Source organism: Physcomitrium patens, chromosome 5 (assembly GCF_059467195.1).
Source record: "Physcomitrium patens ecotype Gransden chromosome 5, ASM5946719v1, whole genome shotgun sequence".
In the NCBI taxonomy this organism is placed as follows: Eukaryota; Viridiplantae; Streptophyta; class Bryopsida; order Funariales; family Funariaceae; genus Physcomitrium; species Physcomitrium patens.
In genome coordinates this window covers 18,721,592-18,793,680 of record NC_143414.1, presented here as the reverse complement: position 1 = coordinate 18,793,680, position 72,089 = coordinate 18,721,592, and the positions used below count along the sequence as shown (strand labels likewise).

Below are 72,089 nucleotides of genomic sequence, written 5' to 3'. Positions count from 1 at the left end.
CAAAAATTTTTTTGCATAAAAAGCTACTAGGTGGAGTTTATCATTTTTTCCAATTTGTGACAATACAACACTCAAAGAAAATTATAATGCATCTATTTCTATAAAAAAATGGCTTAAAAAAATTGATACAATATAAAATTAATGTAAAAATAAAAATTATCTTGAAAGCTTCAAATGTTGCTTTTGCCTCTTGATTCCATTGACGTTTGTCTTTATAAGTCAAACATATAAATAGAGTTTCAACTTAAGAGAAGTCTTTGATGAAGATCTAATAGTAGTTAGCAAATCCCAAAAAATATTGGGCATCTCTTCTTGTTTTTGAGATCTTCCAATCCATAATAGTTTGAACTTTTTAAGATCTATTATAAGTCTATCATTTGAAAGATGTATCTTAAAAATTTGACTTGAATAATGTAAAATATACTTTTTTCTATCTTGACATATAATCTTGTATTTCTTAGTTTTTGTAACACATGACAAATATGAAATTCATATTCTTCTACATTTTTAGAATAGATTAAAATGTCATCTAAATAATAAACAATAAAATCATCCAAAAACTCTTAAAAGACATCATTTATTAAATATTAAAAAATTATTGATGTATTTATAAATCCAAAAGGCATCACATTATATTTAAAATATCCATACCTAATTTAAATATAGTCTTTTATTCATCTCTTTTTTTAATGCATATGAGATTATATGTCCCTCATAGTTCTATTTTTATATAGATCTTAGCTTGATTCAACTGATTAAAAATTCTACATATCTAAAGTAATAGATACTTTTTTTTTATGATAATCTTATTGGATTCTTGATAATCAACATATATCCACAATGATCTATCTATTTTCTTTATAAATAAAATTAGATTTCTTATTGGAGATTAAAAATGGTGTACAAAATTCTTGGCCACATTTTCTTCAATATACTCTTTAAATTCAGCCAATTGATTCTATAATAAATTGAAGATTGGTCCAAATAGTGGTTAAGCTTTTTCTTGAAGGTCAATTCAGCAATCATAGAGATAATGATTTAGAAGAATATCTGCATTTTTCTTCTCAAATACATCTTAAAAATATTGATATTGGCTAAAAATGCTATTTGAAGACTTTTTACCATTAGAACAAGTATAACATAAATGAGACAAGGTGATCATTTTTTTTACAAGATGCAAGAAAGCTCTTGTATCTACAAATACAAGTTTGGTTATACTAGATTTATGACTTTTTATTTGATTAATTATACTCTTAATTATACTTTTAGAAAAATCAAGTCTATAAGAAATTCAATCTATTTAAGGATTATAATTTTTTAATCATAATAAATCTAAAATAATTAAATTTAAAAAAAAATTAATGATATAAAATACCACAAAGCTACTATGACCATTAGTTATTACTTCTAAAAGAAAATTTTCATAAATAAAATCTCTAAAGCATAATGGATGACCATCTATGATTTTTATATGAATATATTTTGTTTTCTTTACTAAATGTATGTTATGTCTTTTAACAAACTTTTTGACTAAAAAATAAGCTAAGGCTCTTGAATCTAATAAGGTAAAGGCTTTGTGATGTTTGGATCCTAAACTAACATCTAATATAAAACAAGGAGAAGATTTTAAAGAAAAAATAGGACCTTCATTAAGTGTTGTATAAGGTTCTAACCGCATTGTCCATATTGTAGTTAGATAAACTTATTTTTTAATATATTATCTTCTTTGACAATCATACTTCTCATTTTATGATTGTATTGCTTCTTTGGACAATATTGAGAAGTGTACTTTGATTCTTCATAATATAAATATAATTCTTTTTAACAACAATAAGACTTTTTTTGCTCAATAAGAGGTTTGAAACGTACTGCATCAATTTGCATATCCTTTACTTTTAAAGATATATATTGAAAGACATTGGTATTGCCATTGATTTATTATAAAATTTTCATATTATATGAAATCTTTCTTGAAATGCACCAAGCACTTGGCTGTAGAAGATAGAATGGAAATTGCTACAACAAAATCTTAACTCTAATAGAATACAAAATAAAGTCTAATAAAATCTTAAAAATTCTTAATAAGCTTTAATCAAATTCAAAAGAAATCCTAAAGAAATTACAAGAGAAACAATAAGATATCTTAAAGGAGTTGAAAGAATATCCACAATAAATCTTAAAAGAATCCTTAAGAAATCCTAAAAAATATTAGAATAATCACAAATATATCTCAAATAAATCTCAACTAAGTTCTAATTTAACCCTTATTGAAACTCTGATGGATTTCAATCAAACCTTAGACAAACCCTAAATCCTAAAGAAAACTCTAGACAAATCTTAGACCAAATCTTAGACAAATCCTAAATACTAGACCAAATCCTAAAAAAATCTTAAACCTTAAACCAAATCCTAGACAAACTCTAAATCCTAAATCAAATCCTAAAAAATCCTAAATCCTAAGCCAAATCCTAAATAAATCTTCAATCCTAAATCAAACCCTAGACAAATCTTAGACAAATCCTAAACCTTAAATCAAATCCTAACTAAATCTTAACCAACTCAATCTAATCCTAGTACTGTTTACAATCTCAATATCTATCAATGAAACCGTTGATCTTGCTTAAAAATTTATATAATCCTTAAAAATTTATATAATCTTCAAAAACTAGATTATCAATAAGCATACAAAATTTGAAGATAATTGCACTTATCAAGTGAAAGAAAAATCTTAAAATCCACTCAGGTATTGGTTGGCCTCCTATTCCAATCTGAATGTTGAATTTTTAATGTCAATATTTCTTTTTTAAAATATTTAATTTTAAAAAAAATTTATATATATGTAGAAAATTAAGTCTATTATCTTTATGCAAAATTTTTATTCCAATGCAAGTAATAGATTGCTAAAGATCTTAGAAATTCTAACTACCTTTCAAAGTCCAATTTTTAAGACTTCATCCTACTTGAAATTCAATAACTTTTAATTCAACCATTCGATCAAGTTTAAAATTTTAGCATATACTTCTTACAAATATTCTTTTAAGTCCTTTAAATTTGAACCATAGATCTACTATAAAACTCACAAAATTCTCCAAAACATAATATCTTTTTTATTTCAGAAATTCCAAAGTCATCCAAAACAACTGTGATTTTGCAAAGCTTTTGAAAAGTCATTATACACTCAAATCTCTCAAAATAAATCCTTAAAGAAATTATTTTAAGTTTTCTCTCTATTCCTATTCTTTGATTGGCCAAAAAACCCTTGAGTTACCACAAGTGTCCTATTTTGTGTCTTGGAATTTGATTTTGATCCAAATTCATAATCAATCCTCTTGGATATCAAAATTTTCCCTTTTTTGTTAATTTTTACTAGAATCAACTCCTAACTTCCTTCTTCATATGCTTGTATTCTTTATTTTTTTAATCTACCTTGTTTTGTTTTACTAATGGCCTTACAAAGTAAATAGAAGTCCATTTTGTAAGAAAGTAGCATCTAAACCTTTAGTTTTATTTTCTTTTAGACTATTGTCTATTTTCTAAGATAATTTGCTACAATATTTGAAGTAAGATCTTCTATAATATAATAATTTTTTCATTCTTTTCACCTATTAGTTATATTATATTATAATAACATTGATGCTTACTGATGTAATTTTTAGATTAAAATTTAATAAGCTAATTATCATATTTTATGGAAAAATTAATTGCTTAACTTAATGTTTGAAGATTAAATAAACCAAGCATCACTTTTTTTATCTCATATTATAATCTATAAATTTTTTTATAAATGAATGTAGCATTATTGTACTTGATATCAATCACAAGTTGTCAAAATTGTAAAGCATATAATGTTACAAATTGATTTCTTTGTCATAAAATACAGATCTTATTTGTTGCAACATAAAGTGTATCATGTTTTCCATACATAAATTAAAACTCTGCTAAGAAAGCTTTTAATTTTTTTAATATTAGATCACATCATTCAAGAAAAGATAAAAACTATAATAATACAAAATTAAAAAGTAGTGTTTAAATAAACTTGACTTGTAATCCTAGAATTGAGTAATTTTGGAATTGCAGTTCAATTATCAGTTTTACTTGATTAATGAATCCTTAAAACTTTTATTTTGTACCATCAAATTTCTTAAGTAGGGAAATTCTTGATTCTTTAGCACTTGAATGGTATTCTATTATAGGAGAAGGGACATGATTTGGTACAAATATTGAAGTAGTTCCAATCATCTCTATATTTCCACTTCTGTCATTCTTATTTGTCTTTATGGTGATAAATTGAGTTGATGCATTGCAAGTATTAACTCTATTAATTGTTCTTGTATTTATACTATTGTATTCTTCATTTTGACAAGCTCTATTATAATAATACTTACAAAAAAAAAGAGATATTTAATATTACTTAAGATAAGTAAAATAAAGAATTTAAAAATAAAAAATTATAAAAATAATATCAATTTAAAAGAAGGTAATTTGTAACTTCTAATAAGCCTATGTTTTATTAAAAAAAAGAGATAATTCATTCTTAATAAAAAAAAATAAAGCTTTGATATTGTAATTGTCTTGTCAATCTGTTAATGAGAAGAACTCAATGATAGAAAATAAAAAAGTGAGACTTTCATAAAGAAGTATGCCAAAATAAAAATAAGAAAGCATGTATGTTTAAAGCAAAACTGGAATGACTATTGCCAAAAGATAAAGAAATTAGAGATTCTTGAAATTAGACTAGGATAAGAAAGGAGTTGATTAGAATGAAGAAGGCTTTTCTCTTGCCTCTATAAATATTTTCTACCTAAGAGCTATGTAGTGACATTCTATAGGACCTCTAAAACATGTTAATTATGTACAACATGTATCTTAACTTGCAAGGCAAGTTTTTTATATGGATGCCACATAGTTAGCTTGTTCCTTAAGCTACCAATACATATGATATGTGATTAACTTGTTGACCAAGTTTCTAACCTACCAATCAATTATAAATACATATAAAATCAAAGGAACATCTAGAAGATATTATGAAATTAATCTCTTTTTACTTACTTCTATCTACTCATATTATCTACATAATAATTACAATAAATATATGTCCATGACACTTTCTTTCCTTTCTTCTATAGATAAGTTCTATAAAGAGTTGTGATTGCATATTGAAGAAGTCTAAGATACATTAAATTGTATATACAATATATTTTGATCTTTGTATTTTTAAAGATAGTTGATATGTTCTTTCAATCATTGAAAATATTTCATATTGAAGCAAAAAAAAAACCACCTTGTTATTTGATCATTATTAAGACCTTCATAACTTCTTTCAAATAAAAAATCAACAATGATTGTTATTTATTTTTGAATGAAGATGTAATATATATCTTTTTTCTAATATATGTATTATTTTTTATGAATAAATAAGAAATATATTAAATATATAATAAATCTTTGTAGAATTTGATAAATATAATTAATGTGTAATTTAAATTATTTATTTTAAAATAAAAAATAAACTAAATATAGTAATTAAATTTATTATAAGAATAAATTGTCTTGATATTATATACTAAAGATAATTTTATATTGACCTTCAATACATATATATATTTTTTCTAAAATCTAAATAAAAATTGAATCTCTTTATCTAATATAATATCTCTTAGCAATCAATAATAGTGATAAATATTTTAAAAAATAAATCTAGTTATTTTTTTACTTGTAATAATTTTTATATATTTTACAAAATCTGCCACTTTAATGAAGAAATTTACCATAGTAAGTACAAATTCATAAGACCTTGAGATTTGAAGATCTATCGCAAAATCCATAGAAATAATTGGCTATAGTTATTTTGGTATAGATAATAGCTTGAAAAGTCTATAAAACCAATGATGAAGAGTTTTTGATCTTAAAAAAATATCACATGATGGTACAAAGTCTTTAATTGCCTTGTACATTTGAAGCCACCAAAAATCTCTTGAAATTAACTCTAAGATTTTATTGTATAAAAATATCCTATAGTTGGAAATTTGTGACATGCTTGAAAAATACATAATTAAGCTTTATCTTTTGAAATATTAGAGTCATTTGAAATAGAAAAAATTTCTCTTAAATTCAAACTTAGAAGTATCATGAGATTTAGAAGAATAATTCTTAATATCATGCACAAGAGGATTTATAAAAATATTGTGAAGAACAAGAATTTAAAGAATAAAAATAAATTGTTGAGATGTGTCTTGAAAAAAACTCACAAAAATAAAATGAGAAAGTATGTATATTTAAAAAAAAACTATAATAGCTATTGTAAAAGACAAAAAAACTAGAGTCTAGATAATAGAAGATAGATTAAAGATATTCAATACACTTAAGAATTAGACATCTTGAAGTTAAGATTAGAACAAATTAGATGAAGAGAATATGTAGCCACAAAGAAAAAGATAGCTAGCTCTTAGTAGTTAATCAAAATAATACAAGTATCCACAACGGCTAATGTTAAAAAGTTGATTTATTTTTATTGTTATTGTTGTTGTTGTTGTTGTTGTTGTTTTGTTTTGTTTTGTTTTTTTTTTTTAATTTTAATTTTAGAATTTTATTAAATTAATTCTAAATACAAACTATGTTTTGAATTATTAAATTTTTTTCTATTGTTGTTTAGTCCTTGTAGTCTTTTGACTAAAATTAAATAAAGTATAATTTGACTCAAAATAATAATTAGTATAATATTCTTCTTAATATAATTTTTTAATTAATAAATATGTATTCATAGAATTACATATAGCAACTATCTCAAACTATTTGTAAGAATAAAGAAAATCAACTCTTATTTATTGCAAAATTTAAAGATAAAATTTAGATAAAATATGATATAAATGAATATTTTAGTTAACAAAAAATAAAATAAGAAATATATAATATTAAGATATTGACTAAAATAACATTTAATTATTTATTTATTGATTATTTTGGTTTTTTTTCAACACAACTTTATATTAAAAAAAATGTTTACTCCACTTAATTAGAATTTAAAGCTATTTTACAAGAAAAAAATACATATGTGAATATATATATATAAATTTTTATCTCAAAAATATTCTTAAACAAGATATTTTATTAGTACTTTAAGTATAAGTATAAAAATATCATACAAATAAATCAATATATATATATATATATATATATTAATAGAAATCTATGCAATTGAACAAACAAAAAGAAACAAATGTATTGATTTCAAACAAAAACTACTAAAAAAATACTAATTTTTTAAAAAAGATTAAAAATTAAATCCATTTTTTTTCAAATACACATGTTCATATACAAAAATATACAAAAACATATATCTATTGAAAGTGGATGTCAGAATATCACATAGTTGAAAACTGAACAAATATGACCTCTTTTAGTATGTCTCCAAGCACACAAATTTACATGTTATGTTTATGAATGCTCCAACAAGAATAATTTTTGTGTAAAACTTACTTATCAACTTTTGTTTGTCCCTGTATAATAAACAGGCAGAAAAAATCTTACACAATTAGTTGTATCAATTTCTTCTATAATTTGAAATTTTTTCACTATTAAATAATACCATAGCTAGTTGATCAACTTGTTTCTACCAATCCACCAATGTAAAAATAAAAAAATAAAAAAGATATTTAAGAACCAACCTATTATCAGTTCAATGGATTTCATCATTTGAAAAAAGTCACTTGAAAGGAAAGAAGGAGGAACACTTTTCTCCACCAATTATTTTCCACCAATTAAACCTAGAAAACGTTAAACTCTTTCAAAGACAAATAAACAAACACGTTTTCTACCGACTACATGTGATGTTTCGAAGGCTGGAGAAGTACCAGGAGCTCCATAGTGCAACTGTCGGCAGGCACAAATGCACACTTGCCGTCAGTTCCAGGAATTCCTCACACGTAATTGCGTTGCCTCCAGCGAATTGTTGCTTGTTCTGACAGAATTCTCAAAAGTGGTGATGGTGAAGTCGGATATGGAATTCTGCTTCCTCTCATTGTATCCGACGGCGGCGTCCTCGTTGTCATGAAGCCAACGATGGCCACCGTGTTCCTTAAGCTGTGGCACATCACGCGGTGATTTTGCAGTCCGCGACTACTCAGTGGAAGGCGATGACGTGAGAGGATTTATGGCATGGCTTGGTGCATTTGTCGGTACAATGTGCGACGTGTCTGCATTTGACTCCTCCCACAACAAAAGGTGATTACTGATAACTAGAGATGGTTTGGAGAGGCCGATTGTTGCGTGGCAATTCTCAAGAGTCGGAGGGGGTGCAAAATCAATTGAGGAAGATCAAATGGTGGAATTGTCCTGAGTCCCACACGTAGTTCTTGTCACGTGAATTCCCATGGTAGCAGCAGTTCGACATGGGTTTGGATATGTAGAAGTTGACGTTTCTCACCAACGTCTCCGCGTCCAGTGTGCCTCCAAGCTTGTGCCTCATGGTCGATGGGTACGTGTCAAAAACGAAACAACAGTGCTGTTGTGTAAGAAGTTGTCCTTGGGTCGGACAAAGTTCAAACGCACCAAAGATAAAAATTTGTCCGTCCCACAGGTAGTTGCTGACAATGCTGTAAGCAGCAGCTACCCATCGTAACAAAGAACAATAGAAGTCTGAACCAAATAATTGTACGAAATGACCTAACGACTCACAAAGATACATATAAACAAAAACGAATAAATATCTAGAAATGTGCGTATGTGTTTGGGATAGCCCGATATCTCATCGCCACAAAAGCGCACAACTCGGCCAGAGAAAGCCCCAAGAATCGTAATAGAATTAAACAAGAAAAGGAAATCCAAGAAGAAGAAGAAGCTGGTGAACATGATTCACGGATTTTGAAATTGCCGCGATTGGACAACCGGGACCCCGGTTTGCAATTGAAAGTGGAGTACAAAGTGGGACAGCCCCAGATCGTTAGTTCACAACCAACACAACCAAGGCAGCGTGATTGCACGTTCAGCTCCTCTCAGGTTTCCGGTTCTACGTCTTGCATTCGGGAGATCGGACAGCTGAACCCCCGCACCATCTCCAATCTCATCGTCGCATTTCTGTGACTAGCGGTGTGATCTTCTCATGGACCACCACCTTCAGTACACCATGCTGAACGCCAGGTGCAGGGCCCCGGCTACATCCTCCGCCACTACACCGATGAACAGCAGCTGCAGCATGGACACCCACATCCTCGATTGCCTCACAACACATTCTGGAGCGACCAGGGGTCCGCCGAGGTTTCCACGAGGTTTCGATGCTCCGAACGTCACATGCAACTCGGATCGGGAGCCAAGGTGTGGGTGCAAGGAATGGGCCTGCCCCATCTGCAACCGTTAAACCTTTCCAGACCATCTCAGGCGTGATGCGGTTGATGAGGAAGTAGTGAGCCTGGTGGAGTCCATGGACCAGCGAGTTTCGTTGTCGTCAAAGCCACGCGCACGCACCCAGCGGCCATAGAATTCGGTGCGTGAGAGCGTGTAGGTAGTGTACAGATATCGAGTGTATATAGAATTCACGATTCGTTGATTGATTGATTGCTTGATTGACATCAGGGAGTGGTGCCTGTATCTCCGCACCTGACTGCCTTGATAATAACGACGCCAGTGCCTTGAGATGTTGTGCGAGGCCGAGATGAATACACTTCGCTTCTCGGATGTGCACCGAATTTGATTCCCAGATCTCGCAGCCTTTGTGGCCTTTGTTTTTTGTTTTGTTTAGGTTGGTGAAAGTGAAGGTGGAGTTCTCGGCATCAATACCTGTGCTTAGTGCATGTGAAGATTGTGATTGGTAATTGGATGGATGAGGGTGATGCGATCTCATGCAACAACGTAGACTTGTTGTGGGAGATGTCAACGGGGAATTTCATTTTTGAATGATTACAAGTTTTGGGATATTCATGTGTCACAATGTGGTTTTTGAGGTGCATTCAGGGAGATTTGTAAGTTGGGGTGTAATGGAATGGATTGCACTTTATTGGATTGTATTTGAGGGAGTTGATGAAGATTACTTAATACATGTTTGGCATGGTGTGTTTAGTAGTCCAATGATGAAACTTTGTGCATATTCATTATTGTAACATCCCAACGAATGTTTGGAAAAGAGAGATTTTCTAGTCTTTGGTGTTGGATGTTGGTTTCAACACATCCTAATTCTTGAGTTGTAATGAATGTGATGTCATGAATAAGTGTGTTGGTGAAGAAATTCTTTGTTGATTTTTGTATCATGTTGAAGTTTGGATGAGTTAATTGTGTGTTGGTGTCTTTGCCAATCTTATAAAGGTTGATGTTTGATGACAAATATTCTAGAAATGATAATAGAGGTATTGAAATTGACTCTAAGGTGCATTAAAAATGTCCTCTAGTGTATATTTGATTGTGGGTTGGTACACCAAATTTAAAGATAACAAAAAAAACAAAAATATGTATTTGAAGCTTGAATAGAAGCATTAAGTTCATTTACTCATCATTTTGTAAGAAAATTACTTTGCAAGAACTAAAGTAATAAAAGTAATGGGCATGATACATAAATTAACTTTAAGAACCTGGATTTTTATTAAAATTGCAATCTATATACCAAAATTGAATTACAACAGGCTATTAGTATAAAATGTTGCTTTAGTATTTGTATACAAACCAAATGTATACTCACCTAATAAGGGTTAGTATAATTATTGTGGTTGCTAAGTATTGTCATTGTTTTGTACATATTTTTGTGGGTTTGCTTCATAAATATATCTTTTTTTTTTTTTATCAAGTTAACATGGTATGACATCACTTCTAATCCAAGGACAAGTTTCATTTTTATTTTTATTGTTGAGCTTAGTTCTAAAATTGTATTGTTAAAAGAATGGTTTTATGTATTAGGATTATAAGTTATGATTAGAGTTATAAAAAAGTATATAGGTCAAAAGTGTGCTTGTGATGAAGTGAGAAGAACATTGCAAGAGTGTATAAAAAAACAAATGATTACAACAACAACTATTATATTGTTATAAATGGAAGAAATTGATAGAGTAATTTTTGCATTAAGACTTGTAAGTGGTGTTTCAAACTAAGCAAACTGGCTAGATGTCATGACAAATGGCTTGCTTAAAGACGACATTGTTGATGTAGTAGAATCAACAAATCCTATTCTCATAGATTAAATTATTAAGAAGGCTCAATAAATAAAATATTCTTATTAACTTGCCTAAAAAATTTAATATGTTTGGGACAATTGTTCAAAATAAAAGACATGTTTTGTAACTAGATGAACTCAATGGTCTATTACTTGTAGAAAGAATGACTCTAAAAGAAATAGTTGATTAAAAAAAAGATGACAAAAAAGCATGTGTGGTGTACTTTAGAATATCTTAAAAAACAACCAAGGAAGAAGTAGATTTACAAGAAAAAGTTACAACAACTTAAATGGATATTAAGGCTATTCACTTTGCACACTCTTTACTATGAGCAAAATCATCAATCATTTTTGTTTGGAGAAAGAACATACCACATGCAATTGTAATGTACTAAAACCTATATACTTTGCAATGGCACTTGATCACATATCAATAAGATTAAGTAGCATTCTTGAAGCTCATTTTTCAAAAATATTTTAGAAATTCAACACTCAACTATATTGCTGTGTAGTAACACAATTATATGGTGGAAGATAAAAATATGGGTTTTATTATTCAAGAGCCTAGTAGAAAGATATAGTAGCAAAACATGGAGTAGTGATAGGAATGTAATAAAAACTTTTAGTGTTAATGTTGCCTTTTTATAAAAATAAAACTACTTCTACTTACTTTGTAAGGCCACAAATAAAATAAAAATGAAAAAAATAGATTAAAAAAATGAATCATATAGACATCTTTAAGAAGAAACTAAGAATATATTTTAAGCAAAACTTGCCTCAAAGTACCAAGAATTGATACTCAAATAAGATTTGATATGAACCAAGGTTGAAAGTAGACCCTGAGGCACAACACCATCCACCTGTAGTAATTCTAAGGTTCTTTTGTTGCTCATAGAAAACCATTAGGAAGAAGACTTGAATAAAAAATTTTGGGCATTAGTTTGAAGTGATTTGAAGGCACATTGAAATTTTGAAGGCTTTTCCAAGTGAAAGATGTATTCAATGGATTTGGATTTTGAGGACCAAAAAGAAGATTATAAATTCAAGGATTGTATGAATATTGTAGCAAATGTATGGATGAAATTTTGTGAATTTGTCACTATATTTTTTTTAAATGTATTTTATGAATTTAATATCAAAAAATCAATTAGATCAAAAGATATGAGAGTTTTATTGAATTAGAGTCTTAAATAATTGAAATTTAAAAACAATGAGAATTTTTGCAATCCTATAATATCTACTAATTTGATTGACGAAAAATTTGATGATTGAAATTTTGACTTAATTATTTACACATCAATCAGTTTATAGAGCAATTTAATAGTTCAACAAAGAGAAATTGCTACTAAAAGAATAATATTCTAGTAAGAAAAGAAGAACAATCGACATCCAAGAGTTTTAGGAGCTTTTTCTTTGAATTGGTGAATTCGATTTTCTTCAAACTATATGTGCTTGTTATTTTCTTGTGGATTGAAATGTGAGAGAAATTTTAGTTGAAATCAACGGTTCGAATAATAGTTATTGAGATTTTAAAATGACTATTTGAATTAATTAGGATTTATTTAGTATTTTCTTGGATTTATTTAGGATTTGTTTAAGATTTAATTAGGACTTATTAGGATTTAAATAAGATTTTGATTAAGATTTTGGTTAGGATTTAATTAAAATTTGGTTAAGATTTCATTAGAAAGTTTTTAAAGATTTATTTAGGATTTTATTAGGAATTGATTAGGATTAATTAGGATTTGATTAAGATTTATTAGGGATTTTTTTGAAGCAAAATGTAAGTTTGATTAGAATTTATCTAAAATTTACTTAGGATTTTTTTAAGGTTCTTTGTTATTTCTTTAAATATTTTATTTTATTATTTTATTTAAATTTTTTTATTTACTTAAAAAAATAAAAATAGATAAAAAAATTATGGCTTCTTAATGTTTCTTTTGTAATTTATTTTAAACTTCATTTGGATTAGTTAAAGTTTGATTAGGTTTACTAAGATTTAATTAGAACTTATTGAAGCTTCTATTAGACTTATTAAGATCTTATTGTTGTATTTTTTTTTATTCACTTTCCAAAGTTAGGTACTTGATATATTTTCAAGCTAAAATTCATGTTATACAATAATACTCACCTTAAAAAATAAAGCTCTTGACTCAGCTTTGGTTGTGTTTGTAGCCAAAGCAGGTAGAGTAGATTAAATTATAGATTCAGATACAAGCCACCACTATGTTGAGCACCTTAGCAATCATTTTCACATGGTTAGAGTAGATGACGTTGCATTAGTCAAATCTATATGAGATTAGGTTTATATTATAGCAGCAAATTGAAATGTGCATTTTTGTAATACAGATGGAGAAATAATACAATTCATTGAAATTTGTTATATACTTATTTTAAATCATAATTTATTGTTAGTAGGGCAACTCTCCAACACAGATAACATGGTCTGTTTGATGACTTAAGCTATATAGTAGAAACAAAGAAAACACCTTTTAAGGTCATTGCCAAAAGAGTGCAAACACCTAATAGACTATACCAACTTATAGACATATACAAACATAATAGACAAATATTACGTATTAAGAAAGATAGAATTGAAGGCATTATGAAACTTTGGCATCAAAGAATGGGACATTTGAATTTTCAAAACCTCATTCATCTAAGCCATAGACTTTGTGCCAAAGGAATTTTTCATCTTACACCTATAAAAATAATTTTTTTAAGTTGTTAGCTTGATAAGATATACAAGGAAAGGATTTCAAAGAAAAGTCCATTCAAGGCATTAGCTCCTTTCATGTCAATCTATGTTGCCATATATGAACCAATAACAAAGTCATTAGAAGAATCAAAATATTTTTTATAATTACTAATAATTTCTCTAGATATATTTAGATTTATTTTCTTAAAACTATAGATGAAACCATTCATAAATTCAAAGTCTTCTTCTTATATATAAAAAAAGTTAATTTCAACAATAAATTTAGTTATTTAGAACAAAAAAAAGAGAGGAGTTTATGTCTTAAGAATTTAAACAACTATTGAATAAAAAAGATGTTAAAATGGAATTAAAAACTCTATTTAAATCTCACTAGAATAGAATCTTTGAAAGGAAGATTTATACCTTTATGAAAAAAGTACAAAATATGATGTTCATATATCAAGTATTAGATTATTTCTAGACTAAAGCCATACTAATTATTACTTAATTAATAAATATTTATTCTTTAATAGGTAATAATAGAGCTATTTTACATAAAAAATTATATGGAATTAAACTTTATTTAGATGCAATCTAAATTTTTGGATGCACTCTAGATGTACACAATAAATCTTATCAAATAAAATGAGATCCAAAGTAGTTTTATGTAAGTTTTTGGAACATGATAAAAGCTGTAAGACTGACAATACAACATCCACCCCTTCTTAATCTATGCATCCTCTGGTATGTACCAAAAGGAATCAAAGTTGTGGTCGGTGTCATACCACCTCCTCAACATTGTCTTTTTTATGAGTCATGTCATCTTCTTCTTCATTTGTAAAGAAATCTATGTCTTCTCTAATACTTTCATGAAATTCTTGTCACCTTAATCAGTACTGCTTATCAATTTTATCCTTGTTTTTTTAGCATATTTCTTTACAAAAATCTTTTGAACTTATTTCCATATATACACCTATTATCTTATCATGTTTACCAAGCACATCCACTCTTTTTAGATCTTTTTCAGATTTTTACACACTCCTTTACTCCCATTTTTTATAAGCCATTACATTATGTATATACAACAAATCCATTTCTAGATAATTTTATCTCTTTTGTATAAAATGTACTTTCTCTTCTATGTAAGAACATATTCTTTGATATACCATTATATTCTTGTTCTATAGTGGTACTCTATGAAAATCTTTAAATTCCTCATTAATCCTTGATAATGAATTATTCCGTAAATAATCACAATTGCTCTCATGATTCACAGATACAGTTAAGAACCATACTGCTCTTTTATCATCTAAGCTTCTGATATGAGCATATGTTGATCAATCATCTAACACCTTAGTTTCCATTCTCACAGCTATATTATATGGTTGCCCAAGAATTACTGGATATAAAGTAGTATCTTGAACAAAGAAATTTTGTTGAATAGTTACATCTCCAATTTTTACTTTTATATTAGGACAAGTACCATAGAAGTCTCTCTGTGAATTATTTGTTGTCCAAATCATCCAACCATGTTTGATGTCAATAGGCCACTTTCCACATTTGTAAATTTCTTTTGACATAATATTGATTTCAGATCCATGGTGAATGAAAGCAATTACTAGATCTATCAAGACTCTCATCTTTATTAGAATTTTTGTAGTGGCTCTGGTCCAATGATCCTTAGTATAGTTACTAGGACTCTTATCATCAATCTTGTCTTCATCCAAAGAAAATTGAACCTTTTTATTTGTGCAACATTCAGCCAATTCAACTTCTTCTTGTTCCATCAATATGTCAAGGACAAAGACTCGATGAGGGAAAATATACACCAAAAGGCTATCTCGATATAATAAGTCAAAATATAAACAAGTAGGTATATTAAAAGGAAACTGGAATGGCTATTGCTACAAGACAAGAAACTAAAGACTCTTGAACCTGGACTAGAAGCAAGAAAGGAGTTGACAAGAGTGAAGAAGCCTTCACTCTTGTCTCTATATATATTATCTAACTAGGGGCTACGTGGCGACGTTCTATAGGACCTTTAATATGTGTTGACTTTGTAGGACACATGCCTTGACTTACAAGGCAAGTTTTTCTACGTGTGGGCCACATAGTTAGCTTGATCTTCAAGCTAACAACATGTGTGGCACATGGCCAACTTGTTGACCACGTTTCTAATCCAAAAAGTCAATTAAAGACACCTATGAAGTCAAAGTAGCGTCTAGGAAGTTTCTAGGAAACTTCTATATTAAATATTATAGAATTAACTTACTTTTATCTATTTTTACTTACTTCTACCTATTTCTATATGTAATTATTAGCTTACATGATTATGGCCGTGACATTACCCCCCCTTCTAGAGACGAGTTCCACGAGGAGCGGTCATCATATGTTGAGGAAATCTATGATGCGACGAATTGTATTCGCCACATACTCTGATCTCTGTTCTCTTCGAAGATGATTGATAGGGCCTCTCAACCATCGGTAGTGTCCCATACCAGGGCGGGAAGACCACCCAGTTATTTGATCATTGTTGAGGCCTTCGTAACTACCTTCGAATAGAATATTCGGAACACCATCAGGAGTTGTTCCTACCTCTAGCAAAATCACCAAACATCGAGAGTCCCTTCCCAAATCGTGATACCAAACGCGTTGTATCTCACCATCTGTTCAAGGAAGAACATGTCGATCTTGAAGATCTTCATCTCGATTGCGTCGTCTTGAAGGTTGTGACAATCGTAATGTCTCGTCCGGTAGGTCAGCAAACGAAGGTTCTTGAGTTGAATCCGCTGGTTGTTGGCTCTCCATCTAATTAGCATCACAAATGCAAAGAAGTTACAAACAAGGATAGGAAATTGAATGTTATCTTGCCTCAATCTTGTCTCTTTTATAAGAGAGATTTTCATCTTGGTTTTGATGGATGTCGTTGATGAAAAACTTTGACTTTAGCTGATGCATTTGCTAGATTCCTGGATGGCTCCCATGTGCATTCACTAATATCATATCCGCGCCAATGAACAAGATATTCCAGCTTATTTCGGCGCCGCCTTGAGTCTAATATCTCTTCCATCTCAAATTCTTCATTATTATCTACTTCTATAGGAGGCGGTGGCATTTGTCTTCTTCCTTGTATATCCACTGTCTTATATGATTCAAGAAGAGACACGTGGAATACAGGATGGATCTTCATTGACACCAGTAGATGTAACCGATATGCAATTGGGTTGATCTGTTTAGAAACAGAAAAGGGGCCAAGCCTACGATAGTCCAACTTGTCACAAGGTCGAGTAGTCTTGATATTGCAACGAAGTAGCCATACCTTATCACCCACGTTGATTTGTGGTTGCTCCTTACGATATAGATCTGCGTTTATCTTTTGTTGTTCTTGAGCTTCCTTCAATTGCGTCTTCATTATTGCATGTAACTTTGACAACCGATTTGCCATATCTTCTGCTGCAGGATTATCAACTTTTGAAAAATCAAAAGTATCAAGTCGTGGATGATAGCCATAATTGGCAAAGAAAGGTGTTGTTGCGTGGAAGAATGTACCGTATTATTATAAGCAAACTCTGCCAATGGCAGAAGGGTTGTCCAATCATCTTGTTGGTAGTTGATAGTACACCTTAAATATTGCTCCAAGACTTGGTTTACGCGCTCTGTTTGTCCATCAATTTGAGGATGGAAAGCCGAAGATAGCTTTATGTCCACTTTTAAAATCTTGAAAAGGGTCCTCCAAAATCTTGACACAAATTGAGTTCCCCTATCTGATATGATATCTTTAGGTAATCCATGATAGCGATAGATATTATCAATGAAAAGCTTAGCTGTTTCTTCACCTGTGATAGATTTTGTACATGGCACAAAATGTGCCATTTTGGTGAAACGATCTACTATCACAAATATAGAATCATAAGATCTTGAGCTTAGAAGATCTGTGATGAAATCCATAGAAACAGAAGACCATGGTTGTTCTGGTATAGGTAATGGCTGAAGAAGTCCGTAAGGTCGATGACGAGGAATTTTTGATCTTGAACAAATATCACATGATTGTACAAAGTCTTTGACTGACTTCCACATTTGTGGCCACCAAAAATCTCTTGATATGAGTTCCAAAGTCTTATTATATCCAAAGTGCCCTGTTGCTGGAAAATCATGACGTGCTTGAAGAACACGTAAACGTGCTTCTCCTTCTGGAACATATAGGCGTCCTTCAAAATATAATAGATTATTCTTGAACTCGAACTTAGAAGGATCATGAGACTTGAAAGAATTATTCTCGATATCATGAACAAGAGGGTCTGAGGACATACTGGACTGGATTTGCTTGAGTAAAGTTGAATCAACAGTCAATGTTGATTTCATTGCTCGGAGATGAAATTGCTCCGGTTTCAAGAGGACCGTTCTTTGTTGCTCAAAAGCTGCATCTCCTTCTTTTGGTGCAAAATAAGAACGTCTAAATAGTGCATCAGACAAACCTTGTTGTTTTCCTGGCCGATAAGTGATAATGAACTCGAATCTTGACAAAGACATACTCCAACGAGCTTGACGACGATTCAACACGCGAGCTGACATGAAATACTCGAGGTTCTTGTGATCTGTATACACAGTGACTGGAATAGAAGCGCCTTCTAGATAATGACGCCATTCTTGAAAGGAATCCACGATCGCAAGAAGTTCTTTATCGTGGATCTCATAATTGATATCGGTTGCTGAGAATTTTCTTGAATGAAAAGCTATCGGATGAAGTTTGTCATCTGTTCCCATTTTTGATAAAACTGCACCCAAGGCAAAATCTTATGCATCTGTTTCCATAAAAAATGCCTTGGAAAAATCAACACAATATAAGACTGGTGCAGAGACAAACGATGTCTTCAAGGCTTCAAATGCTGCTTCCGCTTCTTGATTCCATTGGAATTTATCTTTACTAGTCAAGCGTGTAAGTGGAGCTGCAACTCGTGAGAAATCTTTGATGAAGATCTGATAGTAATTGGCAAATCCCAAGAAACATTGGACATCTCTTACTGTCCTTGGAATCTTCCAATCCATGATTGTTTGGACTTTCTTAGAATCCATCATGAGACCATCATTTGAAATGATGTATCTTAAAAAATCAACTTGAGTAGTGTGAAATACACACTTTTCCATCTTGGCGTACAATCCTGCATCTCTAAGTTTTTGTAATACTTGACGAACATGTATTTCATGTTCTTCAACATTCTTAGAATAAATCAGGATATCGTCTAGGTAGCAGACGACAAAATTGTCTAAGAATTCACGAAATACATCATTCATGAGATGTTGAAAAGCAGCTGGTGCATTCATGAGTCCAAAGGGCATGACATTATATTCGAAATGTCCATACCTGGTTCGAAACACAGTCTTCCATTCATCTCCTTCTTTGATCCGTACTAGATTATATGCTCCTCTTAGATCTATTTTTGTATAGATCTTAGCTTGATTCAACTGGTCAAGGAGTCTTGATATCAAAGGTAATGGATACCTGTTCCTGATTGTGATCTTATTGAGTCCTCGATAATCAACACACATTCGTAAAGATCCATCTTTTTTCTTTACGAATAGAATTGGAGCTCCTGCTGGAGATTTTGAATGGCATATGAAATTCTTCGCTAAATTCTCGTCAATATATGTCTCGAGTTCAGCCATCTCATCTTGCGAAAAACTGTAAATTGGTCCAAATGGTGGCTAAGTTCCTTCCTTGAGGTCGATTGAACAATCATATGGGCGATGCTCAAGAAGAATATCTGCATTTTTTTTCTCAAAAACGTCTTGATACTCCTGATATTGACTTGGAATGCCAATCGAAGTCTTTACATTTTCAAAAATAGGTGCAGCATAAATAGCAAAAGTTGATCCTTCTTTTGCTGCGTGTATAAATGCTTTTGCACCTATCAGTACGAGTTTTACTATACTAGACTTATAATTTTTTACTTGGTTGGTAGAACTATTAATAACGCTTTGAGAAAAGTCAAGTTTAGGCAAATTCCAATCTATTTGAGGGTTATATTTTTCTAGCCAGGATAAACCTAAAATAACTGGATTGGACGGGGATTTAATTATGTTAAAAGCTATGTAGCTATCATGACCGTCTATTGTTACTTTTATAGGATGAGTTTCATGAGTGACATCTCCAGAAGACAAGGGACGACCATCTATGACTTCTACATGTACTGGTTTAGGTTTCTATACAAAGGATATTTTACGACTTTTAACAAATTGTTCATCTAAAAAACATGCTGAGGCTCCCGAATCTAATAAAGCAGAGGCTTTGTAATTCTTAGGTCCTAAATATAAGTCTATTATAAAACAAGGAGAGGGTTCTGAGGAGAGGATAGGACCTTCATTAGGAATTGTACAAGGTTCCAGCTGCAAGGTCCCTATTGTAGCTGGACGAATCCGTTTTCCGACATGTTGTCTTCTTTGACCGTCGTACCCCTCATTTTATAGTTGCGTCGTTTCTTTGGACATTATTGAGCAGTGTGCTTAGGTTCTCCGCAATATAAACATAATCCTTCTCGACGACGACGAATCTTTTCTTGCTCAGTTAGGAGTTTAAAACGTACCGCGTCAATTTGCATGTCTTCTACTTCTGAATGTACGTTTGGCAAAGATGTTGATGTTGCCATTGAGTAATAATGTTGAGGTTCTCGTGAATGATTCTCGGATCGAAATTCGAAAAGTCGATTATCACATTTTACCGCAAAATCGATTGTTTGACTCAAAGTTTGAGGATCAGGTAAATTGAGTATCAATTTCTTTACTTCGTATTACAATCCATAAAGAAATTGACTGATGAGTGCAGCATCATCCCACTTGATGTCAATTGCAAGTTGTCAAAATTGTGAAGCATATACTGTTACTGAGCGATTTCCTTGTCGCAAAATTCGGATCTTATTTGTTGCAACACGAGTTGCATCGTGTTCACCATACATAGATCGAAACTCCGCCAAAAAAGCTTCCAAATTGTCCAATATTGGATTTCGTTGTTCAAGAAAAGACGAAAACCACGATAATGCAGAACCAGAAAGTAGAGTGCCAATAAACCTGACTTGTGATCCTGGAGTTGGATAGCTTTGCGGTTGAAGTTCAATTGCCAATTGTACTTGATTGATGAATCCTCGAAACTTTGATCTCGTACCATCAAATTTCTCAGGTAATGCAATTCTTGGTTCTCTAGTGCTTATAGGGTGTTGTATAATTGGAGAAGGAACGTGATTTGTTGTAGATGTTGAAGCAGCTCCGATCATCTCTATATCTCCACTTTCTGCTATTCTTGTTCTTTCCTGTATTAGTGAATTGAGTTGATGCATCGCAAGCATTAACTCCCTCATTTGCTCTTGCATTTGTGCCATTGCACTCTTCATTTCAACAAGCTCTGCCATAATGACACTAAGAAGAAAAATTTGTTTGATATTGCTCAAGACAAAAGAAAAGAAAGACTTGATAACAAAGAAGATACTAAGAACAATATCAGTTTAGAAGTGGGTAATCCACAAACTTCTAATACGCTTATGTCTTGTCAAGAGAAAGGGGTAATCCACTCTTACTCAAGAAAAAATAAAGCTCTGATATTGTAAGTGTACTCTTGTCAATCTGTCAAGGACAAAGACTCGATGAGGGAAAATATACACCAAAAGGCTATCTCGATATAATAAGTCAAAATATAAACAAGTAGGTATATTAAAAGGAAACTGGAATGGCTATTGCTACAAGACAAGAAACTAAAGACTCTTGAACCTGGACTAGAAGCAAGAAAGGAGTTGACAAGAGTGAAGAAGCCTTCACTCTTGTCTCTATATATATTATCTAACTAGGGGCTACGTGGCGACGTTCTATAGGACCTTTAATATGTGTTGACTTTGTAGGACACATGCCTTGACTTACAAGGCAAGTTTTTCTACGTGTGGGCCACATAGTTAGCTTGATCTTCAAGCTAACAACATGTGTGGCACATGGCCAACTTGTTGACCACGTTTCTAATCCAAAAAGTCAATTAAAGATACCTATGAAGTCAAAGCAGCGTCTAGGAAGTTTCTAGGAAACTTTTATATTAAATATTATAGAATTAACTTACTTTTATCTATTTTTACTTACTTCTACCTATTTCTATATGTAATTATTAGCTTACATGATTATGGCCGTGACACAATATTATATCCAAGGCATTAGACATTGTAGATCCTCCTATCAATTTATTTATATTTTTTTATTTAATAATGTCAATAATGATATCATGAAAATTTTTCTTTGTAATGCCTAAAATTTTTTGCAAAGTAATCTCCATTTTGGCATTCAATACCGTTTTTTTTAGCATCCCTTTTAAATTTGTAGTTGCTTCAATGTCTAATTGTAATGTGTAAGCAACAAGCTTATTCTTTTCTCTATTTTTATTAGCTTCTATTTTTTCTTTTGCAGTGGTACATTCCTAGGGTGTGATGTTGATGGTCCAATTTTTAATAGTCTACTACCTTGTAGTATAAGTGTCTTCTTATTTTGATTTTCTTTTTCATTCCTATGAGAACTTCTTTTGTTATTTGGCTCCTCAAGGTTTTCATCTATTATATTTCTATCCTTTTTTAATTCTACCAAAGCTTCATGTTGGAATTTTGTCAAATAAACATGTATGGATATGACATCAATAAGATCATCCCACCTTGTAGCATTCTTGATTACTGTAGCTATCTTAAGCAATTCTTCTCTTGTTTTTTTTTCCTTTATCCATATTGGTCATAGCATGATTCCATAAATTTTTTGCCTCTACATACTTATCAAAGATATCTTGCTTCTCTCTTCCTATCTTTATGCCATTGGTGATAGCCTCTCCCAATGCTATAGATTGCTAAGATAAATATTCATCCAAAACCTTCTTCATTCCTCTCCTTCCAAAGTTAGTTTTAAGGAACTCACTTATATCTTGTAAGGCGATCTTTCCATCCTTCCATAAAATTACTCCCTATTACAAAGTATCAACAAAATCTCCACATTCCTTGTGAAGATTCTCCATACTATTACACCAAATACATCTTTGTATATATCCTAGCTTTGATACATATTTGTTCTCAAAATTTCTTTCTTTTTCTTCTAGCTTTTCTAATTTGATTTGTAAGTCTTTCATTCTTTTCACCAACTCCCCAATTGCATCTTTTTGTGATATAACTATAGACATAGGAATTGGAGCAATAGATATTGGTATAATAGTTTCTGGTAGTTGCCTATGAGATATTATGATTGATAGAGGCCTAGTTTCTTATTTTTCTACAATCTTATTCTCCTGATATTTTCTTTTAGCAAGTATTTCCATTACTTCAGACACCTTCCAGTCAGTTGTGAGTCTATTGTCTTTTGTAATATCTTCCAATAATAATTCCAATTCCTTCTATAATTTATTGTTGGCCAATTGAAAGAATAGCTCCACCTTGTTATTTTTAAGAGTAAGTTTTTCTACTCAAGATAATTGAAGAAAATGTCTCTCAAATTTTTAAAATGACTTTGTTGCAACCAATCCCTTATTGAATTTATTAATCTATTCCTTGAATGATTTTTTAGTTACCTTTTTAGCATCTTTTAAAGAATACTCTTCTTTTAGTTGAAGGATAAAATCTTCCTATTTTTCTCCATGAGTTTCAATAATCTCTTGTATACACTCCTAAAACTCTAGTACAACTATAAGCTTAAATATTAAGATCAATTCCTTTTCTGGTACTTTATTGAGCTCCATCTTTTGAAAAAAATATTTCAAATACCTAGAGATGTTTCTTCCATCAAATTGATCTAATAATCCAACAATAGATTATAAGGCTTTGGTAGCCATTACTTCTTTATGATCCACTGCTTATTGTTATTACATATAAAAAGAAAATACTTAATATTTGAGTTGTAGCAGAATCAAGCTATAATAGTGATGCCTCAATGTAGTTTCTAATACCACTTATTTATTCTCAAACCATAATAAAAATCAAAATATTTCTTCAAAACTCTCTACATCAGATATTTCACGTCGGATTTACTAGTTGTCGTATGGCGTGATTTGCAAACTGGGAATACATTAAGTATCTAGATGTAGAGAATTTAGCTTTGGCTTATATATGATGTCTTAGCTCCCAAAAATCCCTTTATTTTGCACAAAAGCTCAAATTATAACAAAATCCTTCAAAATATTTTCTTCCTACAAAAGATATTATTATCCTAAACTTTAAAAATTTATATCTCTTGATCCAACTATCCAATTTTTTTCAATTTTCTATATAGCATAGATTCTATTGTTAAGCTTCACTATAAGAAAACTTGAACTATAAATCTATTATTGATCTTCAAGCATCTTAAATATCCTAGAAGGTATTCTAAACCCTAATCTACAAGCATTCAAAAACTATTTTCTTCATATCTCAAAATCAAAAATCCAAATGCAACAAAATTTATAAAAAAAGTTTATTAATATCACTATATACATTTTTAGAAATTTTGAGCCAAAATCTCGTCAAAATACTCAAGATATAACTCAAAACACAACCACTAGTGAATCTAGTCACTTACTACTTTTAGATTTACAAGCACTAATTTCAACCTCCAATATCTCCTTTATTCCAACTTAGAATCCATCAAACAATATGCCAAAAATGTAGCCAAAAATATTTTCTCTCCAACTCTGGTTGCTGATCTATTATTGCTTTATGTACGCGCACATTATGTCCAAAAGAGTGACAATAGGTACAAAATCAACACCTTAACTTTGAGAGCCCATATCTCTTTCATATAAATTCCAAATCACACAATATTTTCACCAAAACCATAGCCAAAAACCTAAACTTTCTGATCTTAGCCTTTAAAGTTCAAATGACCTTGAAGGAATAATCCTAATCCCTAAAAAGGCCTCAGACAGCCTCCTTGAAGTCCATTGGGCATGATTTTTAGCCAATAGAAATGGAGATTTTCATCATCCATCTCTGTTCATCCACAGGGATGTCATAACTTCTTGTTTTGCTACCAAAATCTCTCTCCATTCCTTTTTCTTATAAGTTCTACATAATATATACCCTAGACATCAATTAAAAGAAACAAAATAAGACTTCAAGGATCACAAATATCTGACTAAGGTGACTCTAAATGTATAAAAATTACTACCAATAAAACCAACTTCAAAAGTCACTATCAAAAGAAAATAAAGTTATATAAATTCTAATACATGCTCTTTAAAACAACCTCTTTTTGGAGTAGTAATCTATCTACATCTTATAACCAAATAAAATCCACTAACATGACTTTTACCATATTGTCTAGTATATTGTGTATTAAATATACAAAAACATAATTTTCACATGATAGCCGATCCACAATACAACAACGCACCTACAAAAATTGATCTTAATCACCAAAGATAAGATAATGCATACCATTGTGTTTTAAAAAATCCACATAAATATAAAGTATTCTAGTTAAAAACACCAAATTCAAAGACAATAACAAGGTACAAGCAACTAATAAATCAAACCTACAAAAATGAGAACAATCATAATATCTTCAATAGTAAAAAAACGTGGTATATAAGCAAAAGATTCAATAGTCTAGATTCAAGACTAAATCATTGAATGATACACATCCAATGATTTAGTGAAGATTTACCAAGATGACATACTAGTACAATTATATTACAACTTTGTGAATCTACATCAAATGAATGTTGGACTACCATAAGTCCATGAAACAAATAGTTAAGATGTAGATAAAATAGAGAATCAAGATATCTGCAAGGAGACTTGAACTTATAGCAGGGTATTAATAAAAAGTACATATTCAATACTTGTATATATGATAAATGTATACTCACCTAATCAAAGTTAAATTAATTACTATGGAAGCTAATGGCATCACAACTTTGTATATATGTTTGTGGCTTTGCTTCATATATTTATATTTTAACCTTTCATCAAACAAGGAGATACTAACATATATATAAGTTTATAAATTGTTTCAATGCATTTTGCTAATAACTAAATCCAATGTATTTAATTAATTCTATCTCACAATTGACCTATTCATGTACAATCTTTTTACTACATCTCTTTGTCTTTAGGTTCCAAAAGTTGGCATATAAGAATCACCCTTCCAAATCCCATTGATACAAAGTTTTTGATAAAATCATGACCATTATGTATTATGTGTTGAGTTACTTTTTGATTGTGGAGTAGCATGCTTGTGCAACACCAAAAATGAAGACATTCCTTCACTAGTTATGACTACCCCAATTGCCAAAACTTGAGTTTTAAAATCACCCTCAAACACGCTATTGCACTGCTGGCAATGATAAAAAAATCAACACAATTTTGTAACGGAGAAAACCACCTAAACGAAAGGTCTGTAACGGAGAAAACATATTGCGACTTGTACAGAACGTTGTGTTTGACAAAAGTGAAACCCGTTCCAACAGACTTCTCACAAAGTGGTGATGGTGAACTGGAACATGGTTTTCTGCTTCCTCTCATTCCGGCCGACGACGCCATCCTCGTTTTCGGCGTCCAAGGCCACGATGGCCGCCATGTTCCGAGATGCAATGCCCATCACGCGTTGGTTTTGCGGTCCGTGGCTACTGCTCAGTGGTGGGAGGCGAAGACGTATCACTTGCCAGGAACAACACCTGCGGACGCGACGAGAGAGGATTGAGGGCATGGCTTGGTGCATTTGTCGGTACGATGTGTGATGTGTGCATTTGACTGCTCCACATGTCAACGGCTGATAAGCACTGATAACTGGAGGCGGATTGTTGCGTGGCAATTCCCGAGTGTCGGCGCGGGTTCCGGGTCAGCGGGGGAAAAGTTAGTTGAAGTGTCCCGAGTCCCCTACATAGTTCTTGTCGTGTGAAATTGCACGGAGGCAGCAGTTGGGCGTGGGTTTGCGAAGTGGGGCGGGGGCAGGATATGGAGGAGTTGACGGTTTCTCGCTCGTGTCTCCGCATCCAGTGCGCCTCTAGAGTTGTGCGTGGTGCCCGAAGCGTCCGTGTCAAAATCCATAAGACGGTGTTCTTGTGTAAAAACTTGTCGAGCAGTGGAATTGTCATCCAATCGTGTCGGACAAGGTAGAAACGCTCCGAGGATGTGAATCTGGTCCGTCCCAGTGACAGACAGTTGCCGACAATGCTGCAAGCAGCAGCAGCTACCCGTCGTGACAAAACACAAACAAAAGTCTGAACCACACAGTTGTGACGAATGACCCAGCGACTCGCAAAGATACGTTCAAACGCACATGTAAAAAGGATTCGAAATGAGCGTGTGCGCTTGGGGGAGTCTGCAAGCTGAAGGCTACGCAAGCGCAAAGCTCGGCCTCGAGCGAGCCGCCAGTTTCGTGTGTGACTTGCAGACGAGAAGGAAATCCAAGAAGAAGAAGAAGCTGGAGAACATGATTCACGGATTTTGAAATTGCCGCGATTGGACAACCGGGACCCCGGTTTGCAATTGAAAGTGGAGTACAAAGTGGGACAGCCCCAGATCGTTAGTTCACAACCAACACAACCAAGGCAGCGTGATTGCACGTTCAGCTCCTCTCAGGTTTCCGGTTCTACGTCTTGCATTCGGGAGATCGGACAGCTGAACCCCCGCACCATCTCCAATCTCATCGTCGCATTTCTGTGACTAGCGGTGTGATCTTCTCATGGACCACCACCTTCAGTACACCATGCTGAACGCCAGGTGCAGGGCCCCGGCTACATCCTCCGCCACTACACCGATGAACAGCAGCTGCAGCATGGACACCCACATCCTCGATTGCCTCACAACACATTCTGGAGCGACCAGGGGTCCGCCGAGGTTTCCACGAGGTTTCGATGCTCCGAACGTCACATGCAACTCGGATCGGGAGCCAAGGTGTGGGTGCAAGGAATGGGCCTGCCCCATCTGCAACCGTTAAACCTTTCCAGACCATCTCAGGCGTGATGCGGTTGATGAGGAAGTAGTGAGCCTGGTGGAGTCCATGGACCAGCGAGTTTCGTTGTCGTCAAAGCCACGCGCACGCACCCAGCGGCCATAGAATTCGGTGCGTGAGAGCGTGTAGGTAGTGTACAGATATCGAGTGTATATAGAATTCACGATTCGTTGATTGATTGATTGCTTGATTGACATCAGGGAGTGGTGCCTGTATCTCCGCACCTGACTGCCTTGATAATAACGACGCCAGTGCCTTGAGATGTTGTGCGAGGCCGAGATGAATACACTTCGCTTCTCGGATGTGCACCGAATTTGATTCCCAGATCTCGCAGCCTTTGTGGCCTTTGTTTTTTGTTTTGTTTAGGTTGGTGAAAGTGAAGGTGGAGTTCTCGGCATCAATACCTGTGCTTAGTGCATGTGAAGATTGTGATTGGTAATTGGATGGATGAGGGTGATGCGATCTCATGCAACAACGTAGACTTGTTGTGGGAGATGTCAACGGGGAATTTCATTTTTGAATGATTACAAGTTTTGGGATATTCATGTGTCACAATGTGGTTTTTGAGGTGCATTCAGGGAGATTTGTAAGTTGGGGTGTAATGGAATGGATTGCACTTTATTGGATTGTATTTGAGGGAGTTGATGAAGATTACTTAATACATGTTTGGCATGGTGTGTTTAGTAGTCCAATGATGAAACTTTGTGCATATTCATTATTGTAACATCCCAACGAATGTTTGGAAAAGAGAGATTTTCTAGTCTTTGGTGTTGGATGTTGGTTTCAACACATCCTAATTCTTGAGTTGTAATGAATGTGATGTCATGAATAAGTGTGTTGGTGAAGAAATTCTTTGTTGATTTTTGTATCATGTTGAAGTTTGGATGAGTTAATTGTGTGTTGGTGTCTTTGCCAATCTTATAAAGGTTGATGTTTGATGACAAATATTCTAGAAATGATAATAGAGGTATTGAAATTGACTCTAAGGTGCATTAAAAATGTCCTCTAGTGTATATTTGATTGTGGGTTGGTACACCAAATTTAAAGATAACAAAAAAAACAAAAATATGTATTTGAAGCTTGAATAGAAGCATTAAGTTCATTTACTCATCATTTTGTAAGAAAATTACTTTGCAAGAACTAAAGTAATAAAAGTAATGGGCATGATACATAAATTAACTTTAAGAACCTGGATTTTTATTAAAATTGCAATCTATATACCAAAATTGAATTACAACAGGCTATTAGTATAAAATGTTGCTTTAGTATTTGTATACAAACCAAATGTATACTCACCTAATAAGGGTTAGTATAATTATTGTGGTTGCTAAGTATTGTCATTGTTTTGTACATATTTTTGTGGGTTTGCTTCATAAATATATCTTTTTTTTTTTTTATCAAGTTAACATGGTATGACATCACTTCTAATCCAAGGACAAGTTTCATTTTTATTTTTATTGTTGAGCTTAGTTCTAAAATTGTATTGTTAAAAGAATGGTTTTATATATTAGGATTATAAGTTATGATTAGAGTTATAAAAAAGTATATAGGTCAAAAGTGTGCTTGTGATGAAGTGAGAAGAACATTGCAAGAGTGTATAAAAAAACAAATGATTACAACAACAACTATTATATTGTTATAAATGGAAGAAATTGATAGAGTAATTTTTGCATTAAGACTTTTAAGTGTCAAGGACAAGAACTCGATGAAAAAATAATTCAGACAAGTGAGTCTTCACTCAAAGAGAAGTAACAAAATATATATAAACAAGTATATATATTGAAAGAGAAAATGGAATGGCTATTGCCAAAAGATAAGAAAACTAAAGACCCTTGAAATCAGACTAGAAGCAAGAAAGGAATTGACAAGAGTGAAGAAGCCTTCACTCTTGTCTCTATATATACTATCTAACTAAGGGCTACGTGGCACCGTTCTATAGGACCTCTAATATGTGTTGACTTTGTAGGACACATGCCTTTACTTACAAGGCAAGTTTTTCTACATGTAGGCCACATAGTTAGCTTGATCTTCAAGCTAACAATATGTGTGGCACATGGCCAACTTTTTGACCACGTTTCTAATCCAAAAAGTCAATTAAAGACACTTATGAAGTCAAAGCAGCATCTATGAAGCTTCTAGGAAGCTTTCATATTAAATACTATAGAATTAACTTACTTTTACCTACTTTTACTTACTTCTACCTATTTGTATATGTAATTACTAGCTTACATGATTATGTCCGTGACATTACCCCCCCTTCTAGGGAGGAGTTCCACGAGGAGCGGTCATCATATATTGAGAAAATCTATGATGCGACAAATTGTATTCGCCACATACTCTGATCTTTGTTCTCTTCCAAGATGATTGATAGGGCCTCTCAACCATCGGTAGTGTCCCATACCAGGGCGGGAAGACCACCCTGTTATTTGATCATTGTTGAGGCCTTCGTAACTTCTTTCAAATAGAATATTTGGAACACCATCAGGAGTTGTTCCTATCTCTAGCAAAATCACCAAACATCGGGAGTCCCTTCCCAAATCGTGATACCAAACGTATTGTATCTCGCCATCTATTCGAAGAAGAACATGTCGTTTTTGAAGATCTTTATCTCGATTGCATCATCTTGAAGGTTGTGACAATCGTAATGTCTCGTCCGATAGGTCAGCAAATAAAGGCTCTTGAATCGAATCCGCTGGTTGTTGGTTCTCCATCTCCTGAGCGTCACTACTACAAAGAAGCTATGAACAAGAATTGAAAGTAGAATGTTATCTTGCCTAGATATTGTTTCTTTTATAAAGAAGGTTTTCATCTTGATTTTGATGGATGTCATGGATGAAAAGCCTCCACCGCCTTTGCTACATTTCCAAGATTCTTTATTGGCTCCCATGTGCGTTCACTAATATCATATCCGTGCCAATGGACAAGATATTCTAATTTATTTCGGCGCCACCTTGAATCTAAGACTTCTTCTATTTCAAACTCTTCATTATTGTCCACTTCTATAGAAGGAGGTGAAGCTTGTCGTCTCCTTGGTATGTCTACTGTCTTGTATGGTTCAAGAAGAGACACATGGAATACTAGATGGATTTTCATTGACTTCGGTAGATGTAAACGATATGCAATTGGATTGATTTGTGCAGAAATAGAAAATGGTCCCAGCCTTCGATAGTCCAACTTGTCACAAGGATGAGTTGTTTTGATATTGCGACAAAGTAGCCATACCTTATCACCCAAGAGGAATGATGGTTGATCCTTTCGATAGACATCCACATTGACCTTTTATTGTTCTTGAGCCTCTTTTAACTGCGCCTTCATCGTTGCATGTAGCTCTGATAAATGAATTGCCAAATCTTTTGCAGCATGATTATCAACTTTTGAAAAGTCAAAAATATCAAGTCATAGATGATAACCATAATTAGCAAAGAAAGGTATTTGTTTTATAGAAGAATATACTGTATTATTGTAAACAAACTCTGCCAATGGCAAAAGAGTTGTCCAATCATCTTGTTGGTAGTTAATGGTACATCTTAAATATTGCTCCAAAACTTGATTAACACGCTCCGTTTGTCCATCAGTTTGAGGATGGAATGCCGAAGATAGTTTTATATCCACTTTTAGAATCTTGAAAAGAGTCCGCCAAAATCTTGATACAAATTGAGTTCCCCTATCTAATATAATATCCTTGGGTAATCCATGATAGCAATAGATATTGTCAAGAAAGAGCTTAGCTGTTTCTTCACCAGTGATAGATTTTGTACATAGTACAAAATATGCCATCTTGATAAAACAATCTACTATCATGAATATAGAGTCATAAGAACATGAGATTAGAAGATACGTGATGAAATCCATAGAAACAGAAGACCATGGTTGTTCTAGAATGGATAATGGCTCAAGAAGTCCAAAAGGTCGATGACGAGGAGTTTTTGATTTTGAGCAAACATCACATGATTGTACAAAATCTTTGACTGCCTTCCACATTTGAGGCCACCAAAAATCCCTAGATATCAGCTCTAAAGTCTTATTATATCCAAAATGTCTTGCTGCTGGGAAGTCGTGACAAGCTTGAAGAATACGTAAACGTGCTTGTCCTTCTATAACATATAGGCATCCTTCAAAATAGAGTAGGTTGTTCTTGAATTCAAATTTAGAGGGATCATGAGATTTAGAAGAATTATTCTTGATATCATGAACAAGAGGGTCTAAAGACATACTTAATTGGACTTGCTTAAGAAAAGTTAAATCAACAGTCAATGTTGATTTTATTGCTCGAAGATGAAATTGCTCCGGCTTCAAGAGAACCGTTCTTTGTTGCTCAAAAGCTGCATCTCTTTCTTTTGGTACAAGATAAGAAGGTCTAGACAAGGCATCGAACAAACCTTATTGTTTTCTTGGTCGATAAGTGATGATGAACTCGAATCTTAATAAAGACATGCTTCAACGAGTTTGGCGACGATTTAATACGCATGCTGACATAAAATATTTGAAGTTCTTGTGATCCGTATACATAGTGACTGGACTGGAAGCGCCTTTTAGATAATGATGCCATTCTTGAAAAGAATCCACAATTGCAAGAAGTTCTTTGTCGTGGATCTCATAATTGATTTCTGTTGTTGAGAATTTTCTTGAATGAAAGGCTACTGGATGAAATTTTTTATTTATTTCCATTTGTGATAAAACCGCACTCAGAGCAAAGTCTGATGCATCTATTTCCATAAAGAATGCTTTGGAAAAATCAACACTACACAAGATTGATGCAGAAACAAACGATGTCTTCAAAGATTCAAAAGCAACTTCTGCTTCTTGATTCCATTGGAGTTTGTCTTTACAAGTCAAACGTGTAAGTGGAACTGCAACTCAAGAGAAGTCTTTGATGAAGATCCGATAGTAGTTGGCAAATCCCAAAAAACATCGGACATCTCTTACCGTTTTTTGGATCTTCCAATCTATAATAGTTTGAACTTTCTAAGGATCCATCATAAGTCCATCATTTGAAATGATGTAACCTAAGAAATCGACTTGAGTAGTGTGGAATACACACTTTTCTATCTTGGCATAGAGTCCTGCATCTCTTAATTTTTATAACACACGACGAACATGAAGTTCATGTTCTTTTGGATTCTTAGAATAGATCAAGATGTCATGTAGATAACGGACTACAAAATCGTCCAAAAACTCTCGAAAAATATCATTCATTAGATGTTGAAAAGCTGCTGGTGCATTTGTAAGTCCAAAAGGCATGATGTTGTATTCAAAATGTCCATACCTAGTTCAAAACGTAGTCTTCCATTCATCTCTTTCTTTGATGCATACTAGATTGTATGCTCCGCAAAGATCTATTTTTTTTATAGATCTTAGCTTGATTCAGCTGATCAAGAAGTCCAGATATTAAAAGTAGTGGATACCTCTTCTTCATGGTAATCTTGTTGAGTCCTCGATAATCAACACACATCTGCAATGATCCATCTTTTTTCTTCACAAATAGAATTGGAGCTCCTGCCAGAGATTTAGAGTGGCGTATGAAATTCTTGGCTAGATTTTCTTCAATATACTCCTTGAATTCAGCCAACTCATTTTGTGATAAACTGTAGATTGGTCCGAATGGCGGTTGTGCTCCTTCTTGAAGGTCAATTGAGCAATCATAGGGACGATGTTTCGGGAGTGTATCCGCATTTTTTTTTTCAAATACATCTTGAAATTCTTGATATTGGCTTGGAATGCCACTTGAAGTCTTTTCACCAGTAGAAACGGGTGTAGCATAAATAATATATGGTGATTCTTTCATAGCAGCATGCAAGAAAGTTTTTGCACCTATAAGTACGGGTTTAATTGAACTGGACTTATGACTCTCTACTTGATTAACTACACTGTTAGTTATACTTTTAGAGAAAGTAAGAGTTCGGAAAATCCAATCTATTTGAGGGTTGTATTTTTTTAACCACGATAAACCTAAAATGACTGGATTAGAGGGAGATCTAATGATATTAAATACTACAAAACTATTATGACCATTGATTATTACTTCTATAGCAAGGATATTATGAGTAATATCTTCGAATGACAATGGACGACCATCTATGACTTCTACATGAACAGGTTTAGTTTTCTTTACTAAAGATATGTTATGTCTTTTAGTAAATTTTTCATCTAAAAAATACGCTGAGGCTCCTGAATCTAACCTGACAGAGACTTTGTAATGTTTAGGTCCTAAAATATTATTTAATGTAAAACAAGGAGAGGGCTCTGAGGAGAGAATAGGACCTTTACTAGATGTTGTGTAAGGTTGCAGCCGCACGATCCCTATTATAGCTGGACAAACTCGTTTTCCAACATATTGTCTTCTTTCACAGCCATACTCCTCATTTTGTGATTGCGTCATTTCTTTGGACAATATTGAGTAGTGTGCTTTGGTTCTCCACAATATAAATATAATCCTTCTTGACGATGACGAGTCTTTTCTAGCTCAATAAGAGGTTTGAAACATACTGCATCAATTTGCATATCCTCTACTTCCGAATGTATGTGTTGAAGAGGTGTTGGTCTTGCCATTGAATTATAGTAACGCTGAGGTCCGCTTGTACGGTTCTCAGATTGGAATTCAAAAAGGTGATTGTCGCACTTTACAGCAAAGTCAATTGCTTGACTCAATGTTTAAGGATCAGGTAAGTTGAGCATTAATTTTTTTACCTCATATTGTAATCCATAGAGAAATTGGCTAATAAGTGCAGCATCATCCCACTTGATATCAGTTAAAAGTTGTCGAAGTTGTGAAGCATATAACGTTACTGATCGATTACCTTGTTGTAAAATATGGATCTTATTGGTTGCAACACGATTTGCATCATGTTCTCCATACATGGATCAAAACTCTGCCAGAAAAGCCTCTAGATTATCCAATTTTGGATCTCGTTGTTCAAGAAAAGATAAAAACCACGATAGTGCTGAACTTGAAAGAAGCATACCAATGAATCTAACTTGTGATCCTAGAGTTGGATAGCTTTGGGGTTGAAGTTCAATCACAAGTTGCACTTGATTGATAAATCCTCGAAACTTGGATCTGGTGCCATCAAACTTCTTGAGTAGGGTAATTCTTGATTCTCTAACATTTGAAGGGCGTTCCACCATAGGAGAAAAGACATGGTTTGGTATAGATATTGAAGCAGCTCTATATCTTCACTTCCTGCCAATCTTGTTGCTCCTTGTAGTGGTAAATTGAGTTGATGCATCGCAAGCATTAACTCCCTCAATTGCTCTTGCATTTGTGCCATTGTACTCTTCATTTCAAGAAGTTCTGCCATGATAACACTTTAAAGAGAGAAGATGTCTTATATCGCTCAAGACAAAAAGAAGAGAGGACTTGAGAACAAAGAAAATACTAATGACAATATCAGTTTAGAAAAGGGTAATCCGCAACTTCTAATATGCTTATATCTTATCAAAAAAAAAGGGTAATCTACTTTTAATCAAGATTAGACAAAGCTCTGATATTGTAGGTGTACTCTTGTCAATCTTTCAAGGACAAGCACTCGATGAAAAAACAATTCAGACAAGTGAGCCTTCAGTCAAAGAGAAGTAACAAAATATATATGAAAAAGTATATATATTGAAAGAGAAACTGGAATGGCTATTACCAAAAGACAAGAAAACTAAAGACCCTTGAAATCAAACTAGAAGCAAGAAAGGAATTGACAAGAGTGAAGAAGCCTTCACTCTTCTCTCAATATATACTATCTAACTAGGGCTAGGTGGCACCATTCTATAGCACCTCCAATATGTGTTGACTTTATAGGACACATGCCTTTACTTACAAGGCAAGTTTTTCTATGTGTGGGCCACATACTTAGCTTGATCTTCAAGCTAACAACATGTGTGGCACATGGCCAACTTGTTGACCACGTTTCTAATCCAAAAAATCAATTAAAGACACCTATGAAGTCAAAGCAGCATCTATGAAGCTTCTAAAAAGCTTACATATTAAATACTATAGAATTAACTTACTTTTAGCTACTTTTACTTACTTCTACCTATTTGTATATGTAATTACTAGCTTACATGATTATGTCCGTGACAGTAAGTGATATTTCAAACTAAGCAAACTGACTAGATGTCATGACAAATGGCTTGCTTAAAGACGACATTGTTGATGTAGTAGAATCAACAAATCCTATTCTCATAGATTAAATTATTAAGAAGGCTCAATAAATAAAATATTCTTATTAACTTGCCTAAAAAATTTAATATGTTTGGGACAATTGTTCAAAATAAAAGACATGTTTTGTAACTAGATGAACTCAATGGTCTATTACTTGTAGAAAGAATGACTCTAAAAGAAATAGTTGATTAAAAAAAAGATGACAAAAAAGCATGTGTGGTGTACTTTAGAATATCTTAAAAAACAACCAAGGAAGAAGTAGATTTACAAGAAAAAGTTACAACAACTTAAATGGATATTAAGGCTATTCACTTTGCACACTCTTTACTATGAGCAAAATCATCAATCATTTTTGTTTGGAGAAAGAACATACCACATGCAATTGTAATGTACTAAAACCTATATACTTTGCAATGGCACTTGATCACATATCAATAAGATTAAGTAGCATTCTTGAAGCTCATTTTTCAAAAATATTTTAGAAATTCAACACTCAACTATATTACTGTGTAGTAACACAATTATATGGTGGAAGATAAAAATATGGGTTTTATTATTCAAGAGCCTAGTAGAAAGATATAGTAGCAAAACATGGAGTAGTGATAGGAATGTAATAAAAACTTTTAGTGTTAATGTTGCCTTTTTATAAAAATAAAACTACTTCTACTTACTTTGTAAGGCCACAAATAAAATAAAAATGAAAAAAATAGATTAAAAAAATGAATCATATAGACATCTTTAAGAAGAAACTAAGAATATATTTTAAGCAAAACTTGCCTCAAAGTACCAAGAATTGATACTCAAATAAGATTTGATGTGAACCAAGGTTGAAATCAGACCCTGAGGCACAACACCATCCACCTGTAGTAATTCTAAGGTTCTTTTATTGCTCATAGAAAACCATTAGGAAGAAGACTTGAATAAAAAATTTTGGGCATTAGTTTGAAGTGATTTGAAGGCACATTGAAATTTTGAAGGCTTTTCCAAGTGAAAGATGTATTCAATGGATTTGGAATTTGAGGACCAAAAAGAAGATTATAAATTCAAGGATTGTATGAATATTGTAGCAAATGTATGGATGAAATTTTGTGAATTTGTCACTATATTTTTTTTAAATATATTTTATGAATTTAATATCAATCAATCAATTACATCAAAAGATATGAGAGTTTTATTGAATTAGAGTCTTAAATAATTGAAATTTAGAAACAATGAGAATTTTTGCAATCCTATAATATCCACTAATTTGATTGAAGAAAAATTTGATGATTGAAATTTTGACTTAATTATTTACACATCAATCAGTTTATAGAGCAATTTAATAGTTCAACAAAGAGAAATTGCTACTAAAAGAATAATATTCTAGTAAGAAAAGAAGAACAATCGACATCCAAGAGTTTTAGGAGCTTTTTCTTTGAATTGGTGAATTCGATTTTCTTCAAACTATATGTGCTTGTTATTTTCTTGTGGATTGAAATGTGAGAGAAATTTTAGTTGAAATCAACGGTTCGAATAATAGTTATTGAGATTTTAAAATGACTATTTGAATTAATTAGGATTTATTTAGTATTTTCTTGGATTTATTTAGGATTTGTTTAAGATTTAATTAGGACTTATTAGGATTTAAATAAGATTTTGATTAAGATTTTGGTTAGGATTTAATTAAAATTTGGTTAAGATTTCATTAGAAAGTTTTTAAAGATTTATTTAGGATTTTATTAGGAATTGATTAGGATTAATTAGGATTTGATTAAGATTTATTAGGGATTTTTTTGAAGCAAAATGTAAGTTTGATTAGAATTTATCTAAAATTTACTTAGGATTTTTTTAAGGTTCTTTTTTATTTCTTTAAATATTTTATTTTATTATTTTATTTAAATTTTTTATTTACTTAAAAAAATAAAAATAGATAAAAAAATTATGGCTTCTTAATGTTTCTTTTGTAATTTATTTTAAACTTCATTTGGATTAGTTAAAGTTTGATTAGGTTTACTAAGATTTAATTAGAACTTATTGAAGCTTCTATTAGACTTATTAAGATCTTATTGTTGTATTTTTTTTATTCACTTTCCAAAGTTAGGTACTTGATATATTTTCAAGCTGAAATTCATGTTATACAATAATACTCACCTTAAAAAATAAAGCTCTTGACTCAGCTTTGGTTGTGTTTGTAGCCAAAGCAGGTAGAGTAGATTAAATCATAGATTCAGATACAAGCTACCACTATGTTGAGCACCTTAGCAATCATTTTCACATGGTTAGATTAGATGATGTTTTTGTGATGTAATACCACTACATATTGAAACTATAATTAAAATTAAATTTTTATTTAATATCTTATTATGTTGATTTGATAATAATTTGAGGTATCTAAATATGGCTTTTATATAAGGCTCTTAGGTTATTTTCTTGTCTTAGTAGTTAGTAGGTTGATGGTTGGTTAGTATTTTTAATGTCTTAGGTGTATAAATATTTTTACCATCTTAAAAAAACTTTAAATTGATAAACTTAGATTAGAAGATGTAAATATTTAGTATGATTGATACTAGGATTAAGTTTAGGGCAAGATTGGGCTAAAAAGAATCTTAAGATATGTTAGATTGATATGCGGGGGTCAACAATTTGTAAGACAAAATCGAAATGAGATCTCTAGCCATAAAAATGACTAACTCAGGTAAAATTGGGAGGCATTCAAAGTTTGGAGATTAAGAATCGAGAGCTAGGTTGGAGCTTTTCTGGAGTTGTAAGGCTGGTTTTGGTAGGATTTGTTTGGACTTTGTAATTTTTGTTGGAATTCAGGGTTTACATTTGCAACTTGGGATTTATTCAATGAAATTAGGGCTAGTACTCTCACCTAGTTCATTAAATTGGTGTCTCATCTACAGTTCAGATTTTGAGAGTACTTGGTTCAATAGATGTTCTAAGTGTATGTAAAATTTTGTGATAAGCTAATAGTGCAATTGGAAGATATCTAGGTTTTGATACAAGAACATATTGGAAGTTGGCAGTTTGGGGTTGGATAGGATTTCTATGATATGTAGAGATCTACCAATCAGATCAAGGTGGAATTTGGCATATTAAATTGGATATTGCTACAAAAGTTATACTTTATTTGATATTATTCTTTATAATGATGATCTATACTAAAAAGCTACATGAAAGATCTTATTAATAAAAGAAGATTTTTATAGTTTTCTTTTGCCATTCAAAAACACTACAATATTGATGTTTATTTTAACATATTTTAAATTTAAGATTTTCTTTTCTTTTCTTTTTTTTTTTTTAAATCTCACCAAGGTACATGCCAATAAATAGTAACTATAATAGATAATTTTTAGTTGATACAAGCAAAAAAAAATTTAAGAACTATTAAATATAAGTTGACCAAGTATTAAAAAAATTATTTTTTTTGTCTCCAAATCCAAATTATTATTTTTTTTTAGTCAACATCTTAAATTATTCTTATGAAAACTTGTATTAAATTAAATATATATATATATATATATATATATATATTAGTAATTTAATAAAGATATTTTAGACTATTTATCAAATCAATTAGTCATTGTTGCAAACTTGTATTAAAAAAATAAATTAAAAATAAGAATAAAAAAAACTTTTCAAGTAATTTTTCATAAAAAAATTCTTTAAATTAAAATTAATCTAATATTAGCACATTAAATGAATCATTATTTAATATAATAGAATAATAAATTTGAAATTCTTTAATATAATTAAGTTAAAATAATTATTATAATACTTTTAATTTAAAGCCAAAAAAACAATGTATCAAACGATTTAATTGATGGCTTGCAATTTTTTTATATATTACAACTACATCAATGTCTTATAAGTGTGTATTTTAATGAGTAAGATCATTAAGTTCATTATTATTTTTTATTAATCTTTTTTATTAAGAATATGATTTAAGCATATTTTTATTTATAATTTATTTTTAGTTTATTTTAAACTAAAACAACTTTTATTATTATTCAATATTAAAATTCTTTTAATATTTATTTAATATTTTATTTTTTTATTTTTTTATTTATATACTAATTTTAAAAATATATTTTTATATATAACTAGATATTAAAGTGATTTTATTATTTAAATTTATTTAAAATTATAACTTATTGGGCATCTTTTATAGATATGTGTCAATAAAATAACTATCATCATATTTATTTGCTAATGATCTTAACTTGTAAATACTAATAATAAGCGTTTAAGGTTTTTATGTAATTTCATATTAATTATTTTTAAATTAAAATAAATTTAAAATATATATTGATATTTATATATGGTATTTTTTAATTTATTATTGCTAAAAAGACATTTATTGTACTAAAAGTTTAAAAATTTGCTAAGTTTTATTTTAATCAATCAGCCAACATTATTGTTAGCTTTTGATAAATATTTTTCCATAAAATAATAGAACTTAATCATATTTTAAAAGCATATTTCACTCTCTCTTAATATTCTTCAAAATTAAGACTATGTTTTAGCAAATGAATTCTATGTGGATTGTTTAGTACTAATTCCAAAAAGAATGGATGATTAAAATAAGTATACAAAAGACCATGTTAATATGCTTACAAATGTCATATTAATATTGTTAATATAATAATCAATATATCAAATTTCAAATAAAACATGCCTCAACTACATTAAATTTGAACTAGTGTAGGGACAAATTTTATGTTAAAGTATCACGTGTAACTATTATAAGAAATCTTGCAAGTGGCTTCAATATGCCATTTCTATCAGTATTGTTATTTTACTCTTTGAATCAATTAGCATGATTTGTAATTGCTATTGAAGAATGTACCCAATTCTTGTCTTCATTATATACTACTATTTATTCTTTGGTAGTGTTCATTCCTAAACTTTGACTCAAGAGGTCAAGCTCTAGCATCAGATCTTCTCTCCTTAATTGTACTTTTATATTTTCAGTGTGATCTATCCAAATGCACTATTTTCATTGAACGCTAACACTTTCTCTGCTCACCAAGCCCATACGGTGATGAAAATATGTACATTGATCTGATTCTAAAAGCAATTCAAATTTGGTTTTTAAACCTGTACCAAACTGGTTCCAATCTAGTTTCAAACTATATACAAACTGATTGAAATATTTTACCAACATGTTTGGAAGTGATCAAACAAAATACGAACCAAATTAATCAACTTGAAACCAATTTCCAATCCTACTTCAATAGATTCATCTCCTCACAACATAGTAGAAGCCAAATGCAAACTAAGCAAAAAGAACTTACCACCAAATATTGTGGTTCCATAATTCCGAGGTTTGTGGCAAACTGCCTGTCGAATATTTTACATCGAAGCATGCCGAGATCTATACGAATACTCAAAAATCTGATGGATCTTTTCTGGTGTATGAAACATTAAGCATGAGTCAATTTTGCAGTGATGTGTTTTGAAGTGGTGTTCCAGCATCACTTCTGGCAAGCTTTCAGATCGCTGTAAGCTTCATCCGAAGCTTTGGAACGGTGATCTTCAACGAGTTGTTGCCACCACTTAAGCCGGCTGAGATCTGCTTCCCCCTCGTGTCTCTGGTAGCTTCCAACTTCGTAGGAAGATCGATGCTCTTCTGCTCGCACAAACGGGGGTTTAGCGGCAGTTTAGAGCTTCTCGTGATGTGCTTCTTGCTTGTTACACACTGATGTGCAACTGATGCTAAGAGTTAGTTTCTTAGCCTTCAGTGTTGTGATTTATGAAACGACGTCGAATTGAACTTCCATAATGGGAACGATGCATCGTTCGAAACTTCACCGCAACACGGAGAAGATGTGCTTGCATGGACTTCGGCCGCGGTTCAGTCACACACTGAATCCGTTTTAGCAGGTGATTCAGGTCTCATGCTCACATTCCGAGAGGGGTACATCACTGCAGTATCTGATACTTCTCTGCTCTACGAAACATCGACTCATGAGTCAACCCCTCATGTTCCAGGTGGATAGTGCAGTGGGTCCTTGTTGTGACGTGGAAAAGCGTCGACATGAACATGTAGTGTGGAAACGTGAATCCATCTTCTGAATAATGTTTGGTTCGTATCTTGTGAGCTGGGTTCGGAGCTTCAGTATTGACTAGAACAGAGTGATCAATAGTCACCACGACGATCACAGAACTGGAACAACGTTGAAGGGTTTTTGCGTAACTACGAATGCAGATTGACAGATCTTCATCTGTTGAAGACGAAGTTGCAACTCCATAAATCATCTTCTCCCCAATTGCCAAAATTCTCAGATAGAGTGCTCACAACCACATGTCAACGAATATGTGAGTCATTGTCGCCGCGAGCGCAAACGCAGATGTAGTGAATTTGAAAGATTAAGTCATTGTCGCAACCACCGGGGGCCTCCCCATCGTCCACGGCAATCTGCAAACAGCAAATATTCCTGATTCGCTGAATCCCATAGAAAGAGACCCACCAACTCACCCAAAAATATCAAAAGCCTCTGACGACCATGATCCATTTGGGAGAGTGGAGCTTTGGAGGAAGCAGTGGCCTAGTCGCAACGCACCGAGGCAGATTGAATGACATCGGACCAGATAGGGACGACCACCATGTTGGGCTAGATAATTACGAACAAGAATTCTTCACCAGGAGTATGCGAGGACGACGAATTGCTGGCATTTCCTCTACAGATCGCCATGGAACTCCGTGCGCATCGTCATCATCCTCAAGTTCTGGGGCGGATTCTCAGATGCAGAAGTGCAGCACAACATCATCCTAGTTCAGATGTGCACCGTTAGCCTAGTGGACTGAACGAAGGAGTGGCGACAGGACGATTTCCATGGGTACGATCAAGGTAAAGGGGATGGGGCGGCTAGACACTGCTGCACATGCATCGTCTAGGAGGTGGGTTCATGCCGTGAACCTCGAGCTGATGTTTGCTTGACTCAGTAGCGGCAATTCAAGCTTCGAATTGGGCCACGTCGGGTGCGCATGATGTGAGAGAATCGTTGGAACTCGGACATGCACATGTCTCAGCGGAATTGTGCCCGAATCCGAACAATTCCCTCTGCTTCTGGTGCATATCAGGCTTTATCTTCTTGAGGTGGGAGCATACCCAACGGCTCCTGGCAGGGAACAACGGAAATGGTCCTGGCTTGGCAGATTTGAGCCCAGATTCACGTGAACGATTCTCTCACACACGCGGTTTCGGATTGCTTCTGGTTTCGACCGAAATGTAGCCCGCGACGATTTCCTGCAACATGGTCTTCCTTGTCACTGTCGTCTTCGTGCGACCATCCTTTTCTTCCTCACACCAAATGGAAAATGTAGATTGAGGCCCATTGGCTTTTCCCACCAGCCCAGTTCCAGGAACGAAAATCAGGAGTTGGAAACTGGGCAGCATGTCTCAAGAAAACAGTCTTCATGGCCGCGGGCCTCTGCAGAACATGGCTCCTCTTGTTGAAGTGGTGTGAACCTCTGCGGCGCAGATTAATACGATACACGTGAGGTTGCATCGTCAGCCACCTTCCCTCTCAGTGCACTCGCACGAAGAATCCATTCCCCAGAAGTTTGACTGTGTTTTCATTTCCCATGATTTTTGTTTTAATTCCTAATCTAGCTCTCCATCTGTGCAACATCAGCTCTGAATCACCAGCTTCTCCCAATCGATCATCACGAAGACTGTCGCAAGCACTAAATGTGAGTTCATTTATTCTATCAAAAACGCACTTCGGCGGCTCAGCAGAATCGATGTTCAGTGTTGCAAGTTCTAGGGGGACCAGGGACATGGGGATGAGAATGCACAGCCAGTGATGACTTGCGAGCAAAGCTTGTTGCAGTGGAGACGATGCAGCTCATGTTGCATTTACTTTGCTTATTGTATCGCCTTTGGTCTGATCACCGCTACACAATTATCATCATGTGAGAGACAATATCTCAGAGTTGTTGCTGTATAATCTTACTGCATCTTCGGTGAATTTAGCTTTTAGTTCTCATTTTGTTTTACCAATATTGAAACGTAGATTGTTTCAAACAGCCACATGATTGCAGAGGCTAGAAACCTCTAGGAAGACATGGAATTCACTTGGTTGATCTGCTTGACAAATGCATTCACTTGCCATTTGTTGTTGTTTATAACTGGCTTATTAGTACCACTTCAATATAGTTTAATTATTTATTAGTTTAAAATCAATTTCATTTGCAAAGAGATTGGATAAAAATATATAAATAAATAAATAAATAAAGTAGAGTAAAAGTGCTCTTTATTGTTTTGCAACTCCTTTTAAAAAATACAAGCCAATAAGATTTCAGGTTGACATTTGAGGTTTTCTGCATCATACAAATTTTAGAAATTTTAAGCAAATACAAGCTTTTTGATTATATTAACAAAAATTACATTAAAATAGCGTTTTATTTAAAGGTGTTGATAATTAGTTAGGAGTCACTAAAGTTGGTGAACACTAGTGATTGTAAAACAATTTTGCAAAGAAAGAAAAAGATTAATTTAACATATCACTTTTTAACATTCTAAAATAATTCATTCTGGTATATATAATAAATTTATGTCAATAGATCTATTCCTTAAATTTTAAAAAATCTTTGTATTACTTAAACTATAGATTTTAGAAATTTAAAAGATGCACTGAACACATTGTATGTCCTAAGTACATTTTATGCTTTTAGTATTGAATATATATATATATATATATATATATAAGCATAGTATTAAATTTTTATTTAGGTGTGTAATGCTGTGCAAGTAAAAACAGTAATAAATTTTTAATTTTTTTGCAAGGGCCTTTTAATTGTAACTAAAAATAATAACATAGCTAAATAAAGAGCTAAAATCTATCTTATTCTTAGTTAGAAAATTTTAGACATATATTAAAGTATACGATAAAAAGAATTAATAGAATTAAAATTTTAATATTTTTATTTTGAGTTTGATTATGTTATTTTAAGTATTTTTGAGAAATATTTTTTATCCAAATTTCTTGAATTATTCTCAATACAAGCTAATTTAAAGAAATAAAAAATATATATCCAAATCAAAAAGTAGATTTAATATAGAGATTATTTTGAATTAACTAGGATATTTCTACAAATTTTAATTTAATTCAATACTTGTGTTTGAAATAGTACTATTTTTATTTTAAAAAACCTTGCTATTAACTTTATAAAGTATAAAATCTTATTATTAAAGTTTATCAGCTAGATTGATTGTAGATGAAACTAATAACTATATCAAGATTTTTTGGGTTTTATGTATTCTGCCTTGATTAATAAATCAGATAAATTAATGTTTCTTAGCAAAAATAAAATAAAAACATATTTCTTTTTTTTACTTACAATATTAGCTTTTTTCAATTTTTTTGATATAATCTTTGTAATTTTTTTCTATTGCAATCAATATGAAAATAATAATGATCACAAAACTGATAATAATAATAATAATTTAATATGTGGCTAATATATCCCTATATTTTTTAATTTTTTTTAACTGTAATAATCAACTGTCTCAGTGATTTTTTTACATGTCTGATTTAAAATAAAGTTATAATCCTTTATTGGATGTGCTACCTTGATGCAATGGTAAAATATTGAAGGTTACTTTACCAAACAAACAAAGATATGTCAAGATGCTAATAACAACACAACATTAAAAGTAATGAATTAAAGAAAGAAAAAGAAATAAATCAATGTGATAGGGTATTATATTGCCTGGTTTTGAACATAGTAACAAAAAATTAAGATGGAAATTTTATCTGTTGCACAAAATAGATTAAAAATTCTTTGTAGATACTATTTATTTGAAGTTAAAATTTTCCTGTGCAAGAAAAATAATATTAAAACGGAAAAAATTACATATATATATATATATATATATATATATATATCTCTTGTCTTGTGTGTCATTTTAAAAAAAAATTATAAAAACGAGTCACCCACTCAACCTACCATAACTCTACTTTGAATTCATATATTTTAAAAATATATAAAACACTATGATTCTTTACGTATTTTATTTAATGTAATTTCTACAAATCAATCTGACATTAACCAAATTGTAAGACACAAGGATTTTGTATAGATTTCCTTGATTTTTAATAAATACTGATTATTTTTCTTTTCTTTTCTTTTCTTTTTTCCTTTTTCTCATGCAGAATATCGCATGTGAATGTAATTGTTATGAATATTATTTTAAGAATGTGATTTTTAAGAATTAAGAATGTTAAAAATGTAATTATTAAGCTCAGAACATGAAGACTAATAATTCTTAAGCTATTACTACATTGTAATAATTCTTAATAATATGTAATTATTCTTAAGATTTATTATATGATATTAATAATTCTTAAGAATTATTAATAAACTTAATCTTCATGTTCTGATAGCTTAACAAATAAGAATATTATGAATTATTAAGAATTATTGTGAATGTAATTACATTCTTAATAATTACATTCTTAATTCTTAATAATTACATTCTTAATTCTTAATCATTACATTCTTAATTCTTAATCATTACATTCTTAATTCTTAATCATTACATTCTTAATTCTTAATCATTACATTCTTAACAATTATATTCTCATGCAGAATATTGCATGTGAATGTAATTTTTAAGAGTATTATTTTTAACAAGTCCAAGATAAACCTGAATTCAAAGAATAAGTTAAACTTAATCTTCATGTTCTGATAGCTTGATAATTCTAAGATAACAACAATGTAAAGATGTATAATAATTTATACAACACTGTATCAATCTTTGTTATAAGAGTTTTTAGGATCAATTTTGTAAACATATGTTTAGACACATTAAACCATTATTTTAAAAATTTTATAACAGAATCTTATTGTAAGAGAGGATGATCTTAATAGGGTTGTTAGCTCTATATATACATATACACATATTTAATATTAATAAAAAAATATAAAATCAACCTTTTTTTATGCTTCAAATATAAAAATAATAAAAATTAACTAATTATATACACTCTCCACCAAGTTTCTAATACTATTTTTAAAAGAGATATACATAATACCTTTACATTCTTCTACAAAACAAATCGTTAATTTTTAACTAAATTTAGATAAAAGTACTGTTTGATATGTTTTTCTTGTACACTATTTTTACTAATGAAAGTTGTGAATCTCGTTAACATGTTGCGTTTTTTCATAGCTTCTGTAGAAAATCAGAATGTATTTAAACAACAAGTTTCTAGTCTTGCAACATAAAGATGTGCCATTCTGAAACCTTATACATGAAAATAATTCATGTATCTAAGCTTAAGTAGGTTAATTGGTGGGGTCACAAAGTTAAAGTTGTGTGTGGTGAAGCATATGACAAACAACAAAATTGGAGGCATTAGTGGTACACATAACTTTTTGCACATTTGTAACAAGTGTAGAACTAGTGACACATAAAATCACTAACATTTGGGACAGAGGCGTCAATAAAAATTGAGCCAACACTAAATTTGCACACTTTTCAAAGCTTTCAAAATACCACAAGTCCAAATCATTGGTACAGGCTACAACATTGAAATAGAAGAAGTAGAAGAAGAAGAAGAAACATGTTCAAGTGTTGTTTTGGATTAGAAGTGTGACACACAAACCATGACAAAGGAAACAATCCTTCCACTTAGTCTTTCATCCACAATTTGTGTGATTAGTGGCTATTGTTTGGAGAGTGGGGTAGTGATGACCATATGAACCTGATTTTGTTCAATGCAGGATACATGAACCAGACTGGCAACTCCACAATTTGCAGACATGATTTTGTACTACATTTTGTTTTTGTCTTGTAGCAAAATCCACCATCTGAGCTGTCCATATCCCACAAAAAGAAAGGAAAAAATAAAATAAAAAAACGAAAGAAAGAGGTTGATATATGTACAACCTAGAATTTTTGGTTTCTGTGTTGCCTTTCCCAAATTTTTATTATAGTCACATCAAGTTGTTACTGACACTGTTTTGCAATGGTAGAAAAACCACAGATGGACACACAAACCAAAGCAGTTGACTGGCAACGCTGTTTATTTTTTTCATTGTTTTTTCATTTTACATATTTGTTCAGTTTTTTGTTTTGTATGGCATTTCATTGACTGTTGAGAAATTCCAATTTTGTAAGAAAATCGCTTAATTGCTGGTGGACACACATCTCCAGGTTTTCCAGCCCAGAGCTTGGTCCCCCAGTGAGGTAGCAGCTCTAAGAGCCAGAGAAATAATCATTTTAAGTCTTATAAAAAAAACTTTTGGAGCATGTATATAATTTGCGTTTCTTTTATTAGGAAAATCAGAATAAGATAGAGATTTTGGTACTTATTTCTTTATTCAGACAAAATAATGCTTCCTCATGCAACAACAAACGAACAAACAGAAAAAACCCAAATAGCTGTTGCAGAAGCACTCTGATTATTGAACCTACAGTCAAATCATGCAACCACCAATTTGTAAAAATAAGGTGTCAGCATTTAACGAACCCATGAGGGGAAGACTCACTTAAAGACAAACAACAAGTTGGTCCAGAAACCTGTTTTCAATCCACCCTCAACAAAGCTTTCTTTCATCCAACTCTGTATATTTTTATGCTTCTAATTATTTTGTAGAGGACCCACAATTGCATCTCCAGAGAAAACTGTATTATGCCACAAAATCACACTCCTGAAGTGTAAACTTTGTGCTTTTTTCACAGCATGACTGACTTGGCACCAAGATTGGCTCCCCTGAAAAGCAGAAATGTTTTTGAAGTCGCTTGAAGAAGCTCTCCTTGAACTGATTTGAAGTGGCTAACAAGCTAGTTTAAGAAACTTTTATATTAGAACTGAAACTTGCTGTCCTGTCAACCTTACTGTGATGAGTTTCCGTGCAATGTAAATGATTCTAAATTAATTTCAAGAGTAATATTTAGTAGCTCAAAAACCATTCTTAAGACCAGGATACATGAAAAAAAATATAAACACATCTTGAAAATTAACGAACACTAGATTTAAAAATAGAAATAAAATAAAAAAAAAGGGGCTAGATAAACTTCCAAAGAAACGCACGAGGTTCAATCTCTTCTAAGTAGATTGACTTCTTTCTTCCTTTATCAATTCTAAAATTTGTGACTTTGAGAATCTATGAACAATCACTACAGATGCAACTCCTACAATTGCTGCTTCTACCACAATATTTCTAAAACTCTTTAAAGAATTATCCTCATTTTATCCTAAAAAATTGATATTTTTTTATTTCATTTCACATACTTTTATGCACCTAATTTGTAACATTCTTTGATTGCATTACAAATATTGAGTGCATTCAATCAGCAGGATTTTTTTTTTTTTTTTTTTTCTTTTTTAATTACGCTGCACATCTAACTTGTAACATGCGTTGAACATATCATTACATATTGTCTGCACCGTATTTGTAACATTGGGTGGAAAGACAACTGTTGCAAATTCCACAACATGGCCATGTGGGTTTTAGAGAGGAGTGAGTGAATGAGCGAGTGGCTTTCTTATTCTTGTTGTGAGCTTTCGGCACAGCGGTGCTTTTGCAGCTGTTCTTTTATGGTGGAGAAACAACCATTCCTGCTTCTTCTTCTTCTACTTCTTCGGCTCAACCAACACGAAAGGGAGGCTTCCGCACCAGCAGCATGGCCTGTCAATGTAGACTGTGGACTCTGTCTGCAGTGGGATATTTCTCAATGGCAAAAGAAAGAAGGAGCGCTGTCATAGTGGAACAACGGAGTGGCAATCTCTCGTTGCAGTGCACACAAAGATAACAGTCACAGATTGGTTGAAAAAGCTGCAACTGCTGGTTCCAGAAAGGCGTGCGAGGTTTGTGATTCTAAGCAGAAACGAGTGGCGATGGTGGCCACCTCGTCACGAGTTGGATTTTAACTCCAGGTGATGCGAGATGAAGGGAGAAGCATTTTTTTGACTGTTGAGGTGGGGCTTCTAATTCCCTCTGTTTCTTTCTTTCTTACAAGCATCATGCAACCACGGCTTTTTTCTCTCCGCTTCCTCACCACAACAGTGGTCGCATATCTCGGATGAATCATTCGTGTTCGGTGGGCTGATGCATCACGGATTCCGTCTCCGTTTTCAGGCTTCAGTGAGGCTCGGAATGCTCGGCTCCTGTCGCGCGTACATTGAACCCAAAAAATAATGCAAGTATGGTGTCGTATGGCTGTCATCGACAAACCTAGCCATCATCAGAGCCGAGCCTTTCTTCTTCTTCTTCTTCATTTTTTTTTTTTTTTTTTTTTTTTTTGCTTTTCTTTTTGTAATTCTGTTTGGTGAAGGTCTCTGTCTTGACCGAGAAATACCACACGGCTGGTTGTACTCTGCCATCACCAATTGCATGTTAAAAAGGTATACTCTTAAAAAAAAATTACAATGGATGGTCAAAATAATAAATAAATTATATATATTATTTCATGATGTAATGTGTAGCGTTCTGAGGATTGAATCTGGCAGTGTGGTGTGGTCCCTTCACCGCAGAATACAGTGGGGAAGCAATGAGATGGCGTGGGACCGTAAGGACCCATTCACACCCAGTGAAAATTTGGGTGAGACCAGACGACCTCGGTGACGCCCGTGATTATTGTGGGTTTTTGTTACAGTATCGGCTTGCAAAATGGGGCGATGGTGTTTCTAAGGAGAGAATGAATGGCGAACTGTTATGGTTCGATCATAGCCACAGAGACCTTGCAGCCGACAACCCCATTTGTCCAGGGACAGCATTAGGGTTTGCAGACAGTGGGTTCTGTACCGGGAAGGGAAAATAATGTTTGCAAATTAAGAAGGGCCTGTTCACCCGCTCTTTTTCCCCTTCAAATAATGCAAATGAGCGCTTTCTGGAGATCTTTCACCCATCTTGACTGCTTTTTCTCCAGAACCAAACCACTGCATACCCAATTTTCCAAACTGGTGATTGATCCTCGTGTGCGGAATCTACATTGTCCGTTATGAAGGTAAGAGGCTGTTATGGAGCGTGGCCTAGTCTCGGCGGCAACCTGGACTGGACTTGTGTACGATTCTCTGCGTAGATAAAGTGGTAAGAATGAGTTTGTGCGTGAGTAAAGAGGTCCTCGTTAACCAAGCGCTGATGACGAGAGGCTCACTTGGTGAAGCAGAAGTAGTGCTGCAGCACTGACGATGATGACAGGTGAAATATTCACGATGAGGGTAACACCCAGAGCGGTTCGGAGGATAGGAGGAGAGGACCCCGTCCCGTCCAGATGGGGAGACGAGAGATGGCGACGGTAGCCTCCCCGGACCATGATTCTGCAAAGGTGGGAAGAGGAGCTTTCACGCGCTTTGTCGCCATTATCATGGCACACAGCACTAATCGTGCGCCGCGTCTCCCCCACCTCCCGGTCTCCTGTTTTAGCCCAAAGTTCTGGCAAATTCCTCCCCAACTCCAGGTTCCCATGTGGCTGCCGACCCCATCTCCTTTTTGATTGCCCATTAATCTTGTTATTATTCACTAAATCAATCCAGATTATCACAAACCCCTGCTTAGCCTATCGAGAGCGGCAGAAGTTACTTATAACATCGCTGCTTGACACATCGGGAGGCAATTTTTTTTGACTTTGTATATGGTGCGTCCTGAGCCTACACATATAAAAAGTTTCTCAGTGAGCTCCGGACCCCACATCCCATTTCCATCTGAATCTAGACTTCGAAGTAAAGCGCCAAGACTAGCGATACTTCGCATGCAGCACGCAGAAGTCGACGGAATAACCTTTTCGAGGAATTCAGGGGAGTGGGGACATCCAGAGCAGGGCATTATTCAACTCAAGTCTGTGCATCATGCGCTTCCAGCACAGCACACTGTTCGTTCACGACAAGTGGCACCGCTCGCATCTGAAGCAACTCGAAAAAAAAAAAAAAAAAAAAAAAAACAAGTCGAGATCCGCATGGATAAAAAAATACTCTTCTCCATTACGCCCACTCGAATAATCACTAACTGAGCTGAGTAAAGCAAGAGCTTCTAAACACAGCACATTACGCTACCATTATTGGTGACACCGGCACTGTAGCCAGGTACATTGCAGTAGTTTGCACGATATGACATAATCTCCGGAGATTTAGGGTATATGCTGAAAAATCTGTCACCGTTAAAATAAAAAGAAAAACCCAGTTGTAACATCGTACAAGTAAAAAAGGCGGAGTGCTGGCACACCCTGGCATTGGCAAGCGGAGTGCCGTTTCCATGAAGTGAGGGTCAGAAAAACAGTGACGTGTGAGCGCTGCCTGGCTTTGAGAGGAAGCTCGCATCCCAACGACGAGCAGCCCTAGATTAGCAGCAGAGTCGGTCCCAGTCCCATTCCCCCGTTGTTGACTCTTCCTGTGGATGGAAATGGGCAACAAGCCTGGCCTCATGCCATTCGAATTGCTGTAAACCCCCCCTCCTCATGCCATTCATTCTTTTTTTAGCACTGTGTTGTAAGAATTTACATGACAACTTTCCCAATGACGACAAAATGTTGGAACAATGTCGCAGACAAGCATCTGCTTCTGTAATTCCTTCACTTCATGTTGCACTGATTAGTTTAGTTTTTAGTTTCTTTTCTCCTTTGAAAGGCAACCACTACATAGCAAGCTACTCTTCTTTCTGCTGGCTTAACAACCAGTTATGGAAGGGCAAAAATAGTTCTGCCTATTTTATGTACTCTCATACCCCTTCTTATATATGCATATTTATAAGTATTCATGGTATGTGTATACATGTACTGGAATGCAGGGTCCTTGCTTTTTCTCAAGGAGTAAGGTGTTAAAACAAGTCATTTAGATATAATAAAGAAAATATCAGACTGCCAAGATGAATGGACATGCAGATGAATATAAGAAAGTTTGAATGAATGAGCACAAACTCAAATAGATACCTCTCACTTCAACAAACAAAAACAAAAGATCTGTTCACACTAGTAGCAAAATGTGGCAAGTCACATAGATTCAAGTTTATTACACATAAAAAGTTGCATACACAGGGGCACGTAGAGCTTGGGAGAGCATGACATTTCATTTGGTCAAATTCTTAGTTATTTTAATTTACATTTCTCATCTTCTCACATGCAACAATGTGATTTGACATCATAAACTTGTTCTACTTTTCTACAAGCATTGTCTACTTGCACCAATTCTTGTACTTTGCAACCATGTGTAAGATATCTTTCTTAGTGATCTTTGGTTAGATTGAACCGATGCATTGTTGCATGTCTACATTTGTTCATTTTCTATTATTCTAGAACTATCTCCAGCACTAATTTTTTTTGTTGAAGGCACATTTTACGCAATTTTGTTCTGATATATATATATATATATATAAACAAGAATGTTAAATAGACCCAAGTTTTTACCAATTTAATCCACCCATCCCACTATCATGAAAAACAAAAATGGCCTCTAGATTCATTTCTCCACTATTGGATTTGCAACCAATAAAAACCAACCACATTCATCATGATTATCATATTCTTCATCAAGTGTGGGTCTATTTAACATTCCCCTATATCTATCTATCTATATATATATATATATGTGTGTATATAAAATACATTGCATCTTCTCACATACAAATCCTAAATCTTGAAATGTTTCACAAACAAATTAATCTAAAAAAACATTAAAATAAATTAAATGACCACACATAAAAAAAAAAAATTAAATAATATGTATCAATTTATTGGTCTATCCATCCAATATAGAGTTTAACATAAAGTTAAACTATATAAAGACACATGCATGTATTTCTACCACTTCAAAGGAGAATGCAGTGTAGATGGAGATGTGGAGTTAAATACAAGGTGGATGACATTGATTCAATGATCAAGAGTCAATTTTGAGGACTATGAGGAAATCTATGGGTACCCTCAAATCTTTGTCATTCCATTATTCATGTAGTTGTCAACACAAGAGCTAGAGTCTATAATGCACAAGACACTCCTTTATTAATCTCATTTCTAATCTTGATATTAATGGTGTAGTGGAATAATTTTACTGTAAAAGTATGTTTTGTTGTTGTTCACAGATGGGTTGGTATTTAGAATGCTATGAACAATCTTCATTATAAATTTTACATTTCTGCAGGATGTTCTTCTGAACCATCTCCATGTATTCCTCACTTCTGTATCATTGCAATTGCATGTTTACATGGGTAACTTGGATTCTGAGTAAAAATGTTTTTGTGAACCACTGGTTGGAAATAAAAAATTGTCATCTCAGGGAAAAAGAAAAAGAGAAAAAGAAAAAGAAGGAGATCTGACTCTTATCAAATAATCAGCCTTCATCTTCTTCACTTACATTTATTTCTTTTTGTTATTTATTATGCAGGCAATTACATTAGTTCAATAACACTGTGAAAATATAAAATCATTCAAAGAGTTAGTACAGTAAGATATGTGTATATTTATAATATAATAGAATTGCGTCCATTTGGTAAAACACTTAAGGGAGTTTAGCTATAAGTCAAAGTGGTAAAGAAGCCTTCTCATTGGCCAAAAACATGTGTTGCCCTTTCATGATGTAAAAATGTATGTTGTCTTTTCATAATGTAGAACAATATGTTGTTCTTTCACAATCCACTTCTCCAAATATTGCCTATTTTAATTGTTGAATAAATAAAAATTTCTTTTGCAACCAATATTAAAAAAACATAAATGGTTCCATTGATATCCAAATTTTTATTGTTTGTTTGTTTGTTTGTTTGTTTGTTTGTTTTTTTTTTTGGATTAACCTTTCTTTAAGATTTGTTGATTAATGACTTGGCAACTTAAAATATTACAACTTTTTTATGCCCAAAGGCAAGAGTTTCTACCCTTTTTTTTGTGTGTATATATATATATATCTATATATACTTACACATATCATAAATACACATGCATACCAAATCTATTGTGCAACATTATTTGCACAACAATAAAGCTCTTACTATACAAAATAGAAGTTCTTCATCATTAAAACACAATACATTGTAAAAACATACCACTTATATGGCATGATGTATATATATTTATCTGTGGATGTTCAACATCAACATGAACCTAAACCAGTTATATCTGAACGAATACATGTTTACAATTAAATTTTGTGGATTTCAGAGCCAGAATCACTGAGGCCCACAGCCACCACCACCACCACCACCACTAATTCCTTACTTCTTGTTCATCTTGTTCATGTTTCTTCATCGTTTAAGAACCGAGTTGGGGTTGCCACATGCCTCATGTGTTGAGGGCTTTTAAATGGGGAGGGTGGAGCGATGCTTCTCGTGAGACCGTAACCACTTCACTTCCCCTTCTAGCCCACACTCCTCCCCTTTCACCCACAATGACAAGTTGCAGGAGCAGCATCAATATTGTATGGCCATCGCTGCACCCTTTTGGGTGGAAACACCCACTCACAACCCATTTAATAATCGTCAGTCCTTTCGATGGTGCAAAAGGCTTAACGAAAAGCTAAAGGATCCGGAAAACAACACAGCCTGTGTGAGCAAAGGTAGCTAGAATCTGGACAGAAGACTCACTATGCCTACGTCAAAATTTGCAGAGGTTGCGTTCCAAGGACAACGAGATGGCGTCTTTCGGAGGAAACGTCCACTTGCCTCTCGAGCTTAGTGGAGAGGCTAAGGGGAAGATCTAGGAGCTTTTACAACGATGGATGCCTTTCTAACATGTGAGGACGATTCCCGCAGAAGAAGAAGCTCTGATTAAGCGCAGTAGTGGTGCTGCTCGACGTGGGAAATGGCGCTGGTCTCTCCGCAACCAAGGTCGTGTCTGCTACGAATACGCCGAAGCATCGGGATACCCGGACCTGTCGATGATACCCGAGCGTAGCCAGGTAGGTGTGGCACCGGCGCGGCTCCCGAGGGCGGGTCGTCGCGAGATTCCCCCTCCGGGACCCGGCCCGGGGTACCAACCTCGGGGGTTGCGCCCCACCCTGCTGAACGACGGGCGGATTCAACGAGCCCGAAGCTATTCCCATCGCGGGTGATGCCTCGCCCGTCGAATCGTCGGGTAAGGCACTATCTTGTTTTCGAGTTTTCTGACCGGAGGACGGCATCTGCATTCTGCGGTGAGGGGAGCCTAAGGGACGTGTTCTCGTCTTCCGACCAGAGGACGGGGACGGGTTGGCGCTTGTGAGGGGGCGGCGATGTCGTTCCCTTCCATTTGCGGGGGGGGGGGGGGGGGGGGAGGCGATGGATGGCACCTCAACAGCACACGGCCGCTCTTCGGGGGCGTAGCTGCGATGTCCGAGAAGTGCTGCAGAGAGGTTGCAGGACAGGGCATCCTCAAGAGAAAGAGAGCATCGGTTGAGAATAAAGAAAATTCCAGTGTACACATGTTTATTATTCGCCGCAAAGATTCAGTCTCATCCTGTTGGGTGTCAATGTTGAGCTTCCAGAACAGGGGCATTCATGTCTTGGTGGACTCTTGTAACTCTTATCCACAAGGTGGCTCCCAATTGCTTTAAGTAGCCACCCTGCCCTCACTTGTTCATCATTCGTGGCCTGTTGCGTTCACTCCTCCATTTGCATCCGTTATTTGCGTTATTTGCGTTATTTGCGTACACTACTGTGTCTTGCAATTCACACTTCTTTGTGTGCGATTTGCATTGTTGTTGTTGTTGTTGTTGTTTTTTTTTTTTTTTTAATTCTCTTCGGAGAAGTTCTTCGAGAGCTTGATTTCCGTTGTATTTTTTCATTTTCTTTGACTTGCCTTGAAGGCAGTGGCATGGTTTGCGGGCTGCTACGGTGTTGTTATCGAATATTTTGGGTGGAGACGTGCGATCCAGGTTACACTGGGAGGCGGGCGAAGAACTGATCGGCTATAGTGTTCCTGCTGGGTTGAAAACGCGGAGGTTGGGGACGAGACATGGCGCCAGTTGCAATGTTGTCGACGATACCGGCCACTGAGGCACCGGCACGCCCTGGATGTGGAGGGGCATTGGACTACTCGACTCCAGCGGCGGTTCCTGGAGCCAAGAGGGCCGATCTTACGTAAGTGATAATCAGCAGCTGTCAAGAAATAAAATTGTCCTGTCAAAACTAGGTCGAGTTGACAAGTAAAGTCCACCACACAACTGGATGAACGTGAACAGTTGGTGGAGAATGGGACAATAACTTTTTCGAGATCGACGATGTTCGTGTCGAATGCATGCTTCAGTTTTGGGTGATGATGTGTTCTTGAATGTTTGCAACAACATGATCAATCCTAAGCAGAAACAGAATTTTTCCGTTAATGCAGCTGCATCGGCATTTTCCACCAAGGTCGTCAATTCTCGTCTTTCTCGGACATGGTTGCGTCTGCGTTTATAGTGACTATTTCTGACAAGATTTTTTAATTCATCCCTTCTTCTTTGGGTTGCGGTGTTGGATGCAGTGATGAATGTCAAAGTTATGCATACAAGAAATTGCAAACTCTGCTGTCAGACTCGCGCGAAATTTTGATTGACAATGATCAAGGGGGCTACACGATCCCCGCGAAGGGACTGTACCCGTACCAATGGAATTGGGACTCCGCGTTGGTGGCGATGGGGTGGGCCACGCTTGACGAAGCACGCGCATGGGAGGAGATGACCAAGCTCTTCTCCGCGCAGTGGGACGATGGGATGGTTTCCCATATCGTTTTCCACAAGCCTTCCACCACCTACTTCCCTGGCCCTGAGATTTGGGGCTCCGTGGAGAAGCCGCGCAAATCTACAGGCATCACCCAACCACCTGTGGCTGCCATAACAGTACGAAATCTTTTCGAGCAAGCCGTGAATAAGGAACTGGCCTTGACGAAAGTGAGAGAGCTCTTCCCCAAACTTCTTTCATGGCATCGTTGGTTCAAAACCGCTCGCGATCCCGAGAACACTGGTCTGGTAGCCACTCTGCACCCTTGGGAGAGTGGCATGGACAACAGCCCCGCATGGGACGAGCCGCTCCGCAACGTCCCCGTCGATGATATTCCACCATACGTGAGGGCAGACTTGACCCATGTGAACAGCTCCATGCGCCCAAGCCAGGCCGAGTACGATCGTTTTCTTACCCTCGTCTACCGCTTTCGCGCCGTGGACTACGATTGCAACCAGCTCTACTACTTGTCCCCCTTCCGTGTCACCGATTTGTGCACTAACAGCGTCCTCTACCGCGCCAATCTCTCCCTTAGGTAGGAATGATCCTCGAAGATCTTTTATTCTTTCTACTTCCACTTTCGGTTCGAAATTTCAGCCATCATGGAGGTTCGCTTTCCTGACGCTCACTTTTCACCCTTGGTTTGTGGCAGATGGCTGGCCGAGTTGCTTGGAGAGTTGGACGTCCTCCCTGAGATTGATGGATGGCTGGAAAGTACTCGTGCAGCGTTTAGCAGTCTTTACGACCCTGAGGCAAAGATGTTCAAGTCCAAGGATCAGCTGACGGGGAAGTTGTTGAATGCCAGCACATCTGCCGGTTTCCTGCCTCTCTTCGCCCGGATTGCTACTCCTACACAAGCCCAGGAACTCGCTGGCACCCTGGAACGGTGGTTGAGTTGCGTCAAATACGGAATCCCTAGCAACGACCCTGAATCAGCCGATTTCGAAGCTCTCCGCTACTGGAGAGGACCCATCTGGGCCATCGTGAACTGGATGATCACCGATGGCCTTCGTGCTTACGGATTCGACTCCCTTGCGCAGCGCGTCGAATCCGACACCTATGAACTTCTTGGGTCTGGCATTTACGAGTACTATGACCCCACTGACGGCAAACCAGCAGGCGGTGGCAGCTTCTCGTGGACTGCCGCGATGTGCCTCGCTTGGCTCAGCAAAGCCGTCCCTTCTTCATAGATGACGACCAACTATACAAATACCGTAGAAACCGCTCACTCATATAAACAAATGCGATCCCACACGAACACCATCCTGCCATGCGAGAAGTCCGGTCTCAGGCTTTTGTATATTGACATGCCTGAAGATCGCTTGACTGAAGAAGTAATTGGTAATAACAACTGCTTGATACTCTCTTTGACAGAACCGACAAGTAGCTTAACATACAGACACCAACAACAGACAGACCTAACTTATGATTGACAGAGTTTCTCGGAACAACATTTTGGCTACGGCAACGGCGAACCTGTGGGCAGGATCTTGTGGGTGAGGAAGTATTAATGAGGAATGTCGTAAGTTATAACTGGTTAAAGAATAAGTGATTAGTATAGAAGTTAGTAACATGAAGAAGCAACCCCAAGCAATTCGAGATTTGAATTAGAATAATGGCAGTGAAGACAGCTTTCGACATTTTATTGACAATGGTGATCATGCTTGGAGCCCACAAGGGGGTTTCAACTGGAACATGCTGCGCCCGCATTAAGGGTGGATATACGTACCATGGAAAGGAACTCTATATAAGAAAAAAAAATTCCACCTACGAGTATGGATCTCTGTCACTTGTGTCTGCCGCTACTGTTGTCTCGGACGCGCTTCCAACCTGTGTCATCGGGCATCGTGGGAATCGTTTCGGGTTATAGAAGTTCGTCTGTAAAACTCGCCGAATGAAGTCTAACTCGTGGCCCAGACTTTCTACACCAATTACTGTGAAATGTTCAGTGGAGTATAGGAATGTGAGAAATCCTCCGTGCTGATCTTCTCATGCTTTTAATCTCTCTGATCTATGAGCTGCAGGGGGTCCGAGTATCCAAACTTTATTGCAAACAAACAGCATTCTGTTCTATACTTTTGAAAACAGCATTCTGTAATGCATTAGCTTTTCGTAATCGAGTCGAAGATGTTCCACGCGACCCTGATGAAATCCTGCGCTCCACTTCCCAGTTCTACCCGAGCATACAAAATCCTGAGTGTCCAAACCACTGTTGACTTATTCCTCATCTCCAGATACAACAATTCCGTGAATCTTATCATCAAAAAGCATTTGAATCGTTGCTGTCTCAGCAATAAGCATCCAGAGATCACAAAGCTAATCTGGAGCAAGCTCTGGACTCACGACGTGGGTCACTCCAATGCTGAGATCATAGCTCTTGGCATTGTGAATTCTGATATCGCAACAGCTGTGCACATCAAACGGCGACAGTGTTAAAGTTCCACAACGGATTAGCAATTGTGCACCATTTGTGCTTCAGGGACAGTCAACTTCGCACCGAATCAGCTGATGGCCCTGCACTGGTAGCTTAATGAAATCCAGTGGTATCAATACCTTCCCTCTCGTTTGAGGCTCCATATCCAAGACGGGGTGTTACTGGAGAACGATGGTTCAGGAGCAGATTTCGAAGAATTTTATAATGAAGATCTCCCCAAGTGGACGTTTGCCGAAGAATGTATCTTGTTCCAAGAAGAAGAGTTGATTTTTTCAACAAAATCTGCAAAATCTTTTTCTTTTGAAATGATAGGTGACAAGTGTGAACAACACATTAAGGGGCACTAGAAGGAGAATGGACAAATAAAAGTTTGACTAAGAATTGAGGAGCCAATAAGAGAGTGTCATTGTAGAGATCATTAGAGAATATAATTTGTTAGGAGATAGGAAGCAGATGAAGAATAATTTTTAGAGCATATTTATTGAAGGTAAAAATATTGTAGAAACTTAAGTATCTAATTATTTTACATGCATAGATAAATTTTCAATAGCAAGACATTTTGATTATGCAACTTGATTAATTTATTTTCAAATAATAAACAAGTTAATCTTTAATAACCTCACTTCTCATAAGATTGTTTGGTCTTGATATTACAACATAGTCTCCACATTTTGTCATCAACCTTGAATAAAAGTTGTTTTTTTCTTAAAAATACTATTTTTTATTATTTATTTTTTAATCCTCTTTTAATTATAAATTTAAAAATTCAAAATTAAAAAATTATGGATGATAATCAAAATTAGTAAAAAATATAATTTTTTAAATAAAAAAAATATATTATATTATTATATGAATTTTTTGTTAATTGCAAAAGAGTTATCTAACTATCTTGGTGATAGTTGATGGTACTCTATGAATATTATTTTAATACTTGATTCACAAGTTTTATTTGTCTATTAGTTTGAAAATGAAAAGTTGAAGATATCTTAAAATCAAATTTTATTATATTAAAGAGTATCTTCTAAAATCTTGATATAAAGTGAGGACTTGAATTAGATATAATATCACAAACAGTCCATATTATTCATAGATATTATAAAAAAAAAGGTTTAGTTTACTATCAATATTCATTTGTGATAAATTTGCATTTAAAGCAAAGTATAATGAATTTTTTTCTTTAAAAATAGCTTTAAACATTTTGAATACCATAATGTAAAAGGTGATGTAAATATTATATTTAAAACTTTAATTGTTAATTTTGTAGCTTTACTCTATTTAAATTCTCTTTTGAAAGTTAATTTTACAAAAAAATAATAATTTAAGAAAAATTCTTAGTAAATATTTAATAATAATTCAATACGATGTATTTCAAAAATTCTACTTAAGTTGAATAAAATATACATTATTCTATCTTGGCTTAAAAACTTGCATCTTTTATTTTTTGTAGTACAAAATTAAATATATATTTTATATTATTTTATATCATAATAATATATAAGTATATTATCTAAATAATATATAATAAAATAATCTACAAATTTAAAGATTCATCATTTATCAAAATTTAAAAAGTATTTGAAATATTTATAAGTCCAAAAGATATGACATTATATTTAAAATAACCACAATTATTTTAAAATGTTTTCTTCTATTTATTTTATTTTTTAATATATATTAAATTTTAGGCTCTTTATAAATCTAACTTAATATAGATTTTAGCTTCACTCAATTGATTAAAGAACCTTGATATCAAAATTAAAAGTCATATATTTTTTATAGTCATTTTGTTAAGTCTATAATAATGTACATTTATTTGCAAGGATCAATCTTTTTTCTTTATAAAAAAGAATAGTGTTCTTATAAGAGATTTTGAATGTTGAATGAAGTTCTTTGTAAGATTTTTATTAATATTTTCTTTCAAAGTAGTAAGATTATTTTGCAACAAATTGTGAATTAGTCCAAATAGTGGTTAAGCTCTTTCTTGAAGATTAATTACACAATTATTTAATATATAAATATTTAAAAAAAAATCTTGATATTTTTGATATTCTTCTAAGATAATATTGTAATTTTTATTTAAATAAAGATTTTATATTTTATAAATAAGAAACAAATCATTTTTTTTTTGTAGCTTACATAAACTCTTTAGCTCCAACAAATAAAATTGAGATAATTTGTTGACATTTGGACTAAATTATAAAGCAATATTTTATAATTTTTAATCAATATCAAAATTCTATAATATAAATCACATAAGACCAATTACAAGTAAATTAGGAGGATATTGAATGATATTAAAGAATATGTCTAATTTTTTTTTTATAATATTACTTTCAATTTCTTGGTTTATGCTATATTATTTCCAAATGTGTGTAGTTGAATATTAATAATCTCTATTGGAGTAAGTCAAATCTACTTTAAAAGTATTAATTTTTGTTGTTGTTCAAAGTTTGTATCTTTAAAATGTATAGAGGCTCTAGCATCTAAAAGCACTTTAATTAAAAATTCACAACCTTAGGTTTTAATAAATATAAGAGATTTAAAAGAAGTTATAAGAATTTGTAGTAGCATAAACTTGTATTTCATAGTTGTAGTCTAAAATTTTTTAATTGCAATATTCTTATTATAATTAGATATCTTTATGTTTTTACTTTATTATATTTAATTTGTATCCTTTATCTTAAATTTAGTTGATTTGATATCATGATCTTGTATCTTATGAATTGCTTTTTCATAATATAAATACAGAAATTTTTAATAGTTTTATTTTTATTTATTTTTTTATTTTTTAATCACTTAAATCAAATCGTATTAATTTTTTTAGGTTCTTGCTTTGACAAATAAACTTTTGAGGACTTAGAAGTTGTTATTACTCAATTTGTTCTTTTCTAACAAAGATTTTGTTCTTGGAACCTTTTAAAGAGTTGATTGTTGCATGCCATTGAAGATGCATCGATCGATCAACTTGCATGTAGTGTCTTTTATGTGAGGTCAGTGCCTCAGCACTGCAATTTGCATCCTCAATTACTTCATCAAGCCCAATTGCAAGTTTCTTGTCGTAGGAATTGTTATTTCCATGAACCTCATCCACTTTATTTTCATAGGTTTGTGAGACATCTAAATCAGATTCTTCTTGACATGAATTCTAAACTCGCACATAATCTTCAAGGCAAGAAGTTCAGTAGCTCTACTACATACCCAATCCGGTAATCCAGCACCTCTACCAATTGCAAAAGCATGAGACCTTATAGCATAACAATTTGTGACAAATACTCGATAATTGCTTGAGCGATAACGCCTCCCTCATGTGAGCTGGTTCCTCACAAGATGTCGACCTTCAGTTGTTGGTAGTAATTGTTAGTAGCAGTTGCAACTTGCTCAATATGTTTGCCCTCTTTATAAGCGCCTTCTCCACCAGCTCCTTCTCTTCATACCTTAGCTCGTAGTTCAGCTTCGCTGACATCGGCCACAGCTTGTTCTTCTGGTCATCCATGTAAACGTTGCTCATGATCTGCACAAACCCGCACAAACCCGCGCTGGCACTTTGCAGACCCCCTGTTTATTGACGTCCACCTCTTCTTAGCCGGATCAAAAAAATGCTCGCCCCACAGCCTTTCCATTATCTTCTTCCTGTGCACTCTGAACCTCCCGCAAGTATCTTTGCGAAGTTTGTCAACGAGAAAGCCCACCCCTGCAGACCCGCTGAAAACGACTCTGTCCCCTTCTCCGGATACACCTGCACGTCCCCCATCAGCGCGTCTTCGGACATTACAATGATCACGTCTGCGCTCACTGAGTCTCTGCGACCCGTTTTCTCGAGACGAGGCAAGTTTCTTTAATATTTTGTTGAAGTCCTTGTGGAACAGTTGGTCAAGGATGGTTAATCTTGCAGACTGTGCGGGCCGCACCGCAAGTCCTTCCGATGGGGAGTCTCGCACAAGCGTAGCGGATCCTTGTGATAAGGTCAATTGAGAATGCGCAACACCATCGTTGAAACACTATTTCTCAGGACTCGCATTGTACAAAACCTTGTTACACTCCGAGCAATCCTGCCGTAGCCTCATATATTTCTTCATGATATCAAAGCTTAGCCTACTCGCTCTTGTCGTGAAAAACCTATTAGAATTTACCACCCCACGTTCATGAGATAATCCCAGCTTGTTCACAATCACTTGCTGGAATGTTTGGTACTAAATCTCGCCGCTCTCTTGCAACTTCAAGAAGCATCAATTTATTTTGTTAATCGTCAACACCGGCTTGATTCTCTCTGCTAGAGCTAGTGACAGCAGAGTCCATGTGTGCACTCACACTATCGGGTCGGACCCCAAAATTTCCCAGCCTACCATGAAGTCTTCATGCACATCCATATTATATTTAACTCTTTTGTACTCCGGACTTTCCTCAATCATAGACAATACTATGGGATCTAAATTGGACAATTGCTTCAACCCCTCGACCACCTTTGGGAGGTTTAGTGCAGTTTTGTATTGCACTGGCATATGCAACATGGGTAGCATTAAAACCTTCTTCATCTAGATTGAGTGCACATCCATTTCTTCCTTGCCTATCAAGGTTGCATTCTTAGTGATGAATTGGTCCAACTCAACCATCACCACTATGTTCTTGTGTAATATGTCTTCTATTGACTTGTGCTGCCTTTCCAATGAGATAAGTATCTCAACAAGATAGATCAAAATTATTACTTGTTGGAAGAAGTTCATAAAGTTGATGACAAAGAGTTTTTGATCTTGAATAAATATTACATGATTGTACAAAGTCTTTGAGTGCCTTCATTATTTGAGGCCACCAAAAATTTCTTGATATTAGCTTCAAAATCTTATTGTATCTAAAATATTCGGGTGTTGAAAAGTTATGACAAGCTTAAAGAACACATAATCATACGTTGCATTTTGAAATGTATGATTGTTTCTTAAAGTAGAATAGATTATTTTTGAACTCAAATTTTGAAATATCATGAGACTTAAAAGAATTATTTTTGATATCATAAACAAAAAGATCAAAAGACATACTTAATTGAATTTACTTTATAAAGATTGAATCAACAATCAATGTTGATTTTATTGCTCAAAAATATAAATACTTTGGCTTTAAGAGGATCATTCATTGTTGACCAAGAGTTGTATTTCCTTCTTTTAGTGAAAATTAAGAATGTCTAAAAAAAACATCTGATAAACCTTGTTATTTTTTAGGTCTATAAGTGATCTTGAAATCAAATCTTGATAAGAACATACTTCAACAAGCTTGGCAATAATTCAAAATACATGTCAATATGAAGTACTTGAAGTTCTTGTAATCCATATATATAATAATTAGATAGGAAGCATCTTCTAGATAATGATGATATTTCTTAAATTAATCCACAATTGTAAGAAGTTCTTTGTTATGAATCTCGTAATTAATCTTGGATGTTGAAAATTTCTTAGAATAAAAAGCTATCAAATAGAACTTATCATCAACTTCTATTTGTGATAAAACAATACCTATCGCAAAGTCTAATGCATTTATTTCTATGAAGAACACCTTAAAAAAATTGATATAATACAAAATTGGTACAAAAATAAATGGTGTTTTTAAGGCTTCAAAAGATATTTCAACTTCTTTACTCCACTTAAATTTTTCTTTACATGTCAGATATTTAAGAAGAGTTACAATTTGAAAAAAAATCTTAATGAAGATTTGATAATAATTGGCAAATCTCAAAAAACATTGTACATTTTTTACTATTTTTGAGACCTTCCAATTTATGATATTTTGGACCTTTTTAGGATCTATTAATAATCTTTTGTTGAAAATGATATATTCTAAGAACTCAACTTGACTAGTGTGGAATATAAACTTTTCTATCTTTGCATATAATCCTCTATCTCTAAGTTTTTGTAACATATGACTAACATGAAGATTATATTCTTCTATATTCTTAGAATAGATTAGAATGTTGTCTAAATAATAAATGACAAAACTATCAAGAAATTCACAAAAGACATCATTCCTAAGATGTTGAAATACAATTGGTACATTCATGAGTGCAAAAGGTATGACATTATATTCAAAATATCTATATCTAATTTAGAAAGCAATCTTCCACTCATATCCTCCTTTAATATGGATCAAGTTATATGGTCCTTGTAGATCTATTTTTGTATAGATCTTTGTTTGATTGAGTTGGTCAAGAAGTTTTAAAATCAAAGGTAGGAAATATCTATTCTTCATGGTAATCTTGTTAAATCTTCAATAATCTATATACATCTATAGAGATCCATCTTTTTTTTTCACAAATAAGATAGAAGCTTATGCTAGGAATTTCAAATGGTGTATGAAGTTTCTTAGCTAAGTTCTTGTCAATGTATTTCTTTAGTGTAGCTGATTCATTTTGCAATAAGTTATAGATTGGTTTAAATGTTAGTTGAGCTCTTTCTTGTATATCAATTGAAAAATCATAAAATTAATATTTTAGAAAAATATCTACATTTTTTTTTCAAAAATATCCTCAAAATCTAGATATTAGATAGAAATATCACTTAACGTCTTTCTACCATGAAAAATAGATGTTGGCATATATAACAAAAGATGAGTCTTCTTTTGCCACATGCATGAAAGCTCTTACATCTATTGATAAGGGTTTGGATGTATTAGATTTATCTATTTCTATTTTACTATCAAAATTTTAAATTAAACTATAGAAAAAATTAAAGTTAAAAAAATCCAATCTATCTAAAGATTATATTTTTATAATGATAATAATCTTAAAATAACTTCATTAGAAGAATATCTTATTATATTAAATATCATTACATTATTATGATATTTAATTGCTACATCAAAAGGAATAATCTCATGAATAACATCTCCAAGAAATAACAACCAATCATCTATAACTTCTACATGTATACATTTAGTTTTCTTGACTAAAGATATTTCTAACTTCTTGACAAAGTTGTTGTCCATGAAAGAAGCTGAGGCTCTTGAATCTAATAATTTAAAGGCTTTGTGATTTTTAGGTCCTAAATATACATCTATTATAAAATAAGGTGAGGGATCTAATGAGAGAACATGACCTTTACTAGGTATTGCATATGATTCTACCCACACCGTTCTTACTGTAGGTAGAAAAACTTATTTTTTGACACATTGTCTTTTTTAGCAATTATGTTCCTCATTTTGTGATTGCATTGCTTTTTTAAACAATCTTCAGTAGTATCTTTAGATTCTCCATAATATAAGCACAAATCTTTTTTTATGATATCAAGTCTTTTCTTATTTAATAAGGAATTTAAAATGTACTATATCAATTTGCATTGGTTTTGTCTTTGATAAATAAGTTTGTGGAAACTTAAGAATTGACATTATTACTTGACTTATTCTACTTCGGCTAAGTCTTTGTTTTTGATGCCTTTCAAATAATCAATTGATGCATGCAATAGCTTGAAGAATAAATTGTTCTAAATATTCTATTTTTGGTATTATCAATAGCAAATCTTTAACGTTATCCTTCAATACATATAAAAATTGATTGATGAGAGCTTGGTCATTCTAATTCATGTTACAAGCAAGGTTTTGGAATTTAGCAGCATATATAGTGGCTAATTGTGATCCTTGTTATAAAGATAAGAACTTGGTCTCTACTACTTTTTTTCAATCTTTTTCTTTGAATGTGGCTATAAATACTTCTAAGAATAAATTTAAATCATAAAAGAGTTGTAAATATTTTTTCATTAATGGTGCAAACCAAAAGAAAGCACTTTTAAATAGAAATGCGGCTATAAACCCAACTTCAATAAATCCATGAGGATATTAGAAAGAATGCAACCTTAAATAGACTTCCAAAAATCCTCAAAATTTTGACTTGTTCCAAAAATCCTCAAAATTTTGATCTTATTCTATCAAACTTATTGAGCATACTAATCTATGTTTCTCTTTTACTTGTCAAAAAAATACTTCCTTCAATTACACAACTTCTCACCTTAGATTTTGAACATCTTTCATAGGCATAGGATTAGTATTTCTATGATTGGTGTTGGTCATGCATGAAATTTTTATTCTAAGAGTGTTAACAAATTTGTGAATATCTGCAACAATTACAAATGTGTGCTTACTTTTTCCAACTGTAGTATCCATGATTTCTCCTTCCATTTCAAACAACTTAATAAATCCACAAGTCAAATTACAAGAAGGTAATCTATAACCTCTAATATCAAATGAAAATTTCTACAAAGAGGGATAATATGCCCTCTTTAAAGAAAAAAAAATACTATTAGAAAACTAATCAATTTGTTTAAAGATGGATAATTTGCAACATTTCAAAACTCAAAGCACATGAAAGAAGCGAAGTGTATTCATCTCGGCCTCGCACAACATCTCAAGGCACTGGCGTCGTTATTATCAAGGCAGTCAGGTGCGGAGATACAGGCACCACTCCCTGATGTCAATCAAGCAATCAATCAATCAACGAATCGTGAATTCTATATACACTCGATATCTGTACACTACCTACACGCTCTCACGCACCGAATTCTATGGCCGCTGGGTGCGTGCGCGTGGCTTTGACGACAACGAAACTCGCTGGTCCATGGACTCCACCAGGCTCACTACTTCCTCATCAACCGCATCACGCCTGAGATGGTCTGGAAAGGTTTAACGGTTGCAGATGGGGCAGGCCCATTCCTTGCACCCACACCTTGGCTCCCGATCCGAGTTGCATGTGACGTTCGGAGCATCGAAACCTCGTGGAAACCTCGGCGGACCCCTGGTCGCTCCAGAATGTGTTGTGAGGCAATCGAGGATGTGGGTGTCCATGCTGCAGCTGCTGTTCATCGGTGTAGTGGCGGAGGATGTAGCCGGGGCCCTGCACCTGGCGTTCAGCATGGTGTACTGAAGGTGGTGGTCCATGAGAAGATCACACCGCTAGTCACAGAAATGCGACGATGAGATTGGAGATGGTGCGGGGGTTCAGCTGTCCGATCTCCCGAATGCAAGACGTAGAACCGGAAACCTGAGAGGAGCTGAACGTGCAATCACGCTGCCTTGGTTGTGTTGGTTGTGAACTAACGATCTGGGGCTGTCCCACTTTGTACTCCACTTTCAATTGCAAACCGGGGTCCCGGTTGTCCAATCGCGGCAATTTCAAAATCCGTGAATCATGTTCTCCAGCTTCTTCTTCTTCTTGGATTTCCTTCTCGTCTGCAAGTCACACACGAAACTGGCGGCTCGCTCGAGGCCGAGCTTTGCGCTTGCGTAGCCTTCAGCTTGCAGACTCCCCCAAGCGCACACGCTCATTTCGAATCCTTTTTACATGTGCGTTTGAACGTATCTTTGCGAGTCGCTGGGTCATTCGTCACAACTGTGTGGTTCAGACTTTTGTTTGTGTTTTGTCACGACGGGTAGCTGCTGCTGCTTGCAGCATTGTCGGCAACTGTCTGTCACTGGGACGGACCAGATTCACATCCTCGGAGCGTTTCTACCTTGTCCGACACGATTGGATGACAATTCCACTGCTCGACAAGTTTTTACACGAGAACACCGTCTTATGGATTTTGACACGGACGCTTCGGGCACCACGCACAACTCTAGAGGCGCACTGGATGCGGAGACACGAGCGAGAAACCGTCAACTCCTCCATATCCTGCCCCCGCCCCACTTCGCAAACCCACGCCCAACTGCTGCCTCCGTGCAATTTCACACGACAAGAACTATGTAGGGGACTCGGGACACTTCAACTAACTTTTCCCCCGCTGACCCGGAACCCGCGCCGACACTCGGGAATTGCCACGCAACAATCCGCCTCCAGTTATCAGTGCTTATCAGCCGTTGACATGTGGAGCAGTCAAATGCACACATCACACATCGTACCGACAAATGCACCAAGCCATGCCCTCAATCCTCTCTCGTCGCGTCCGCAGGTGTTGTTCCTGGCAAGTGATACGTCTTCGCCTCCCACCACTGAGCAGTAGCCACGGACCGCAAAACCAACGCGTGATGGGCATTGCATCTCGGAACATGGCGGCCATCGTGGCCTTGGACGCCGAAAACGAGGATGGCGTCGTCGGCCGGAATGAGAGGAAGCAGAAAACCATGTTCCAGTTCACCATCACCACTTTGTGAGAAGTCTGTTGGAACGGGTTTCACTTTTGTCAAACACAACGTTCTGTACAAGTCGCAATATGTTTTCTCCGTTACAGACCTTTCGTTTAGGTGGTTTTCTCCGTTACAAAATTGTGTTGATTTTTTTATCATTGCCAGCAGTGCAATAGCGTGTTTGAGGGTGATTTTAAAACTCAAGTTTTGGCAATTGGGGTAGTCATAACTAGGGAAGGAATGTCTTCATTTTTGGTGTTGCACAAGCATGCTACTCCACAATCAAAAAGTAACTCAACACATAATACATAATGGTCATGATTTTATCAAAAACTTTGTATCAATGGGATTTGGAAGGGTGATTCTTATATGCCAACTTTTGGAACCTAAAGACAAAGAGATGTAGTAAAAAGATTGTACATGAATAGGTCAATTGTGAGATAGAATTAATTAAATACATTGGATTTAGTTATTAGCAAAATGCATTGAAACAATTTACAAACTTATCTATATGTTAGTGTCTCCTTGTTTGATGAAAGGTTAAAATATAAATATATGAAGCAAAGCCACAAACATATATACAAAGTTGTGATGCCATTAGCTTCCATAGTAATTAATTTAACTTTGAATAGGTGAGTATACATTTACCATGTATACAAGTATTGAATATGTACTTTTTATTAACACCCTGCTATAAGTTCAAGTCTCCTTGCAGATATCTTGATTCTCTATTTTATCTACATCTTGACTATTTGTTTCATGGACTTATAGTAGTCCAACATTCATTTGATGTAGATTCATAAAGTTGTAATATAATTGTACTAGTATGTCATTTTGGTAAATCTTCACTAAATCATTAGATGTGTATCATTCAATGATATAATCTTCAATCTAGACTATTGAATCTTTTGCTTATATACCACGTTTTTTTTTTACTATTGAAGATGTTATGATTGTTCTCATTTTTGTAGGTTTGATTTATTAGACATTGATGTAGTTGTAATATATAAAAAAATTGCAAGCCATCAATTAAATCGTTTGATATATTGTTTTTTTGGCTTTAAATCAAAAGTATTATAATAATTATTTTAACTTAATTATATTAAAGAATGTCAAATTTATTATTCTATTATATTAAATAATAATTCATTTAATATGCTAATATTAGATTAATTTTAATTTAAAGGATTTTTTTATGAAAAAGTACTTAAAAAGTTTTTTTTATTCTTATTATTAATTTATTTTTCTAATATAAGTTTGCAACAATGACTAATTGATTTGATAAATAGTCTAAAATATCTTTATTTAATTACTAATATATATGTATATATATATATATATATATATTTAATTTAATACAAGTTTTCATAAGAATAATTTAAGATGTAGACTAAAAAAAACAATAATTTGGATTTGGAGACAAAAAAAATAATTTTTTTTATACTTGGTCAACTTATATTAAATAGTTCTGTAGAATAAGTAGTTATTTTCAGAATGTAGATACCTAGTGTATAGTGTAAACAAGGATAGATAACTGCTGAAATGGTGGTTCATCAAGTAGAAAAGATGAATAGTCAAGAAAAGTAGTTATCATCTGTAGTATAGGAGTTGGTATCTCGGAGTAGTATAAGGAGGATGGGAGAGGGGACGAAAATGCCAGACTGTGAGAGTTGTGAGCCTGGATAAGCTTGGTGCTACCTCTTTTCTTTTGTTTGTTATTTACTTTGAATAAGAGGATTGAAAGTTTCTAAATATTGTGAAGTGAATTATGGAATGGAAATGTGATTGATATTATTTGAGAAGAAGAAAGATTGAATGCTGAAATCTGATTGTAGTTCAGCAAAGAGAATGAGTTTGTGTGTGTGAAACACTGTAATGTGAATGGCAGTTCTGTGTGAAGAATTTCTGAGATTGGAATGAGGATAATTGTGTGTTGAAAGTTGTGAGGGCGTAGTATTACAGTTGGAGATTATGACGGTGAATATATTGGTGGAAATAGCAATTATTGGTATGACTAAATTGCTGTAAGGAAGAGACGAATAAAGTGAAGGAAGAGATTAT

General features: G+C 33.9%; 1 protein-coding gene and 2 long non-coding RNA genes across 3 annotated transcripts; 2 read left to right on the top strand and 1 right to left on the bottom strand.

The window, feature by feature from the left end:
- Positions 1-49,099: 49,099 nt before the first annotated feature.
- On the bottom strand, positions 49,100-51,487 carry LOC149989321 (uncharacterized). The gene is made up of 2 exons (XR_016503144.1): positions 50,657-51,487; positions 49,100-50,228 (listed from the first exon to the last, which is right to left on the bottom strand). It is a non-coding gene; the product is annotated as an uncharacterized LOC149989321 (long non-coding RNA).
- LOC149989322 (uncharacterized) lies at positions 50,130-50,759 on the top strand. The gene is made up of 2 exons (XR_016503143.1): positions 50,130-50,256; positions 50,386-50,759. It is a non-coding gene; the product is annotated as an uncharacterized LOC149989322 (long non-coding RNA).
- Positions 51,488-56,101: 4,614 nt separating the features above from the next.
- On the top strand, positions 56,102-59,272 carry LOC112282768 (mannosylglycerate hydrolase MGH2). The gene is made up of 4 exons (XM_024520836.3): positions 56,102-56,338; positions 56,611-56,884; positions 57,267-58,037; positions 58,155-59,272. The coding sequence occupies exons 2-4, from the start codon at positions 56,760-56,762 to the stop codon at positions 58,690-58,692; spliced, it is 1,434 nt and encodes a 477-aa protein (XP_024376604.1). The 5' UTR covers positions 56,102-56,338; positions 56,611-56,759; the 3' UTR covers positions 58,693-59,272.
- Positions 59,273-72,089: the final 12,817 nt, after the last annotated feature.

Coding starts and splice junctions, on each gene's coding strand:
- LOC112282768 (XM_024520836.3), top strand. CDS start 56,760: ATGGCGCCAGTTGCAATGTTGTCGACGATACCGGCCACTGAGGCACCG. Junction 56,885..57,266: donor GCCAAGAGGGCCGATCTTAC/GTAAGTGATAAT, acceptor TGTTGGATGCAG/TGATGAATGTCAAAGTTATG. Junction 58,038..58,154: donor CGCGCCAATCTCTCCCTTAG/GTAGGAATGATC, acceptor GGTTTGTGGCAG/ATGGCTGGCCGAGTTGCTTG.